This window comes from Alnus glutinosa, chromosome 14 (assembly GCF_958979055.1).
Source record: "Alnus glutinosa chromosome 14, dhAlnGlut1.1, whole genome shotgun sequence".
NCBI classification, from domain to species: domain Eukaryota; kingdom Viridiplantae; phylum Streptophyta; class Magnoliopsida; order Fagales; family Betulaceae; genus Alnus; species Alnus glutinosa.
In genome coordinates this window covers 5,711,297-5,783,385 of record NC_084899.1, presented here as the reverse complement: position 1 = coordinate 5,783,385, position 72,089 = coordinate 5,711,297, and the positions used below count along the sequence as shown (strand labels likewise).

At 36.1% G+C, this 72,089-nt stretch overlaps 5 protein-coding genes across 5 annotated transcripts in view; 2 read left to right on the top strand and 3 right to left on the bottom strand.

Moving 5' to 3' along the window:
• LOC133856992 (probable inactive receptor kinase At2g26730) overlaps positions 1–1,767 on the bottom strand; it is a 3,439-nt gene extending 1,672 nt beyond the window's left edge. Inside the window, exon 1 of the mRNA XM_062292071.1 lies at positions 195–1,767. Coding sequence (XP_062148055.1) covers positions 195–1,491 — 1,297 coding nt within the window. The 5' untranslated portion in view covers positions 1,492–1,767. The remainder of the gene's footprint in view (positions 1–194) is intronic.
• A 19,274-nt stretch (positions 1,768–21,041) lies between these two features.
• LOC133856463 (sodium/pyruvate cotransporter BASS2, chloroplastic) lies at positions 21,042–27,530 on the top strand. Its single transcript, XM_062291496.1, has 13 exons — positions 21,042–21,475; positions 21,733–21,847; positions 22,238–22,349; positions 22,503–22,544; positions 22,629–22,742; positions 22,824–22,886; positions 23,035–23,162; positions 24,179–24,260; positions 25,200–25,251; positions 25,387–25,484; positions 25,610–25,768; positions 27,023–27,112; positions 27,227–27,530. The coding sequence occupies exons 1-13, from the start codon at positions 21,367–21,369 to the stop codon at positions 27,302–27,304; spliced, it is 1,242 nt and encodes a 413-aa protein (XP_062147480.1). The 5' UTR covers positions 21,042–21,366; the 3' UTR covers positions 27,305–27,530.
• A 16,901-nt stretch (positions 27,531–44,431) lies between these two features.
• Positions 44,432–45,958, bottom strand: LOC133856675 (uncharacterized). The gene is made up of 2 exons (XM_062291733.1): positions 45,412–45,958; positions 44,432–45,291 (listed from the first exon to the last, which is right to left on the bottom strand). Exons 1-2 carry the CDS (start codon positions 45,956–45,958, stop codon positions 44,432–44,434), a joined length of 1,407 nt encoding a protein of 468 aa, XP_062147717.1.
• Positions 45,959–50,949: 4,991 nt separating this feature from the next.
• On the top strand, positions 50,950–61,605 carry LOC133857139 (transcriptional corepressor LEUNIG-like). The gene is made up of 18 exons (XM_062292273.1): positions 50,950–51,213; positions 51,916–52,013; positions 52,132–52,241; positions 53,089–53,454; positions 53,538–53,626; positions 53,737–53,824; positions 53,936–54,011; positions 55,185–55,234; positions 55,672–55,965; positions 56,077–56,226; positions 56,703–56,945; positions 57,335–57,452; positions 57,574–57,683; positions 57,836–57,985; positions 58,675–58,827; positions 58,954–59,070; positions 60,394–60,600; positions 61,079–61,605. Exons 1-18 carry the CDS (start codon positions 51,182–51,184, stop codon positions 61,220–61,222), a joined length of 2,595 nt encoding a protein of 864 aa, XP_062148257.1. The 5' UTR covers positions 50,950–51,181; the 3' UTR covers positions 61,223–61,605.
• A 306-nt stretch (positions 61,606–61,911) lies between these two features.
• LOC133857140 (gibberellin 3-beta-dioxygenase 1-like) lies at positions 61,912–70,569 on the bottom strand. Its single transcript, XM_062292274.1, has 3 exons — positions 70,551–70,569; positions 65,964–66,423; positions 61,912–62,624 (listed from the first exon to the last, which is right to left on the bottom strand). Exons 1-3 carry the CDS (start codon positions 70,567–70,569, stop codon positions 62,030–62,032), a joined length of 1,074 nt encoding a protein of 357 aa, XP_062148258.1. The 3' UTR covers positions 61,912–62,029.
• Positions 70,570–72,089: the final 1,520 nt, after the last annotated feature.

Sequence of the window (72,089 nt, the reverse complement as noted above, 5' to 3'; positions counted from 1 at the left end):
ACAGCTGGAGCTTCCTAAGGGTCAGGATTTTGACAAAAAAGACAAATAAAAAATTGAATTTCTAAATATACGTCGTCAACAGGATTAGTCATCTTCTTCAACGAGTAATTCATTTATTCTGGGAATTATAGTAAAAACTTCAATTTGCAAAATCTGTAGATAAAATGAAGCAAAAGAAAAGTGGAAATCATTACCGTGAAGAAGGGCAGACAAGCTCCCGGCAGCCATGAAATCAGAGACGAGCAATTTCTCATCCTTGGAATAGTAGAAGGCTCTGAGAGGAACCACATTGTCGTGCTTAATCTTCCCCAGCACCTCCATTTGCATCTCGAAATCTCTCTTGGTCACCGTCACGTCCTTGAGCCGCTTCACCACCACCGTGGTCCCTTCCTCTAGCACCGCCTTGTACGATGTCCCCACGCTCCCTTTTCCCAACACCTCCGCCGACGCCCTCAGCAGGTCCTCCAAGTCGAAGCTATAAACCCCGCCCTCGAAGAACACCAGCTTGTTCCTCTCCGCCTCGATCGACCCACCCGTGATGTCGTCCTTCGATGATGACGTCCCCGCCTCCGCCGAAAACGACCGTGCCGTAGCCACCGGCGGCTTCGGCACTTTATTCGGCTGCCGACGATGTCGTTTCCTGAGACAGAGCAAGAGGAGTACCAGTAGAAGCAAGGCTAGCAGGGCCGAACCCACCACGATTACGACTATAACGGCCGTCGAGAGCTTCTTGGACTTCTTGCGGACCGGATTCGGGCTCGGATTCTCGGACGGCGAAGGAGCCGGTGACGGAAAGAATGGATTGCACGATGGCAGTGGTTTCCCACAGAGATGTTTGTTTCCGGCGAATGCGGACTCAGGGAAATTTTCTAGGCTCTTGGGGATCGAACCATTGAGGTTGTTGTTAGAGACGCTAAAGTTTACCAAACCGGCGGCGATGCTCGGTAGCGGACCCGAGAAGTTGTTGTTTTCCAATAAAAGACCGGTCAAGTGGGTGAGATTGTTGATTGAGAATGGGATTGGACCCGTGAAGTTGTTGGACGAGAGATCGAGGCGAGCCAAGCGAGACAACTGGGTCAAGCTGGGTGGGAACTCACCCGAGAGCTCGTTGTTTTGGAGGTAGAGGCTGCGGAGGAAGGTCAGATTGGAGAAATCGGAGGGGATCTCGCCGGAGAGGCGGTTGGCGCGGAGGCTCAGGACTCGGAGCCCACTCAGCCGGCTGAGCGTGTTCGGTGGAATCGGGCCCACAAGGCCGACCCCAGGGAGCCGGAGGCTGTACACGAAGGAACGGTTGGCGTCGCACTCGACCCCAAACCAGTCGCACGCTGACTGGGTCGAGTTCCATTGCACGCGGTTCGCGTGTGGGGTCTGATTGAGAAAAGCAAGGAGCGCTTGCTTGTCCTCGGCCGGCTCCGAGTTGACTCTTCCACTCAATCGCAGAATCCAAATGAAGCAAAATACCACAAACCCAGAATCAAAAACCACAGCCATTGAGTAATTCTTAGAACCAAATAACAAAGAATCAAAGCTTCTCCTTCTCCAATCTCTATACGCTGGTTCCGAATGGTGGTCTACAGTGGCGATTTCGGACAAACCCAAAAGCGGTTTTCCGACGCAAAGCCATATGAGACAGAAGAGGCAGAGAGAGAGAGAGAACTGTATGGGAAATGCGTGGGCAAGAGAGAGAATGGTTTTGTAGGAATCACGAGGCCTCAAAAGTGAAATAAAGCTGTGTGAGAGAGAGAGAGAGCACAGAAGAAGGATGTGCTGGCAGTGGTGGAAACGTTTTTTTTTTCTTTATATCTTTTATTGTTGCTGTAAATTCAAAACAATTAAAAACAACGTATTTTCGACGTTCTCCACGCGCGCTTTCTGCTCGTGTGAATTCCTTGAACTTCAAAGCATATCTACTTGCTTGTTATGCTTACGTGTGAGACCGAATAACACGTCGTGGTCCACCACCTTGTCGGATGGCAGTGAGGCCACGCTCCATACACACGCGTGGGACGACGACGAAAGATGCATTTTGTGGTGGTGCAAAACGGTCATAGCCAATGCGGTTCTTGTACAGAGTTAGTAGCTTTTGCTGGTGTACGTATGATAGTACGTACACGTTATCTTATACTGATAAGGTTAAGGTAGGCCTGGGGTTCATCGGACGGTCACAATCTCTCAGATGTGTGGGTTTTACTAATTTTGTTTAGGCTCATGGCCTGCCCACATGTATCCCATTCTACCCATCAAGAATTGCTTTGCTGCAACTTCTTGTTTTGACCACCAAAACGGTCGTGTTTAAAGCTGTCTAGGATTGGACATAAGATGGCCCCCCTTGATTAAAAACACTTGTATTTTCATGATGCTTCAACATCAATTTTTTTTTTTTTTTTTAATTATTATTATTATTATTATTTTTAAGTGAACACCAATTTGATTCTCCTGTCTTCAAGCCAAAAGAGAAAAGGGAAAAAAAAAAAAAAGAAAAAAAAAAAAAAAGGAAAAGTTGGAAGGCATTTGTACTTTTCAAAAAGTAATGTACAGTAGAAGAAATTATTTAAAAAATAGAAGATAATTGAAATATTAATAAATTAGGGATATGAAGAAAATAATTGAAAGAGATGGAATAGAGGATATATGGGTGACAAATGTTGAGATTAAAGAATTTAGTTAATATGATATTAATCTCATAGTAATAGGAGACGTGAATATACAATATTTAACTTAATTCTCATTTGCTATTTTGAGACCCTAACCAACCCCAAAAGAACATGTAAAAAGGATGTGCATAATTATATAAATGGAATAAATTGTTGGTGTGCTTTTATTACCAAGAACGCGATTGATCGAGATAATTATTAATATATCAAGATGTGGGAACAATTAATGAATGGTGGAAAAAAAAAAGAGTGCTCTCTAGCTTTAATATTAACATAATATAGATTCTAAGTCTAATTGAGAGAGGGGGGGGGGGGGGGGGGGGGGGGGGGGGGGAAGCATATATTAAAAATCATATTTTAATACCATGAAGAAGGCTTTATAATATGATTAAGATGTCGTGTACAAAATTTCAAGAATTGGCCTAATGGTTTCTCAAACTAATGATTCTCATTCTCAAGTTTAAATTCAATTTTCTTTCATTGGTATCCATTTAACTCTTTGAAAATTGGATATTTAATCCTCCATTTTTAATAAAACAGGTGCTTAACTTTTAACAAGTGTAAAAACTAATTTATTAATTCAAAAAAAAAAATTACAAAACTAAAATCAAAAGAGTCGCGATGTAAAGAGGTGGCTACAGAACCATTTCTTTCTTGATTAAAAGTGGCCGCACAATCACTACAACGGGTCAAGTTGGCTTCGTGGCCGCTCCAAACAAATAAGGGTTTGCACGGGCATGGCAAATGCCAAGATTTGAATTCACATGGGACAACATTAAAAGATAAAGCTGAAGAAAAATTGACTATTAAAATAAAATGTTAAAATTGCAATTAAAATATTGATTTTATTTTTTCTTAATAATCATATCTAAAATGCATGCTCGTTTGAAGTTAGGAGCCTAATCCCATTCTAATTGAATCGATTAGTTAGTTATGAAGAAATTATTAATCTAATTTTAAAAAAAAAATTGTAACAATTTTGAAAATCTTCCATTGCTAAAGAACTCAAAGAAGGCAAAATGTCCATTTTTTTTCCTTTTTTTTACCAAATATAGAAAGGAGACCTTAATTTCCTTGACCCAAGAATGCATTAAACTGCAAAACTCTCTCTCCTTTTTCTTGTAGCTCCTCCCCCCCCCCCCCCCCCCCCCCCCCCCCCCCCCACCGCGTGGCGGCCAGCCGGCCGTGTATGGGTTCGAACTTTATCGTTATATATTTAACGTTTTAAATCTTATTTATCGAGAGAATGAATCGATAGATATTTTCAACAAAATAAACAAAAAATAAAATAAAATAAAAATGAAGTGGGAAATATGCAGACTTTTATACATGTTGAGACATAAATGAATAATTCACAAGTCAAAAAAAATGTAAGTGGGAAAACTCCAAAACTGAATTTAAGTTGAACATGGTCGAGGACGACAGTGTGCAGTAGCTAATCTTATCCTTGTCTTTGTGAGTTCTGATGTAACTTTAACTACTCTTGATTTTGAATTTTGCCGCTTTCTACATCGTAGTTTGACAAATGCAGCCAACAATATTAATTCCTTAACCATTTTGTTCATAATCTATTAAAATGAAGACATTTAAATTTGAAAAATGTTAAAGTATCTACGGTAGTCTTTTTTTAAATCATTTTATGCTGATTTTGACACAACTTTTTTTTAGAAAGAAAGAGGAAGAATAGAGAAAAAACCGGTTTCAAACTGCTTAAAAAAAAAAATGAGTGCCGGGTTAGCAAAGAAGAACTCAAGAAAAATTTAAAGGGTAATTATATTTTTCCCCCATGAACTACCAACTCGACCAAAATAGAGCATTCAATTACCAAAGACAACCATTTTCCCCCCTTTCGTCAGTCAAAGGGGTTAAAACAAACGGTCAACGGGTCATGTGACCGTCACACGCCGTTTTACTCTCATTTTCTTCCTCTTTTTCTCCCATAAACTACCACCATCTTCCTCTTTTCCCCCATGAACTACCACCATCTTCCAACATGCCCCCATGTAAAATGGCACATGACCCGTTAACTGTTTTTTTTAACTCATCTAATTGACGGAAGAGAAAAAAATGGTTGTCTTTAGTAGTTGAATGCTCTATTTTGGTCGAGTTAGTAGTTCATGGGAGCATCGCGCATTTTTTGGTAATTCATAGAGAAAAAGGTAATTAACTCAAAATTTAAATTTCATAGCATTATTGTTAGGTAAACTTTGACAAAAAGGTCAAAAAAAAAAATCAGGATTCGTAAAAGCATGCAACTGGAATCTATTCCTCCCTAGGCTCCTTTAAAGTCAAAATGTGTTGAAAAACAACACAATAGAGTTTTTTCTTTTTTTAAAAAAGAAATTAAGGAGACAAAAAAATTAATCAACACGAAGAAAAAGAAAAAAAACTAGCCGTTGAATAAAGTAGAAGAAAGAAGGATCAATTAAAGCCAAAAGTGGAAGGGAACGTACGTTCTGGCACGTTGGCTGGCGGATCGACCTTTGGATCGGCCAATAAAATGTAAAATTTAAGAGAAAAGAATTAAAGACTGTTTTGATGAAATATTTGAGAAAAAAGAACGTAAAAATATATCCGGCCTGTTTGACCGGACTTCTTTTTCTCTTTTTTCTTTCTTTTTTTTTTTTCCTTTTTTTTTTTTTTTTTTTTTTTTTTTTTTTTTCTTTTTCTAATCCTTCCAATCAAAAAATTTAAAAATATTAACAAACAATTTTTATTTGATGAGAATTAAATATGCGTCATTTATTTAAGAAAGACGTGAATTTGTTCAAAATTTTGTTTTTTATTTTTTAAAAAAGCCTCAAAATTTAAATTCTCAACCCTGATATTAAAGGCTATACTAAAAATTTAGCGCCCTTGTTTTAATGATTAAATCATTTTTATCGATGTTAAAAATGAGTTAATTGACGGGTTTTATTATTATTATTATTAGTTAACTGATTGCATTTTCTAGCTTCAAACATGCCTCTTCCACTAACGTGGCATGAACCTTGCCACTAAGCTTCATACAATGTTATTGTTAATTATTTTATGTTAGGAAAAATATAAAAGACTCACTTGTCACGAACAATCTAAGATGTGAAACTTATCTGTTCGAAACAGATAAATCCCCCAACCTACCTCTCTTAAATTGTCCAAATTTTAACACGATAAGAATAGATACTCATCCTTCGGAAAGATAGCTATATATTTTCTATTTGTTCCACAAATATCGTTTCCAAAGTGAGGCAATTATTTCATGCAATTGATTGGTCCTTCATGCTTCAGTTTTCACATATATATATATATATAAGAGGCTGCTTGGAAATCAAATTATAATACATCCTTCAATCGAATTTGGCTAAGGTGTTATAAAAAGAAAAGAAAAAAACTATAGAATTTTTTTGTAATTTTTTTATCAGTGCAGATTTAATTTTACTCTCTATTTCACATAAAAAAAAAATATATATTGAAATTATATTTAGATCATTAAAAAAGCTTTTAAAAAAAAAAAAAAAAAAAAAAAAACTAGTAAAATTCACCAAAACTAGTAAGTGGGTGGTAGTAGTGGATAGGAATTTTATGGCTGGCGTGGCGGCAGCTGATAGCATGCCTAGAAGACTAGACTAGTTCAACAAATGATAACCGGCAGGGTTGCTCTTCACTCTTGTCGATCACCATCTCCCAACCATATGGCAGAAAATGATACGGTTTCCCCAATTTGTCCCCACCTATTTTTCCCTTCATCTCTTATAGCAAAGAAAAAAAAAAAAAAATGTTGTTAAATTCTTAGCCACGTTATTTTTTGTATGACAAAAAAACAAAAGCATCCTAAATATCTCTTTACAAACCTTTTTGTCCACAAAATGGTTTCCAAACAATTACTCATCAAGACAAAAAAAAAAAAAAAAAAATTGGAAAAACTTCACTTTTGACTTATGATTTTTCATCATTTTTATAATCAGGACTTCGAATTTTAGAAAGTGTCATTTTAGTGTATCTATCTTCAATTTTTTTTTAATTTCAACCCTCCGTTAGAATTTTTCATTAAATCTTGTCAAAATTATCAAATACCCATTCTTTTTTTCTTTTTTAGGAAAAAAAATTTGTAAGGATTTAGGTGTTGGTCAGAATTTAACAGAATTTGTAAAAATACTCATGCCTGAATCTTTGAAAATTTATAACTTTTTTTTTTTAATAAAAAATTTTAACAGGATTCAACAAAAAATTCTAACGGAGTATTGAAATTTAAAAAAAAAAAAAAATTGAAAAAAAAAATGCTAAATTGATACTTTTTAAAGTTTAAGGTCATGATTAGAAAGGTGAAAAATAAAGAGTTATAAATAAAGGTTTTTTCTAAAAAATAAAAATAAAAATCAAATGGCTTCCGCATTCCAACAAACAAGGTTGACTATCACTATTGTCCAATGTCTATTAATTGACAATTCCATTGTCACGAAATGTGACCATGTGTCACACTTCGAGATGATTGGTCGCGAGCCATGTCATTTTACCTACTTTTTTTTTTTTTGTTTTTTTGTTTTAAAATTTTATTGGATATATTTCTTAAAGCATGTATGCATGAATCGATATTGTTTGAACAAACAATAAAATATTTTTATATATATAATATACCACGAGTGAGATGAGAAATATATATATATATATATATATATAGCCTAATGTTTAGGTGAAGAAATATAAATATTTTAAAGGAAAACGCATTGGATAATGTACGTGGCATGATTATGATTATGATTATAGTTTAGTTAGTGTTAATTTAATTAATTTATTGTCAAGCTAATTAAGGTATTTGTGCGTGACAGCTCCCATGGAAAAGTTGAACCACATTCGCTCTTCGATCAACCTGCAGATTTTGGTGATTTCTACGATGGAGCCACATGATAAGGTTGGCTTTTATACCGGGACAACGGTGTCTGGACTCTCTGGAGTTGTAACTTTCAAGGGAAGAAAATAATTGAGGAGAATGTCCATTGGACCATTGAGTCGTAGTGGGATACCCTGTTAAAAAAATAAAAAATAAATAAAAATAAAAAGGAGAATAGCTCGATCTTCTAATATGTTGTATTTTTGCATGAGAGAATAGGAGCACTATGGACTACTATTGTCTCCATGAGAGCAAAGTGGAGAAATATATATCTTCGATCTGTGTGTATTATTCTGTAACCTAGGCTGCATGCATGCATATACACGTTTTTTTGTCAAATGGTTTTCAAAAATCGTAGTTTGTAAGGTATATTAAAATGGAAGCAGACGAAGCAATTCACTGTTTAGTGAAAGCAGCACTTTACCAATATTTAGACAAAGTATGTATAGAGAATAACCAATTTTTTATTTTAAGTATTATAGTTGCTGAACAAGATATTTCCATTTGATTTAATGAGAGTATGAAATTTTCTCTCTAAATTAAAGAGAGAGAGAGAGAGAGAGAGAGAGAGAGAGAGAGAACAAATCTCATGAATCATTGGCTTAACAAGGAAATACATTAATCTCAGTAGTAAAGCAATACATATGTATCAAATTATATATGATAAGCAAGTAATATCAAATCGTAATTAATTTTAAAGTTGGCAACTATGGTATATATATAGCTGGTGTTCTAGTAAAGATATCTACTAGCTAGAGACATGAGTAGCGGAGGTGATGTGAGCACGTAACTTTCTCACGCACTAGGTGACAATCGATTTCAATATGTTAGGTCCTTTTGTGAAAGATGGGGATCTCAAATGAGCTCACATGTTGTAGCAGCCATAACCCATGTTACGTGACAAGGGCAGCAGTGGTGACGCATAGGTGCCAGCTATGTTTCTTATGCCAGGCGTGAAGCCTTACTAGTAGGAGCGTATTAGGTAATAAGAGATCTAGTTGGATTTAGTTTCTTGCTCATAAAGCAAGAATCCCTCTTCTTGGGAGTCATGCAATATCTCTCTAGGATTCGGATTCTTGCTCCTAAAGCAAGAATCTAATAGAAGAAAATAAGGGAATTGTATCCCATTAAGTTTAGGATTTCTTCCTATTTGTGGGATTCGAATTGTTACTTTGCTCATAAAGCAAGAATCTAAATAAGGAAATAAGAGAATTGTATCCCATTAGGTTTAGGATATCTTCATATTTGTGGTATTCAGATTCTTGCTCACAAAGCAAGAATCTAAGGAATGAAATAAGGAAATTGTATGCCATTAGGTTTAGGATTTCTTCCTATTTGTGGGATTCAGATTCTTGCCCATAAAGCAAGAATCTAAAGAAGTAAGGGAATTGTATCCCATTAGGTTTAGGATTTCTTCCTATGAGTCATATATTGTCCTCTTCTATTCTACCATATATCACTCTATATAAGGAGGAAGTTATTAATTAAAAAACATGAGAAAAATTATTATACAACTCTTGTAGTTGATTGGGAGGTTAGGGTTCCTCGAAAACCCTATTTATCAGTCACCAGAGGTAAACTCGGGAAATTAGATCCTGGAGCCTTTCTTGTCTCTAAACCCCTAACATGTTCCCATACACTAGCCCATAGCAACCCAATAATCAGCTTCTGCAGAAGAGTGGGATACAGTGACCTGTTTCTTAGTACACCAGGGAATGAAACTATTTCCTAGCTTAATAAATGAGCTAGTGTTCGTGCGGCAAATGATGGGGCAGCTCGCCCAATCTAAGTTATAGTAGGCAAAGACTTGAAAATCACATTTTGATGGCATAAAGATGCTTGTGCATGGGGATGATTTAATGTAACAAAGGACCCAAACAACAACATCATAGTGTGGCTGGTGAGGTTGATGCATGAATTGGCTCAAAATGTTGATGGAGTAGATGATGTCAGGCCTTGTGATGGTGAAGAATATCAGTTTGCCCACAAGGCGACGATAGCAACTGAGATTGGAAAGGAGTTCGCCATCAATGTCAATGAGCTTGAGGTTTTGTTCCATGAGAAATACCGCAAGCATGGCACCAAGGTGGCTAGTGTAAGTGAGGATATCCAAAGCATATTTGCGTTGATTAAGAAAAATTCCAGCTGCAACCTCAAGGCCCTAAAAGTACTTCAAAGTGCTAAGATTTTTTAGTCAAAATTTGTGAACCAGTAAATTCTCAAGTTACCGATGACAATAGCATCGTTACCTGCTACAAGAATTTCATTAACATAAATAAGAATGGCAATAAATGAGGAGCCTTGTGAAAGTGTGGACAAGGAGTGATCAACTTGATATTGATGAACTAGCCATGAGAAGCATACTGGAAAACTTGAAAAACCAATTTCGAGTCCGTAAAAAGGACTTAGCAACAAACTCGCATCTCCCCTTGCTTGGAATATCTTGGAGGAAGTATCATGTAGAATTCCTTATCAAGGTCGACATAGATAAATGCATTAATTGTGGACATCGAATTGATGGAGAGACCAATTTTGAGCAGGAATAATGACAAGCACACCGTAACAAGTTGGGCAACTAGTGCAAAGATGTCATGATAGTCAAGCCCTTCAATCTAAGTATATACCTTAGCAACAAGGTGTGCCTTGTGTCGTTCGATGGAACCATTAGCTCGAAGTTCGGTTTTAAAATGGAAATTAGAATTTAATAATAAAATAATCAAAATAATAAGTGTAAAGATATATTTTTGGGTAAGTCGATGGAGCACTGTAAGGCTTGTAGGCTTTTAATTGACCGAATGTTAAGATTTTAGGGTTTAAAAACTTAAGAATTTGAAGTCTTTGGCATTGCCTTTGAAACAAGATTGGAGCTCGTTCAAATGATCGAGAAGGAATCTCTACGTGTGACTAAGTTAGGTTCACCGCATTCAAACATGATGGCATCTTCACGTGTCAACACCCGCAAAAGAAGGAGGTGAAGATCAATGGCTCAGATTTTTAGATGTGAGTTAGGTGAGATTTGACACGCATTTAATGAGGTCTAACACATCGCGTTTGAACGGCATAGAATCACATTAGATTGAGATTGCGTGTTCAAGTGTAAAAAAGGGGTTTAAAACACATGAAACGAAGGAGATATTTATTTCCTTTGTTTCATTTGGCCAAAGCAAGGAGAGTATGAGAGAGAGGGCCGTGAGAGAGCTCGAAAGAGAGAGAAAAAAGAGAAATTTGGAGAGAAGATCAAGGAGAGAGAGAGAGAGAGAGAGAGAGAGAGAGAGAGAGAAGCTTAGGAGAAGGGAGAAGCTTGAGGAAAGAGCTTGGAAGGTAAATTTTTAAACATTCCTAACCTTTATTTTTGTTATCTTTAATTAGATTGTTGTTGATGTTTTGTTGATTAGTGTGTTCATGTTGATGAGCTAGTTGATTATTGTTATTATTTGAGGTTTTAGTTGTGGTTTTGAAGATTTAGTGTAGGGATTATTATATTAGGTTTGATGTTTTGATGAGGATTGTGTGGTGGTTTTAGTTTATTAAATGAGTTGTATTTATATTTGTGGAGTAAATATAATTAGTAGAATAATTGTTGTTGTTGTTGTTTTTTTATTTTATTTAAATGTTGTAGTTTTATAGTTTTGGATAAAAGAGCAAAAATTAGGGTTTAAGGGAAAAGATTGGATTTGTTGAAAAAGTTATGATGGGCTGTGATGAATTGTTTTGTTGTTTGTGATATGGAGAAAGGATTTGGTGTTATAGTGGTGTGAATTTGGAGGAGTTATTACGTATAAAGTGTAGTTTCTGTGGGGCTACTGTTCGAACAACATGGTTGGTGTTTGATTGAAGCGTTTCCCAAATGCCCAAGATAGTACTAGAATGCTCCGATCGCAACCACGATCGAAGCCCGTTTGAACGCACCTAACATAGAGTGCCTTGTTTGCATCCACATTCGAACCCCGTTTGAACGTGACTACCCAAATTTTTAAAAATAGGCGCTTTGAGGAGAGAAGAAATTTTGGAGCTTTATTGATATAGGTTTTGTAAGGAGAATCCGGAAAGATTTAAAGCATAAGTTATTTTAAATTCAAGGGAGACTAAGTAAAGTTGTAGGGGTTTGTTTCAAAGTCTAATCCCAATTTTAAAATAAATGAAAAATGCTATGTGAGGATAGAAATGAGAGTGGTAGATTGGAAAGTTGGTTAAAGTGGCTAATGGATTTGGTGTCCTTTGAAGCTAGGGTTTCATGGGATCTGTTGATTAAGAAAGTTGTATGACGCTGTTGCCGGTCCTTGAGTAGAGGATGTTCAAGGGAAGTGGACCAAGTGGTCGCATCGACAAGGATGGTATGCTACGGTAGAGACTAAAAGGAATTAAGCAATCGAAGTAAGCAAGTTTATGTTTGTACGTGCTAGCTTTTATAACTTTTCAGCCTGTAACATTTTATGTATAAGTTTTATGTTATGTTTTCAAAAGAAAAGCTCAAGTCACTTTTAGCATGTAAAATGTTTTATGCATGAAAAGTGTGACTATGGTTGTACATGCTAACGCGGATGTGTTATTAGCAATATTCTCATTCGCATAATGCGATTATCACTTTTAGGTAATCGCATTCGCATCATGCGATTACTAACTGTCATATACGCGATTAGTGAATGCAGTTATTAACTGCTATCCACATATTAGTTAATGGCTTTTTGGACCTATTTTAAATGATTTTGAAAAAAAGTTTGGGCCATTTTTTTTTTTTTAAGTCCTAGTGTTATGGATGAAATCAATATCGTCGTAAGAGGAAGACAATGGTGGCTCAATGATAGTGCAACTTCATGGTGTAAGTGTGATTGAGTCAATTATGAGATATGAGATGAGAGAAAAAAATAAAAATAAAATAAAAAAATAAAAAAGAATCCTATACTAAATCTAAAATGACAGCATTTTGAAGAATTTGGTTTATATATTTGTTGTATTTTTGCTACAAATGATAGAATAATATAATTAAAGGTCAAAGAGAATGAGTACGTAGTGCGCCCAAATATTGATTTATATATCGGAATTATGAATTTTGGGCGTTACATTTAATCCTCTCTAACTACCATATATTCTTTTTTCAATGCCCCCATAATGTTTCAATTTTTGTAATGTTTCCCCCATTTACCATTGGGGTTGCAATCTCCCCCTTGTACAATAAGATAGCAAAGTGTTGATGGGTGGCCTGCGTTGATGTCATATGGAAGGAGCATTGTGGGGGTCTGGAAGGTTTGTAGTAGTAGATCGAGTAGTCCATCATGAAACTCACCGGCCAGTTCCAATCAATCAAACTACAAGGACTGATTAGAAAAGATTGTGGTGGTCTGGAAGGATTTTGACTGAACATAGAGTAAAAGCCAGTTTTAGTAGGGTTTGGTATTCAACAAAGCTATGACCGAAACAATTAAGCAAGCAAGGTTCCATCTTTGTACCTGTTCAAGGCCCACAGTTCGGACCCCAAAACAAGGCTTATAATTCAGGTGGTCCATGCACCACCCAACCCCACAGACCCTAATCAAGCGCCCGCAACCACAGGTTTCACCTCTTGCCACTAGCACGTGCTGCACTACCTAGTCCACCATTTCTTGTCTAACAATTCCAACAGTAAATCTTTATCCTTGTAATTGTAGGTGGGCAGATGAGTTGAGAGCGCCATTTTTGGTTAAATTGGAGGTACTTTTTAACTGAGCTCCCTCCTGGATTTCTATCTCCAAACTCTTTAATAGCTGAAGAGCACATTAACTGAATGATCATGATCACCCAGGCTAGGCAGGTTATTAGCAATAAAGGGAAGTTTCAGGTAATTAGCAATCAGGAAAGCAAAGGCTACGTACTTTTCTTTGTAGACTGTCTAATAGTAATACCGTTTGATATTTCCTTCGTTTTCTGGATTCAGCGCTACTCCCCCCAGTCCCCACTATGCCGGCCAGCAGCAGTCCAGCATTTCAGTAACTAAGAGCCAGAGTGTTTGATTGGCTGTTACAAATTTTTCAACGATAAGACAGAAAATGCAGAAAAATGCTTTGGAACCATCTGTATATCTTTTTCTCCTTCGGCAGATGAACAAATTCTAGAGAGCTAGCTTTTATACAAATTTTGTCGCCAATGATCTCAGGAAGGCTCCCTTAATGATCAGTAAGGCTCCCACAACCTTTGTCCTCTTTATGTGCTGCCGAAACAACATTGAGCTGTTGCTACAGCTCCAAACAGTTCTGTGCCGGCCTGAGATTGACATTGAGTTGAGGTTTTGTGATACTTTAGGCATGCATAATTGCCTTAAAGAGCTGGGGACCGAAGCTTTATTCAGTTGATGAGTAAACTCGATCGTCAACTCTATATAGACTTTTGAAGTCTTCCATCTTTTCTGTACGTCCTCAACCGTGCATGAAAGACTGGACCACATCTCTAGCACTACTGCAAATGAAACACAGCTACGTACGTTGAATATTCCACAACACATAGGAGCCACATATTAAGGTTAAAACCAGAAAGGCAACACTATGGCTATCGATATATAAGATAGAATAAGCTTCAAGAATATATCAAGGATATCCTGATATATGCATTGTTTGTGTGATGGGCATGATATCATGAGTAATGAAAAAGGCCAGGAAATTAATAAGATGTTTGAAGAACTCGATCTAGGCCTCCCAATCAAACGATAAGCCTTTGAAAAATTATACTCTCTGATTTTTCTTTTGCTATCGAACTTAAGCAGGTGCCTTATATATACAGACTTATACCATAAGAATTGAAATGAAATTACATCTCTAAATAAAGCTATTAATCCAAATTCTAATAAGAACCCTAATAGTAAATAATATTCCTGATCCTAATAAGATTACAAATCATAGATGATAATAATCCTACGTCCAGTGCAATTTCTAATTTCTTCATTAAAGTGATCACAGTAAGGTGGAGCATCATTATTATCTTGACATATTCAATGCTACCATGAACTTTCAATTGTAAGGGCTCAATAGTGAGTTTTCTGATGGGGCGATGAAACTTTTGACACTTAACTCAATTAGCTTTGGATCTAACTGATCGATATATGTCTATAAATCCATTAGAATTAATGATATATGTAGTATTGCATAGAAGTATTATCCACTTGATTTTTCTAAGCAGGCCAGAGATTTCAGTTGAAGGATTTTGAACTTGATGTGCTTAATCATCCGAATTTACAAAAAAAATTTCTTCCATTATGGAATTATGTTGTGAATTGATACAGTTAGAAAAATCAAAGAAATATCATCTTATTGATAAATTGATTCGTCCTCTTTTGATTATTTTCTGCAACAACCACCGAGCTAGCATTTTCAACCATTAAAGTTGTTAAAACAAAATAGAGGATGAGTTTCTCACCAATCTGCGTTCAACAAACAAATTAAAGCCCTTAAGGCACCTCATGGTGTACGTATGCAAGAAGATTGGATTAATTGAATTAGACAAAGATTAATTGGATCAATTGAAATAGACAAAATTGGATCGAATATATATATAACTATATATAAGTAATAACTATTATCTTAAACTTGTGTTTCATGCTCTACAATATATAAGTTGAGGACAAAATGTGGCCTGAAAATTGGACAACTCAAGGTATCTTCTACTATATATTCAACCTAATTTTGTTTTGGTTTTTTTTTTTTTTTTTTTTTTGAGAGAATACTATTCAACGTTAGGCCATGAAAAGGAAAGGGAAACTTTTATTCAAATTAAATGAGAAAGAGATAGGAGAATATCACTTCAAGAACCCCCCCCCCCCCCAAAAAAAAAAAAAAAAAGAGAAGTTGAATTTCGTGGTCGTCATCTCGGCTGAAAAATGAGTATATATACTTTCTACATTGTTGGTTGAGTACTGGTTGAAGGTTGAATAATTCCTGAATTTACCTGATCGATGCTTAAGCATCCGAGATTTACTTGTACATTAGCACAGTACAGGCTACAGCATTTAATTGGTTGGCCGGGTATATAGAGTTGTTCTTGTTATATATATATATATATATTTAAAAAAATAATAATAAAAAAAATTATTGTTTAAAACACGTGTTAGAAACATGTGACGGAATCTCAGGCCAAACAAACCTCTCGAGTTTCGCTTACATGCACCAGGCTTCTAAATAATGAGATAATTAGATTAATTAATTAGAATTCCCCCCCCCCCCAACAGAGAGTGGGAGAGGGATAGTATTTGACCTCAGAAAATTTAGATGATAGTAGGCCGCAGAGTATAAACTTAGTAATATGGGCCAGTCCAGACGGTCCAACGTGCGAAGATTGACCATTGTAGTGGGTATTCAATGACGTCATGCTCCCGAAACACTGGCCTATTGGGCCGGTGTTTTACCCTTGGCCACCCCCAAGGACTAAAGAGTAAAATAAAATAAAATAACTTAAGGGGGTTTGGCACTTGGGGGTGGCCAAACCACCCCCGTGGCCATGGGGATGGTTCGGCTACCCCTAAGGGCTCAAACAACATAAAATAAAAATAAAAATAAAAAATTAGGGGGGTTTAGCCTTTGGGGGTAGCCACCCCTCATCTTCTTCTCTTTTTTTTTCAATTTTTTTTTATAAGTTTTTAATACTTTTTTTTAAAAAAAAAGTTTTATTATTTTCAGTTTTCAATTTTTTATTTATTTTTAAAACTTTTTATTTTCAATTTTTTATTTTTTTTAATGTATATGACACATGTCAACACTTGAGAGTAGACACATAGACTACTGTTAGTTTTTGAATGGAGGTATCATCTCCATCTTTTTCCAAAACCAAGATACCATCTACGATACAAAATGAAACAAAATTGGCAAAAAATAAAAAAGTTAAATCACAGGAGGCAATTCCTTATTTAACCCTAGTTTTAAAGGGAGAAATGCACAATCAGTTCTTATGATTGGCCCAATATACAAATATCTCACTGTGGTATCGAAGTGAATTCAGAAGTCCCTATGATTGGCCTAATTTACAAATCGCTCCATAGAGTCAAACTCCGTTAAAAAATTTGACAGAATCCGTTAGGTGTCACATCAGTGCCAATAAAAATGACGACATGTGACATTTTTAAAAATATATTATATTGAAGAAAAAAAAAAAAAAGAAAAAAAAAAGAAGAAGAATGGGTGGTTGCCAGTTGAGAAGCCACCATTTAGGGGCCACCCGCAGCCAATGGGGTGGTTCGTGGCTACCCTCAAAGGGATCTAGAGATGGCTCGTGGCCACCCCCAAGTGGCCGAGAGAGGCCTGCAAGCTATCTCCAGAGGGATATAGGGGTGGCCGCGCGCCACTCCCAAAGGGTTGGCTCCCCAACTGGCATCCACCCTTTTCTTTTTCTTTTTCTTTTTCTTTTGTAATTTTTTCTTAAAAAAGAATTGTTTAGTTTTTTATATTTCTATTTTTAATATATTTATTTATTTTTATTAAGAATGCTATGTGTCGTCATCTTATTGGCCTTGACGAAACACCTAACATAATTTGTCATTTTTTTTTTTTTGAAAATTTGACTCAAGGGAGCGATTTATAAATTAGGTCAACTACAGAAATCTCTAAATTTACTTTGATACTACTGGGAGCAATTTCTATATTAAGCCAACCACATTGACTAATGATGCATTTTTTATTTATTTATTTTCGGAATTTTCCTAGTTTATATTAATATTAAGTTTTACATTATAAAATGTTGTTAAGTAGAAGTTTTGGTATGTTATGTTGATTGTGAATGTGAGTTTGTGGTTTTAAGAAGGATAGAAAAAGAAAACTTATATTCATAATTTTTTATTACGTGAGTAGAAAAAAGTAGTAACGCCACATGGAATTTGAGATAATTTTGTTATATGACTTATTTAAAAGTTGCGGCGTTACAGGTATCACCCAAAAAATTCTATCTTGTGTAAGCCGCCCATGGCTACAATCATAGTCCTTCAAGTAGAGTTATCTCATACAATGAGTGCACCTTATGGCCACAAAGTGTGCAATAGATGTCCTAAAGAACGTGTCTCAACCTTGAGTTGTATGGTTGTAATAATTAATAGAAACTTCACTTAATCTACAATAAAATAAAATAACTTAAGGGGGTTTTACGCATGGGGGTGGCCGAACCACCCCCGTGGCCCATGGGGGTGGTTCGGCCACTCCCAAGGGCTCAAATAGCAAAAAAATAAATTAAAATAAAAAAATTAAGGGGGTTTGGCCTTTGGGGTAGCCACCCCTCTTCTTCTTCTTCTTCAAATTTTTTTACTTAAGTTTTTAATACTTCGATTTTTTTTTTTAAAGTTTTATTATTTTAAGTTTTTAATTTTTTATTTACTTTTAAAGCTTTTTATTTTTCAGTTTTTTATTCTTTTTAATGTATAGGACACGTATCAACACCTGAGAGTATACATATGGACTACTGTTAGTTTTTGAACAGAGGTTTCATCTCCATCTTTTTCCAAAACTCACTACGATACAAAATCAACCACAAAGGGCAAAAAATAAAAAAAATTAAACCACAAGGGGCATTTAGCCCTAGTTTTAAAGGAAGAAATGCACCATCAGTTCCTATAATTGGCCCAATATACAAATGTCTTATAGTGGAATTGAAGTGACTTTAGAGGTCCCTATCGAGGCACCTAATAGAATTTTTCAATTTTTTTTTTTTTTGAAATTTGACTCTACGGAACAATTTGTAAATTAGGTCAACCACAAAAACCTTTGAATTCACTTTGATACTACTGGGAGCAATTATTATATTAAGCCAACCATATTGACTAATGATGCATTTTTTCGGATTTTTCCTAGTTTTAAACATAGATGCCTTATGTGGCACTTTTTGAATTGAGGCAAGTGTAGTGTAAAGTTTATAATAATATTAAGTTTTACATTATAAAATGTTGTTAAGTTAGAAGTTCTGGCATTTTATGTTGATTGTGAAGGTGAGTTTATGGTTTCAAGAAATGATAAGAAAAAGAAAAATTATACTCATAATCTTTCATTTTATGAGTAGAAAAAAAGTAGCGACACCATGCAAAATTTGAGATAATTTTATTATATGGCTTATTTAAAAGCTTCCTACCCCTCTTACTGAGAGTGTTTAAAGATGAAGAAGCACTAGTTATTGCCAACATCCCTCTTAGTTCCAGGTTACCACAGGACCGCTTAATTTGGCACTTCAAATTGCGTTTTTACTGTGAGAAGTGCCTACCATTTGGGAAAGGAAATACATGAATGTTTGGCAGCTCAAAGCTCTAGACCAAAGCGAGATCAGATCGTTTGGAAGACTTTATGGACTTTGACAGTACCAAATGTGATGAAGATTTTCGCATGAAGGGCTTGTCATGGGGTGCTACCTACTAGGGAGATCTTGTGGAGAAGAAAGGTATTGGGGGATGCCAGTTGTCCCTGCTATTTGTGCGAAACAGAAACTCCCATTCATACAATTTGGTCTTGTCCTGCTGCCCAAGACGTGTGGGGGTGTCACTTATCTCCTTTTCCAAAAATGTAGCTGGGTAGTCCACTCTTTTCAGGAACTCTTTAAACGTAGTATCTATAATTTTGATAAGGAAAAGGTGGAATTGTTGGTCTCTGTTGCCCGTGCTATTTGGCTCAGGAGGAACAATATGCTATTTGAAGGGCATTTTGCACACCCAGATGAGGTTTTTAATGGTGCCCTTAAGTCCCTTGCTGAGTACAAAGAATGCCTACAGATGGAGATTACACAGCTCCCCAATGGTTCTAACTTGAACCAAAATTTCCATCATGATGTCTGGTGTCCCCCTCCTTTGGGTTTTGTCAAAATAAATTGGAATGCAGCTGTTAACAAACATAAATGATATATTGGGGTGGGCATCATTGCTAGGGATTGTATGGGCCAATTTTTGGGTGCTTGGAGTTTTTGCCAAAAAATTAGAGCTGATGCTAAAGTTGCTGAGACAATCGCAGCATTGGGAGCGGTAACTTTTAGCTCGGAGGCTGGTTTTTTTGATGTCATTTGTGAAGGGGATGAAGCGCAGGTTGTAGCAGATATTAATTCTGATCCCTCTTTTCTGTCTAGTATTGGCTATTTCATTGAAAGCATTCATTTGGAGATGTTGGGGCTTCGCTCTTGTCGTTTTGTTTTTGCTCCTAGAAAGGCGAATATGGCAGCCCATACTTTAGCTAAAGAGGCTATTTGCAATAAGAATGATGTGTGTTGGCTGGAGGACGTTCATAGTAGTATCTCCAGCATTGTTATTAGGGAAGCTTGTTTTTCCCTAGATCCTTAGTTTTTTGGGGTCAATTTTTGTATCTGTTTTTTGATCAATGCAGTTTCAGAATTATTATGTTCAAAAAAAAGTTGTGGCGTTATAGCTATCACCCAAAAAATCCTATCTTGTGTAAGCAACCAACGGTTACATTCATGATCGTTCAAGTAGGGTTATCTCATACAATGAGTGCACCTTATGGCCACAAGGTGTGCTATAGATGTCCTAAAGAAAATAACGTATCTCAATCTTGAGTTGTATGGTTGTAAAAGTCAGAAGAAACTTTACTTTTGTCACTTTTATAATTACTTTTCAAAGTTAAAAAAGCTCTCAATTTAATGTAACGAACTTTTAATTTTTTACAATTTCACCCATTTATTATATCTTTCCATTAAAATTTGTTAAATTAATTTTAGGAGAGAAAAATAATTTTTAAATCTTTTATATAATATAAAAATGAATTATATTATTATATTAACTTTATATATATATATATCTCATTTAGACTTCAATTTATGTTAGTATATTTGCACAACACCTTTCTATGAATTTAGTAAAATGTTTTTTTTTTTTTTTTTTATAAGTACAACAGTAGTCAAGCATACAAGAAGAAGTCAAGGAACTTTAAAAGAGAAAGAAAAATCCATTCCAAAATAGGGAGGGATGGACGAACTAGAGGTGAGAATGCAGCTAGAAGTAAATCTAGTTACGGCCCAATCAGCCACATAGTGAGAACAGAAGTTTGCACTTCGGTTGATATTACTAGCAGACCAGCTAATAGTGGGGAAATGGTTAAAATAAAATCCGATATGATTGACGAAATACGCCAGTCTTGAATAATCGTAGGATTATTGATAGTAAGGTTGACTGTCAAAGAATTACCTTCAAAAGTTACATGGGACAGTCCCATAAATGAACACAGTGTAGCTGCAAGAAGAGCTGCGGTTGCTTCTCCATACAAAGGGGTGCAAGGGGGATTAATTCTCGTCAAAACTTGAATAATGTCACCTGTAGAATCAGCAAAATGTTTTAAATACTACTGTATTCCGTCCCTCTTAAATAAATTATATTTTATGTATCCTCATAATTATCTCAAATCCTACTGCAAATTTATCCCATAATTACCTTATAGAAAAAGAAACCATTAATAGGTAGATATTTGGGTAACTTTATTTATCAATAACGGTCCAAATTTGAAACTATTTAGATGTGAATCATAGGCTCATTTCCTTTACCATGGCAAGCTTCAAGCTTATTATATAATTTATATCTACCAAGTCGAAGCTATCATTTTCTGTTAGACAGAGATAGCTACATGTCAAAAGATATGGGAGCTCCATTTATTTAGGCCCATGATGAAACCGGAAGTCAGCACAAACGACAATTGGTTTCGTCTGCAGAGGATTTGGATGACCCAAAGATTGGATTAGTGAGTTTGTGTGGTACCGCGTGCATCGATTTCCACGACTTCCACTTATATCCAGTTGCCAGTTTCGGCACAATTAAACCTCCATGTCCCTTGTGAAAACCTTCACCTATTGCTGCCCATATTAAAACCCGGACGCATTTGATCCCTTCCTTTTGATTCAGCCTGGTATTTGCTTGCCTCAATGGCGTCCATGTCTAGATTTGTTCTCAAGGACTGTAAGTTAGGGACACATGACGCTTTGTACAGACCAAGCTCTTCCTTTCCTGCTAGGAGGCTTCAAACCTATTTGGGTATGTTTTATTTTTTGCTTGTTTACCATTGTTTGCTTATGGTGTACTGTTTATTTGCTTGTATGGCACATGGGTTTCCTATCTTTTGAGTTCTCGTTTGGGAATTTGGTGCTTTGGGGGAGTCTGCGGATTACTTCTTTTGAGCATTTTCGTTATTCTTAGTTGTGGCATTTACTCGCTGAGTAGCAAAGTTTGAATTCTTTCCTTTTTTATTTTTTTATTTTTTCATTTTTTTTCCTAATTATTTGAGATGTTAGATGCAAGAGGTGGATTTCCTGAAGCTAATAATGGAAGATGTTTGGCAATCCGAAACAAGCCATGGACTCAAATACTTGCTCTTACAACCCCTACTTTAATCATTCAAACTTCAAGGTATCATTAAAACCATGTGTGTTTGTTACGGGCTTCAATTAAACTGATGTTTTGCTTAAACAGAGCGAGCATGTATGAACACCTCGCCAAATTGGAAGAACCACTAGATAATGGATTTGAGAATTGATGAAGCTCTGTTTGTTAATGTGTTTTAGGGGGGTTTTTTTTCCAGGTTGAAAAAGTATTTTGACGTAAAGGAAAAATGGTATTGAGTGTTTTGTATTTTGAGTTGTTCATGAAAACAAAAGAGCGAATAAGAAAATTTTACCACAAAGTCTTCCTGGAGAATATAATCATAGGATCATCTTTTCATACTCTATGGGCTTGTTGGTGCATACAACCCTCTGTATTTCCTTAATATTATGAATAATTTGTTAACTCCATATTTAGGAAATCTCGAGTTTTATGCAAGGCCGCAACAAATGTACCTGGTAGCACCCCCAGCAGAATGAATCCGTATGAGAGAGTAATTGAGACTTTGACGACTCTTTTTCCTGTGTGGGTATGTGTTACATTTTGGCGGCACAACTTGTGGTTCTGGCTCATTTTTGTTTTTCAATGTTTTTAAGTGTCATACTTCTTCTATTCTATTTGCATTTCAAAGATTTCTTTCCTAAGGATTCCTTACAAAATCTAAATCTACTGACATGAACAGGTCATATTGGGCACCATTATTGGCATCTACAAGCCGGCTGCTGTAATATCTTAACCTTCTTCTGCTGCTTTGGTGGGTGACAAATTGATTGTTGGTTAACTAGTTGAATTTGGGGTCTTCCTACAGGTAACATGGTTGGAGACAGACCTTTTTACGCTTGGCCTAGGTTTCCTCATGCTTTCAATGGGATTGACATTAACTTTTAATGATTTCAGACGTTGTTTGCGGAATCCATGGACAGTAAGAATTAATTTTTCACTTTGTCAATTTGATCTCTTTTTTGTTTTACCAATATCATATTATTGAGTTTTATTGTTGCAGGTGGGTGTAGGATTTCTTGCTCAATACTTGATTAAACCCATGTTGGGATTCGTCATTGCAATGGTACTTCATCAAAATTGTTAGCATTTGGATGTCATTTAGCTGTTTGTTGACTTCTTTTTTTTTTTTTTTTACTCCTATTGTAGTTATCTGTATTACAATAACCTTGGTGGAATTTATTGCTATGATAATTTGTCTCTATGAATTTCAGACTCTAAAACTGTCTGCACCTCTTGCAACTGGTCTTATTTTGGTCTCATGCTGCCCTGGAGGTCAGGCATCAAATGTTGCAACTTACATATCTAAGGGAAATGTGGCACTTTCTGTTCTCATGACGACGTAAGCTCAACTGTTCAAATGCCTTTATAGGCCTCAGCAGACTGACAATTTTTTGCTGCTCTTGAATTTCATTTCATACGATGTGCTCATTCACTGAATTGACCATAACACTGAACCTTTAAATATATATCTACACTACTTGGTGTCATTTAGCTGGGAAAACTCAAGATACTTGCCCTGAATCTGGTTCTTGATTTATTTAGTTTTTAAAACAACTTTTTTTCTTTTTTTTTTTCTCCAGAAGTAAGTTTTTAAGCTCACTTTGACATAATAAAGGTCTCTGTACCACACCATGTTTACTGAATTTTTTTTTTCGTTTGACAAGCATTGATAGGAGTGATCCAAGTGTATATATTAGCCCAAGGAGTATAAAAAGCAGAAAAAAAGTGTAATATTTCTTGTTATTCTTTGGTAAAGGTTTATAAATCTTTTGATATAATTTTGTAATCTATTAAATACTTTGTAACTAAAATTTCGAATTTAATAATTTCTTATAAGTCTAAATTTGTTATAAATCTTATAATATAATTTTTTGAGCAAGCAGATGTCTGTGAGTGTGTGGTGTGTGTGTGTGTGTGAGAGAGAGAGAGATGAAATACTATACCAGCAAGGGCCTGATTGTATGGATCTATATGGAAGATCAAAGTTAGATACCGCATTCTAATCGATGTCAGACACTGCATTTGGAAATCAAACAAGTTGCATCTCTGTGTTGTAATATAACCAAAACACAGTATTAAAAAACTTTTGTTCTTAGCATAATGACTTTATCAAAGCACATTCATAACAGAGAAAAAAGAAACCATATTGAGCATGCTTTTGAACGCGAAGGTTAAGATATTGGTGAAGGATATACATGGTAAAAACCTCAAATGTACTTCTGTAGTAACAACTGTTACATGGGTGAATGGGTTAATTATAACAACAGGAAGCATATCTTCTAGTTCATTTTAATATTATATTTGTAGAGTATATGTGAGTACTTTTAACTTCATAATCATTCTGTACTTATGTAGGTGTTCAACCATTGGAGCTATTATTATGACACCACTCCTCACTAAGCTTCTGGCTGGTCAGCTTGTTCCAGTTGATGCTGTGGTAAGTTGGATGTAATTGGTAATTACGCCAATAAATAATCCATGGATTTGTGTGGTGTAGAAGTTTGGATCTTGAAAAAAACCAATATCCTTTGTTTTGTTGGTCATGTGGACATCTGGCCAGATTTCAAGCTGCTGCTAGCACTGTCCGAGGCTCGTGCGGAACCACCTTGGGGTTTCCAATTCTAACAACCCAATTACATATTTGTTCACCTTGCAATGAGAACCTACCAAATTATTTAAAATGTCCTGTTACATAGTTGTTTGATGGTCCTGTTAGGGGTCTTCCAGTTCATATTCTAGGCTGATTAAATGGCTATCAATCACATTTGGTAAAAGATTTTAAAATATGGTTAAGGAGAAACTACACTTTGCCCACCTATAATATGATGAGGTGAGTTCAATTTGCCAGCCTATGGTTTAGAAAGTTGCATTATTTTTTCTTTCCGACTTCAGGTCGGTGCCAATACATTTATCAAACCTTGCTATCAAAATATACAGGTGCAAATCAGATGCTTTGGGAAAATTTGGCACTTTGCCCACTTGTAGCTTAGAAATTAACACTTTACCAACCAATGGTTTATAAACAAATGTCACTTTATCCACCTTTATTGTTCATTTTTGTTGATGGCATAGTGATGTACGGTCAGCGACAAAATATAACATACATTATTGGAGTAAAGATGAGGTGGTAAAATGTCATCTTTTAAAATCACGAGTTGACAAACCAAACTCATCTCAAACCATAAGTGAATACAAATTTGTTTTATAAACAAATATAACAAGGTTCACCATCATCCTATTCAGCTGAACTTGAAAAATATATGGGGTGGAAATCATTTATAGATATCTAGTCTATACTTATTAGTGTAAAAAAAATTTGGTATAACCCACATACAGAAATTTTACTTGGATTTTGCTGGTCCTGCCATCTTTGCAGGGTCTGGCAATTAGCACCTTTCAAGTCGTTTTAGTGCCAACAGTTGTCGGAGGTAACTAAAAGGTGTTTAGAATTTATATTGTAGTCAGTTGCATAGAAATTTGCAATTTTTCTACTACTAATTGAGGCTTATCTCAGGGGTTAAGGCATCTGGACATATATGATTTAGTTCTGTTTTCTGTGGCAGTGTTGGCAAATGAATTCTTCCCCAAATTCACTTCGAAAATAGTGACTGTGACACCTTTGATTGGAGTTATTCTCACCACCCTTCTCTGTGCAAGCCCAGTGAGTCCCGAAAAATATTCTGTTAATTATATGTTATTTTTACAGCTTTAGCATTCCATTTCAGTACTATGTTGATAGTTGCTTCTTATGGGGGGTGACTTACTTTGCTTTTTCATGTTTTTAAGATTGGCCAAGTTTCAGATGTCTTAAAAGCTCAAGGAGCACAATTAATACTACCAGTGGCTTTCTTACATGCTGCTGCATTTGCTATTGGTTATTGGGTTTCAAAACTATCATTTGGTGAATCCACATCTCGTACTATTTCTATAGAATGTGGGATGCAGGTAAACATCTTCTGATTATCTTTATGCAAATATTCCTTATATTTTTGGTGGGCTGGGGATCTGGTCTGGCACTGCCACCAAAATGCTGTTAACCCAGAGATATGGATATGCTGAACAAGGTTCTTTGTGTGCCTGATGCAGGTTAAATTGGTCAATTAGTCATTAAAAATAAAGTAGTAAATTTCTCAACCTTGAATAATCTCTTACCAATGAAAATAAGAGAGGACAGTCGAAAAGCCCAAGAGTCTCATTTTATGTGCAACGGTGCACCATAATGCTGTATATGGCCAAGTCATCAAGAATTAGTTCAAATTTGATCTTAAAATCTGTCAATCCTATTGTTGTTTGCATGGATGAGTTACTGTTTTCCTATCCTTTTATGGGTTTCCTGTAACACCCCGATCTCATTATTGAAAAGAAATGAATAACTCACATAAAGTGAGTGGTTTATAAAGATACTCATGGGTGCTAAGTCTCACATTGCCTAGTTACTAAATGAAATTGGGCTTTATAATGGATTTTAAGAAAGCTCAAAATTGATTAGCTCTTTTGGGGTGATAACGCAGATGTGGCCGACGCTTTTTCCTGGGTCGTTACAAATGGCATCAGAGCCATCTAGTAACGCCAGGTCATGTGGTACTGGAGCACCGCATGACATAGCCCTGATGAGGACGTCAGGGGTTTAAAGGGGAAAATTTGTAACACCCCGATCTCATTATTGAGAAGAGATGAATAGCTCACATAAAGTGAATGGTTTATAAAGATACTCATGAGTGTTAAATCCCACATTGCCTAGTTACTTGGTGAAACTGAGCTTTATAATGGATTCTAGGAAAGTTCCAAATTAACTAGTCCTTTTGGGATGATAGCACAGATGTGACTAGCGCTTTTTCTTGGGTCGTTACATTTCCTGTTGCCAGATGTGTGTGTGTGTGTGTGTGTGGAGAGAGACAGACAGAGAAAGGGAGTAGGAGGACGAGGAGGGGGTGGTGGTGGCAGTGGCATTAGCATTGGCTCAAATCTTCAATTAATCACTGAACATGGGTTTACCTTGAATTTGCAGTAGTACATTCTTATTGCACCTAAAGATAATGGTTTAGCAAGTGAAAGTGTTATACCTAATTGAGTTGAATGAATATTATTTCCACAATGCCACAACAAATCATATCACCAGTTTATGACTCAAATGTTGTATTATTAGATAAACTTATTTGTAGCTTGGTAATGTTATTTAATCTTTCGTTTTGTCTTCAGAGCTCTGCTCTTGGGTTTTTGCTTGCCCAGAAGCATTTTACAAATCCCCTTGTTGCTGTCCCTTCTGCTGTTAGCGTTGTTTGCATGGCGGTAATAGTCTTTCTTGCTTGCACTTGCTCAAACTTGCTGTTTTTATTTTCTGCAAACCCTTGTATTGGATTATTCTTGGGAATCTTATTGATTCACACCCTCTCTCCTTTACAGCTTGGTGGGAGTGCCCTTGCAGTCTTTTGGAGGAACAAACCAGTTCCTGTTGATGACAAGGATGACTTCAAGGAATGAGAAGCCTTGGGGTAAATTTTGATAGTTTGAAGTTCTTAATCTAGGTTTCCTGCTCGGCATCCATTTGAAGACATCATTTGATAATTCGAGGGGATGTGAAAGTTTTGGTTTCATGTAGTTGTTTATGGTCATAAGCATTAAAACTGAACTTCGATGTTTCACTGTGAAAAATATTAGAAATGTTCATTCGTTTTAGGTCGGATTAATGCCATTTTATTTTATTTTTCTTTTTCTTTTTTATTTGATGACGGGAAAGGGTTACAAGGGAGAATGCCAATTTCTTAGAAAAGCGAAGGATAATGCCTTTCCGGTCTCATTATGATTTTCCATTGGGTCAAAAATAGAGCTTGGAGGTTAAGGAATCATCTCTTAATATCAGCCAGCCCATATATTTTCGAGAAATTATCTTTTTATATCTCCTATACCTCTTTTGTATCTATTTTTTAAATCAATTATTAAATATATAGGACTTACATTACAAACCTATTTCAAGGATTATAAAGTACCCTTGTATAGACATGGATGCTTGTAATTTACGATTGAATAATGTTTCTTGTATAACTCTTACACAATTTTAACAATTTTTTTTTTTAACATCAACCATTGAATATTTAGGGTCCACATATAGGAAAACAAATTTAATAGTTGATCATAAAAATAAAATAAAAATAAAAAAGGTAAGAATTGTACAAAAGTTGTGTATGAATTGTGTAAGAATCATTACTTTTTACAATTAGAGTTAAATATCAATATAATGGAGAAATAAACAACATAACTGAGAGTTAAATTGAAAAATAAAAAGAGGTAATTAGTGAGGTATAAAAATTTGAGATAAATGCAAAATCGGTCCTTGTTATTGACCTAAATTACAAATCACTTCATGCGTTATAAAAAATAATTCAAATGTCCTTAGGGAAGGTCAAAATAACAATTTAGTCTCTACAATCAAATTTTGTCAAAACACTTGACCAGTTCTGTTAGTGTGCCATATCAATGTCAATAAAAAAAATATGTAAATATATATTTGATAAAAATAAATTAAATATATAAAACTTCAAAAAAAAATTAAAAGTAATTTTTTAAGCTTTATATGATTTATTAAGAGTAACGTGACAAACTAACAGAATTTGTCAAGTGTTTTGACAGAATTTGACTGTATGGATCAAATTGTTATTTTGGCCTAACTCGAGGATCACTGAATTATTTTTTATACCGCAGGAAGCGATTTGTAATTTAAACCAATCATAATAACTGATTTTACATTTATCCCTTAAAAACTTTCCAACAACCATGTGATTTAATAATGGATTCTAACAGAATTTGTCAAGTGTTTTGACAGAATTTGACTGTATGGATCAAATTGTTATTTTGGCCTAACTCGAGGATCACTGAATTATTTTTTATACCGCAGGAAGTGATTTGTAATTTAAACCAATCATAATAACTGATTTTACATTTATCCCTTAAAAACTTTCCAACAACCATGTGATTTAATAATGGATTCTAAAATTTTTCATAATAAATGTTGTAACAAGTAAATTTATGAAAATAATTCTTTTTTTATTAAAATACACAAATAGCTATTATTTCAGTTTACTTATTATTTCCAAAAAATATTTTTGGCAAAATTTATTTTTGTAACTAAATCAATAAAACCTTCTTCAATTAATTTTTTGAAAATCTTTTTTTTTTTTTTTATCATTTATATAAATCTCTTATTCTTTGGGTGGTTGACTTCTCTCTCTCTCCATACTGCTAAATTGCTAATTGTGCTTCAGGGTTGAATAAAAAAAAAATAAAACAAGACAAGAGAAAAGCATAAGTTAGTCTTCAGACTAGAAATTAACCATTCAAAATGAATTAAGTTAATGATTAAGATGTCTGCTATGTTAATGGGTAGTTGCAGTTAGGGTTTATTGTTGAAAGTCCCTCGATCTGACTGTTTAGGGTTCTTCGATGTCGTCTATGAGAGATGATGTGGGTGTTGATGCATCCACGTGCAAATTCAGCCTTCGATCTCCAATGAGGACTTCGTGGATGACAACAAATCCTAGGAGGCGTTTCTTTGGGTATGCCATATACGACTCATCAAAGGTGAACTAACCGTAACCCAACTGTTTGATAATATTCCCCAAAGAGTAAAAGCTTTGTGATTGTATGTATAACCCGTTTTTGTAAAAAAAGAAAAAAAAAAATCCCTTTTAGAAAGCAGGGCAATGTCGGTTTTTTCATTGGTTTGACAAAGAGACATATCCCCGTAAAAATAAATTACTTCCTCAATTGCATTGTAAATTGGTGAACTTGAAGGAAGGGGTTGTACAACTTAGAGCATGGAAGAAGTAGCTTACTCTTCTTGCTGGTGTCTTTGTCGGTTGTATTTATTGTTTTGGTGGGTTTATGGTTGATGGGGATAGGGAGTAAGGCTATGCAATGACATGCATTGACAATGTATGCAATGATAATGTGTTTGTTAGGATTTGCATCGGCTTTAGCATTTTGTATGTTTGATGGAGTGAATCAACCACTCTCATTTTGGTGAATTGTGAACATTGTATAATACCTTAATTCAATTATGTTGTTGTATTTGTCAGTTGTATTTATTGCTTTAGTGGGAATGTGGCGGTATTTTGGGTTGGTGGACAGAATCTTTATTGTATATTTTGGTTCAATAAATATCAAGGTCACAATTATTTGGGATGAACATAATTCTCCTGAAATGCATTTGCATTTGCAATAGGTAATACAAACAACCTGCTTATTTAAATACAATACAATATTCACTTCCGAAATATTGTCTCAAATCTGTAAAAAACTTTCAACATAATACCAAAATATTGTCTCAAATCTGAATACATCTGGCAGTTTATCCAATATACCAACATTCATTTTAGTAAAGCAGGTCTTTAGATCATTAACAAAATACATATCTTGCCCAGCAAACCAACAAAATTAGTTGTTAGACCATTAACAAAATACATGTCATCTAGCATACCATCGTACCAACATGTTTAGGTAGAATAAACCAACTACATATATTGTCCAACAAACCAACAAAATAACACAACATATTGTTCAACTCCTCCTTTTTCAGCTCCTCCTCCTTTTATTACGGGTTTGCATAGTTTAAGATGACGCATCGAATTGAGGTTGAGATGACCCACATGGCTGAGATGATGCATCTTCATTTTGGGGTACCTACAACATAGAAATGAGTAAGAACTTTGTTAACACTAAATTTGGTAATAGAAGAAAGTGGGGGTATTATACTTACATTTGAAGAAGTTTTAGTAGTCTTCCTCCTCTTTGGGTTCCATCTCTTTCTATTAGGGTTTAGAGGTAGATTGCAACCCTTGTAATTGTGACCTTGACCCCTACAGTTCTCACACGTGACCACATACCCACTACGACTTATCTTGTATGGGTTTGTGGGCTCATCTGGTGCCCTCCTCTTCGCTTTTTTGGGATGTCCAGGTTGAACTCTAACAATTAGGGGAATGACTACAGCACAACCATCAGCAGATGACCACTCTTTAGGACCTGGCATAGCATGTATTTGTGGGTCGTATGCCTGCATATACTTCGTCATCATGTAATAACCGTCTAAATATTGCTCAGGCTTATGTTTGTGCATGTAAATGGCAGCACAAGCATGTGCACAAGGGATACCGTTGATCTGTCATCTCCCACATGTGCATGTATGTTCATCCAACTTAAGTATTCTACGTGCATCATATATGTGATCCACCTCGAACTCCAACTCATTCTGTCACCTACATATACAGTTCCTTACTTCATCCTTTGATCTTTCTAATTTTTTTTTTTTTTTTTTTCTGAATCTTGGGACAGATTTTATGCATAGTGGATCGGATTCCGTCTCTCTTCTGCTGGAATCTTGTCATCAACTGCCACTGAATCATTTCCAGCATGGTCAAGAGCGGCTTGTCCCTAGATTCTTTGATCCATGCATTGAATGTTTCCACAAGATTATTCAGAAGCATGTCACTTTTGGACTGGGTAGAAAATGCATGTCTAGACCACGATGCAGGGTTGGCATCATCAAGGTACTTATAGGCAAGAGCATCCATACTTTCAATCACCTTCATGTGATGCTTAAAAACTGTTGCACTTGATGCCCGTGCAGCTGCCCACAATTCATCCTTGAATGCTTTTCCCTTGAATCCCTTTCCCTTGATGTTTGCATGTAGGTGACGTACACAAAATCAGTGCTTAGCATATGGCAACAAATGTTCTATTGCATCGCCAAGACCCCGCAAATATGCAAACAAAAATATATTAATAAAGCTAACAAAATCAAAAAAGAATAAAATAAAAAAAAAAAGCAATAAACATGTAAACATGATTCATGCTAATCACCTTTTGTCGGTCAGACATAATAGTCCAGCCGCGACCTTCACCACTACCATCATAAATATCATCAATAAGAATACTTATAAACTACTCCCAAGAAACCCTGGTCTTAGCCTCCACTATCGCATACGCAATGGGGAACATATCATCATTCTCATCCTTCCCAATGACACACAACAACTGACCCCTATATTCCCCTTAGAGATGGCAAGCATCCAAACTCAAGATTAGTCTACGACCATATTTGAAACCCTTCTTGCATGCATCTAAGCATACATACATTCGCTGGAAGCAGGGTCCATTCATTTTCACGTATGCACTACTACGTGGATTTGACCTCAGAATGGCCTCACAGTAATCCCCTGTACGGCGATATTGCTCCATATGAGAACCAAAGATTTTTTTCAATGCAATTTTTTTGGCTCTCCAACATCGCCTTAAGGGAACATCAATGTTGTGGTCCCTTTTAACCTTTTGTTATAATGCATAAGGAGACCATGTGGGATCATCCTTGAAATCAGGCGTGTACTTGGCGACAAGAAACTCCACATCAGCCCTTTTGTTCTCGTATTGGTTCCCGCATTGATTATTTGGTGCAAAGGTTTTAATTTGCATTGCTTCTTTCTTCGCATCTAAAGATACATGAATCCTCCAAGTACAATCTTGCTCCTTGCAAATTGCAGTCACCCTCCCCCTATCATTGTGTTTGAATTTGAAATTAAACTCATGTTGCACAACATACCATTTTATTGCCTTTTTAAAGACACTAGTATCAGTAAATATGTCCCCCTTATCTAACACAATTGGTCTTCGCATGTTATGTCTCTTATTGAACTCGCGATACCTTCTTCTTCTTTTTTCCGACATGTCCCCTCATCACTGGACCCATCCAAACTCACCAAGTCTTCACTATCATAGTACACTTCATCATCTTCATTTGGAATTTTTGCATTATGCTTAGAATCTACAAACTTCCCCCACCAAGCATCCATGTAATCATCTTTAATGGGTTCTTTAACTGCGAACAAATCCTCATCGTCATCAATTATCTCAAAATCACTCAACTGTAGTTCTTCTTCGGCTATTACATCTGCCAAACCACTATCTTGACCCCTTCTAGCAGTGGTAGCCCGCATTTTATTTCTTTTCCTAGTGCCATGCCTATCAGCTTTGGCAATCCCATTTTTTTCCCCCACAACTTTAGGTTTTCTCACAGAAGCCTTCTTTTTTGAACGTGTGGCAGCCTTCTTTTTTGAAGTTTTTGATGCAATCTGTACCACTTGAACATCTACATAAATATAATCCCTCTCAGCATGGCCAACATTTCCATCAACTTTTGGGAAGGACTCAGTATTTTTCGGCAACCCCCTCAACATTTTCAGCAACCCTTTCAACATTTTCGGCTTTCCCCTCAGCATTGCCAACATTTGCATACTCATTCACATGGCCATTTTGAACATCACCATCTGGCTCATCAGGATGTGGTCCAGCCGGTGGCAAGAGTAGTACTTCCCCAATGATGTCTGGCACATCAACCCTATGTTCAACATATATGTGAAAACCTTCCAATTCATATATTTCAACAATATTCAGAAAATCTACTACCTATTCATCATTTGTCAATGGCTTCCCTAATTCATCAATGTCACTATCATCAATCTTATACCAGTTTCACATACCCAAGGTCTCTAACGAGATCCTCAACTTCCCACACCGAAAGGAAATCAATATCATACTTTTTGATGAAATTTGTCGTACCCCCAACATACATAAGCCCAAGATAGTGTTGCACTACTCCACCGTGGTGAATAGTTATATCGACTATATCTACATATGAGATTCTAGATGAATAAGAGTTTGAGTTCTATCAGTTGTTGACAATTATAACAATGGGCAAAAAAAGATTTTGATTAGGTAGAGTTTACGAGATAAGTTTACATGCAATGTTAACTATACGTTGCATATGTTCAAAAATTACTAACATGAAAACGAAAAACTTAAGCACCACAAACCTCACCACTCTGTCAAAGATGTGTGACAACACGCACATTAAGTGGGAAAATTCACAAAAAATCGAAAAACTCAGGAACCACAAATGTTGAAAACCGAACCCGACCCCCTGCCCCACATGCTAACTTCTTCCTTTATTCTCTCAACTACCCCTAAAGACAAACATTTTTGAGTAATTTATTGTTCCCACCATCTCACTTTCAAGCAATCCCAACATCCACATCTGGCCCACCTGACCTAGAAATTGAGCATCCAACGACCGACAGATATCCACATTCAAATACAGACAACCCCACAATAACAAAGTATGTAAAGTTGTTGCACAGCATCATTTCATAACCCAACATCACTTTGGAAAAATGAATCTAAACCCCTAAATTGGGAAAAATTTCAACATAAAAACCGAGAAAAAAAGACTAAGAAAATACTTCGACCCAAGGACTACGGAGTCGAAGATGGTACAAAAATCAGATCGGAACGAACTAGAATGGTTTCCACAGCAGCACAAGCCACTACGGAGACGACAAACACACAGACCAATTTTTGAGTTAATGGACGATATGACCTTGTGTTTTCCAGAGTATTCTATATTTCGTCATTGATATTGTTGAAAGAAATTTTAAGTGCCTGCAGATTCCAACACAAACGATTTGGGGCCGAGTTGTAAAGCCAAAAATGAAACGACGTTTTTTGGAGGAGTTGTGGACGCTTACGTGGACAACAGGTAACTCAGCCTCATGGAGTTAGCAAGATTGGATGGAAAATGTAAGGAATAACCCAATTCAAAAACGCGAAAAAGTGAGGGAGTTAATGTTTAAAATTAAAAAGTGAATGACAAAATTTAAATCGCATCGACTCATAAATTTATTATATATTTATCTTAAAAATAATAGAATAGAAAAAAGGGTTTGACCATTAGCTCTTTCATACTTGGCACGCAAAAAAGGGGGTTAAATTAAATAATATTGAAATGAGTGACACTATCACGAATTTATCTTTTAATGCCACTTGAATTTCTAAATGCACAGCACCTCAATTTTGACGTTGAAGACTAATTTTGTATGTGCATAATAATCAAACCACGACGGATGCCAATTTGACACAACCATTAGATAGGAAGTCAAAAATGAAAATATATAGGATGACTAAAAAATTATTTTTTGGATTTCAAATGGCCTTGGAATCAAAGTAAGCAATGGAAGTCAATTAAGTTTACCAAAGAGATAGAATAAGAAAGAAATAAACTAAACTGCTCTCAGGTAAAGTGTTAAAAAAAAAAAGAAAAAAAGAAGCTAAATCCAAAATAAGAAAGAAGAACAGACAAAAAACCAAAAAATAAAATAAAAATGGGATGGTCGAGCCATCCTCAAACCCTATTTGGCCAAAGGGGTGGCTCGACCACTCTCATTTTAAAAAATAATAATAATATATATATATATATATATTGGATTTAACCCTTTTTTTAATTTTCTTTTCTTTCTTCTATTTTTTTTTTTTTTTGACACTGTAAAACTCGAGAATTTTTGAGAGTTCAAGTCTGTGACGCATGTGACTAGCTTAATTTCCATCCAAAAACACTAAAAAAGTTGACCAAGAATCTAACTTGCCATGGTTAGATACCTAAGGGGGTTGAATATCAATTTTTGAACATTTGACGCCAAAAGGCAAAAAAAAAAAATAAAAAAAAAATAAAGGGTATACTTCCCGGTGGAGGGGGTTAAAGTGTATATATATATATTTTCTGTGAGCGGCGCATTCAAACGGGGTTTGAAGGAGGGAGGAAAAGAAGTGGTGGGAAAGTGAGGAAGAGGATGACGTAGCATTATCAATCAATCCTTAATTTTTTTTATTTTTTTAAACAAGTGCAATATATATCATGTTAGGATATATAGTGGGATGGTGGGGTGGTATATAGCCTTAGTGGATCCGGCTTAAAACGAGAGTAACAGCAAAAAGAAAAACAATAAACTTCAGTTTCAGTACAGCTGACTTACCCCTTGAACCCATCTATGGGCATCACTATCAAGGCCTTCCGGGAACATCGCCCTAAATTTTACCGTCATCTCTTTCAAATTCTCTTTATGCGACGAATCTGGCGGAGGAAGATTGACAAGTAGTGATTTTTGCTGTGATCACTGATTATATATTACGCCATTTTCAAATTCTAAGAATCCTAAACTACTCTTTTTTCGTTGTTGGAAAAATAGAAAAGAAAAGGAACATGAACTAGAAAACTTGGTCGATCTAATTAGGCAGCCTTGATTGGTTCGTTGTACTTAAATGTTGTCATTTGGGGTTGTGTGGCCTCACGTACTCTTCATATGTTATGAATGATCTGTTTTCAACCTTTAACGTACAGTAGGTTGAGTCATTGAGACCACCTGATCTATTTTCAAGCAAGGGGTTAAAGATATTAATAAACCATATAAAATATACTATGACATGTTCCTTAATTATCATCATGTACCTTATATATATATAAACTGCATTTATAAGTTTATAATTGATGTATATATATAGCATATTAATGTCTGGTAAAGGTAAATGACCTTTTTACTCAAACTGAGTTCACAAATACAATAATCTGTAATCTTGTGCGTCTATACTCACCAAGTCCTGGACTTATTCTTATATCTTTTTCAAATGTAAAACATGTGTTGTTTTATAGTTGGCCAAATGATAGATGTCAGATTCGAGATAGACCTTGAGGCAATTGTGGTCGTTTGGCATGTTGATAACAATCTGGTTAACGCTTGAGGGCTAATTGCAGGATTTTGTCGGCTGCTCATGGTAGTTAGTAGTTTTCTGAGTGATGTTGTAGACTTTGAGTCTTGAGGTGTGTTTATGTATTAAGATTTAGTTTGAATCTTCTTTTATTATTGATGTGTAGATTACAAGGATTTCAATTATTATAATGATTATTAGTAAATGTTCTAGTTGTAATTATTAATGTTTATAGAATATTAGAAATACGTGTTTTTGTTGCTTAGTACATTCCATTTTTTAGGATTAGAGATTTTTTAGTCTTATTCCTTATGAAATTTGACTGGGAGTCAACTCGTGAAGTTAATTAATTTATCGGGGTGTTACACTTAGAGAGTTTTCAGGCTGACTTGAGTCACCTCAAAACATATCTCAGAGTTGGTCAAATCATTCTCCAGGTGAGGAGTGGCCTGAGCCACCCTCAAAACTCTTTAAGTGGGTGGTCAAGCTACCATCTAGGCTAAAGGTGGTCCAACCCCCTCCAAAACCTCTGTTAGGAATAGTTGGACCCCCCACTCCCAAGTGAAGGGGTGATTCAACCACCCACAGGAGGCGAAAAAGGGGGGAGCCACCCTTTCCACCACCTTTATTTTTTTAAAGCTTTTTCTTTTAGTATTTTTTTTTTTTTTTGTCAGGTATCAAGTTGATGTGACATTTTGTATACGTTTCAACATTTTAGTGGTCTTACATGACTTTTTATTTACATGGCAAACATTTTGTTAAATTTTTTGACGATATATGAATGAAGGTATCAAATTGATAAATATGTAAAGTACAAGTATAAATTTTATTCTTTTTTAAAAATCAAATTTCTTTTTAATAAAGAGGTAAACCACATGTATTAATTATGCATTTAACCCAATGGTACAATCATAAGAGGCACGAATCAGATTGACAAATTGCACAGTCAGAATTACGCCAATTTCTTAACAAAGCAAATTGATAATGCCTTTCGGGTTCCATTATGATGGATTTGGTTTAGGTTCTGTCATAAAAATTACAGCACCAAGCTATAATTTTTTAGACGGTTCAAATTGAATTTCAAGTTTTTCATGAAAAATAAAAATGGTGAAATAAAATCTGGACCGTTGAAAAAACTACAACTTTGATGCTATAAACCAAATCTCATTATGATATTCCACATTGAAAGAAAAGTAAATAGAGCTTGGAGCTCAAAATATTTTCCGTCGAAATCATTTTTCGGTGTTTGGCCCGTACGAAAAATTACAAATATTTTTTTATATTTTTATTCAATCATATTAATTTAAAAAAATTAAATTTTATTCACAACATAAAAATATTAATATAAAATAATATAAAAATATTTTTTTATACTTGACCCATATGGATCCCAACCAGTTGACCGAAAACCCGCTGTCTTGGCCAAATGCCGGCCATAATGGCTAGATCTAACAGAATCCTAGCCAGACTGGCTAGGGATTCGGCCAGAACAGACGGATCTGGCCAGAAGGGCGGGATCCGTTCAGGATCCCTACCAGATGGCCGAGGATCTGGCTGTTCTGGCAAGATGGCTGAAATCTAGCACAATATCGCCAGAATCCGACGACGATGGCCAAATGTCACCAGATTTCGACATAATTTTTCAGATTCCGGCACCGACCAGTGCCGGAATCTGGCTTGTCGAAATCGGGCGATAGTCAACTGTTTGAACGTAAAGGTCAACTGTGTCGTTTAAAAGTGGGTCGACTACGCCTGCCATCTACGAAAAATGATTTACGCTTTTAAAAAGCGTAATTCATTTTCTAAAATTTACTAAACATTTTTGGTCAAACAGAAATTATTTTTCGATTGACCATTATTTTCGCCTCTACCAAACACTGGAAAATGCTGAAATCAATTTTTAGAAACCATTTTACACCGAAACAAATAGAGCATTAATCTTTATATGGCCATAAGACCAATAGTTGATTACATTACAAAAGGTCTTAAATAGGAAAAAGAATCGTTGATATTCCATTGAGTGAAAAGGAAAATCTTGAAATGTTGAGAGGTTTTAATACGCATTACTAAAGGTTCTTTTTCTTTGTTTTTGGAATTAAATATCTGATCCATTAAATAACCTTGTTAAAAAGGAGAAATGATAGACAGGGGATGGTTGTCCGTCCCCTGTCCATCTTTTAATATTAAAATAATATATTATATATATTTTTTTTCATTTATCCTTTCTGATTTTTCATTTTTTGTTTATATAATATATTATTTTAATATTAAAAGATGGACAGGGGACGGACAACCGTACCCTGTTTATCATTTCCCGTAAAAAAGTTTTAACAGTTATACACATATTTGATTTTATGTATTATTCTTTCATCTAAAAGATTGATTTTTTATTTTATTTTTTTGTGGTAATTTTAATAATTTTTTAAACCATTGAATTGGGTACACTTTAGTAGGAATAGATTTTTTTTTGAAATCTTTTTCATAAGAAATATTTTGTTGATGTAAGCCATTCTTATTATCATATATATAGTTCATGTCAGCATTGACCCAAGTATATACTAAAACAATTGTTCGAAATTGTCATTCTTTCAGTTCAATTGTTATTTCTAAAAATTATTTTTGAAAATTTAATATTGTAATTAAACCAATAAAGCCTTCAATTAATTTTTGAAAAAATTATTTTTTTAATCATTTTAATTTGGTTGCTTGTTTTCTTATGAATCTTTTATTTTATTTTCTTTTATTTTTGGGTAGGTGACTATTTTTTCTATCTCTGTCACTACTACTAACAAGTGAAAATGCGGATGTAGTTATCACTTTTAAGTATTCGCATTTGTTAGTTTGTGATTGACCTCATTCTGTGTTTAGACAAAATCACTTGTTTGTAAAGATGCTTTTATCAGGGATTCCACTATTTAGAGTGATGTCAGAAGATTCTGCACGGTTATCAAGCCAGAAGTTTTCAGAGTCCCTGTTAGCCGTCCGGACGATCGTGCCATCCCGTCCGGACGCCCATCTGTCCACTATTCCATCCGTCCGGACGACGTGCCTTACCGTCCAGACGCCATTCAGACCAAGCATCATCCGTCCGAACGGCGTGCATTTTCCGTCCGGACCTCTATTGTATCGAGAAGCTACTGTTCCAGCTTGTATCCGTCTAGACGTCTCAGCAGCTCGTCCGGACGCCTCTCAATGATTGATCAGCTTCAGATTCTTTCCAAGTTCAATTTAAGGGAAGATTGCTTCAACCGTCCGGATGACGTGGATTCCCGTCCGGACGCACTCATACATAAGGCAAGAATCTCAATTCAAACATCACCATCCGGATGACAGTCAGCCTTGGTCCGGACGCGCGTTCATCAGTTAAGGAAATTGTCGATTCGACTTCAACCGTCCGGACGACTGCCTATCATGGTCCGGATGCTCGCATAGCAGATATGGAAATTACGTGTTGAAGTTCAGCCGTCCGGACGCTCATCCCCCATGGTCCGGATGCATGAAGCCTTATATGGAAATTACTTGCAGCGGACGTGCGACCGTCCGGATGACATTGTCTCACCATCCGGACACGGCTCTTAAACAGGAAAGATTTTCAGCGAAAATCTTGAAAAATTCTGTCGCATTGTTGTCCGTCCGGACGGCCCAGGTTCACCGTCCGGACGGCGTCCGTACATATTACAGCAGTTGCCCATTCTGCACCTCAGCTTATAAATAGAGGCCTATGGGCATTAAGAACTGCAAGAATTCGGTATTGAATTCCACAAGTGCTAAGAGAAGTTATTTTGAAGATTGTTGAGCTGATTTAGTTTCCTCTGAAGCCATTGCAAGTATGTTGTTGTTGCACTACATCTGAAGTCTATCTTTGGGGTTGGCCCTAAGGTAAAGGATTCCATTGAAGACTCCTTCATGTAGGAGACCTGGTTGGGAAGCGTTCGTATTGGGTTACACGTTAGAGAGCAAGGTACGACCACTGCATCGGGTATATGTGAGTGTTAGTATCTTGTATCTAGCTTTGTCTTTTGAATAGTGGATATCCTGGGTTTGGCAGCCCCGAAGTGGTTTTTCTCTTAATTGAGTTTCCACTTCGTTAACAAAAAATTATTGTGTCATTTATTTTCAGCATTGTTATTTTTTTTGACACGTTAAGCACACACTTGCTATTTATTTTAGAAGTCAATTTCAATTTTCAGCATCCGTATCCATATCATATTATTATTATCCGCATTCACGTGATTATTAAATGCGGTTATTATCCGCTATCAACATATGAGCTAATGAATGTTTGGATTACTATCCAAATATATATATATGCAAGCTTAAACAAATTAAGATTTCACTTGTTATACAATTCGCGATTATTAGCCATAGAGGGTCATTGACTCATTGAGTAATCGAGATTTGGATCACCCAAAAAAATGAAAAAGAAAAAGGTAAATATAGTGAAGTATGGCTTTGAGATAATAGTAAATGTAGTGATGTATGTGTGGATAGCGGATGTGAGTGGTTATTATCTGTCCTCATTTTCACGCAGATAATGGATATGTGTGGATAGCAGATGTAGACGGTTATTATTTGCCCGCATTGTCACTCCTATATGCTTATTGTGCTTCAAGTTAAAGAAGAAAAAAAAAAAGCTTGAGTTATTAGTCTTGAGATTGAAAATGAAGTTAATAAGAAACAAAAAGGTTGGACGCTTATCCTTTACCATTTGGTAAAGATTCCGAACTGTTCTAAGGTTCCCAAGCCCTCGACAGTTCCATGCTAAACAACTCATTGGGTTCAGCAATGCTGCCCTGCAGCCGCGGCCGATGATCCCACATCAATAAGGTGTTTCGGAACAAACCTTCTCTCTCTCTTTTCTTCTGAACAGAGTCATCACTCTCCTGATCCAGCACTGCAGGGCCTCGCTTCTCAGGAAGCACCCTGGAAGAAGATTCCACCAGTGGTCGAGACGAACCCCCCCGTGCCAGCTTCTTCCATTGTCTTACTCCACCACTATTGCTCTGGTCATGAAGAGCCACTTCCGTGGATTTAGTCTCACTAGCATCAATAGATACAAGATTAGGCTCCTCAAGTTTACCCTAAAGGTTTTCTAGAATTTTCGACGTACTGTTTGCATGAACAGTATGGTTGTCGTGTCTTCCTGTATGATTTGCCAGCTGGACTACTTTACGCTATTCATTATGGGAGCTGGACTTGGGCCTATAAACTGGGCCCCTAATGATCTTTGACTTCAAAACCGGCCCCTTGTCAGCCCTCCCGAGTATGCCCTTCATACCTCCTTTTCCCGCTCCTTTTCTATCCCGAATCGTTGTATTTAAATTGAGAGAATCCCTAGTTACCGTTGGCACATCTGGCACTATTATTTCAAGGATGCGTTGCCCATAAATTCTGTCCTTCCTTGCAGAGAACTCTCCTTCTGAGACGTTGTGGTCTGCGGGTGATCGGGACTCCGTGATTTTCGGCCTAGAATTCACTCCCTTATGTAAGTTACCAAATTGGGAATGGCTTCCATTTTGGGTAGACTTTGTAGCCCTCAAACTACCAGCATTCGCTGTCGAAGTAGATTGGTGGTAGTCCGCCTAGCTACCTTCGAGTTGTTTTAGGGCTCTGGAATAGTCATCTGCCCTTATCCACGAGCCCCAGCCCTCTGCACCTTCTTTGTGGTTAGCTCTCTTAGATCATGGTATTGGGCAACCCATAGTCTCATGGATCGGAGGATCCTTCTGCATTTGAAGGAGAATGCTGGACTCGTACTTAAAAGGCACCCAACAAGACTCCCTGGCAATGATAAGAGCCCGACCACGTTCTAAGGACTGATACAAATCAATCACCACTCTTATTCTCAAATATCGGCCCCAACCTATGTCGTCATCTACCACAGCAGCCTCTTTTACCTGACCAAGGGATTCTCCGATCTTAGTCCCCACTCCTCTGTATGAACATTCAAGAGGCATGTCGTGCACCTGTAGCCAGATCGGAGTGTGGTGTAGCTTCATCTGCTTCTTTCCTTCAAGTTCGTCAATTATTATGATAGTTCTATCATAGGACCAAGGGCGGCCCTCAAGAACCTTCCTTTTATCACCATCTTCCTCAAACTTGAACAACCAAAGATTGTCGTTTATTTCCTTGAAGAAAATATCTCCCACTGTCTGCCAAATGCGAGTAAGGAGTTTTTGAATGCCTCCTTGTTGACTCGCTTAGGGACCCCAACCTTGCCACCAAGCATTTTGAACCCTTAGCTTTCAAATCTGCAACATCCTCCACTCCTATCAACATTCCCTGCTTCTCCCCTTCTATGAGTGGAAAATTTCCAACCTTTTCACTGTAGTCTTCGGTCATAGGTAGCCCCTCAAAGAAAGGAGATTTCCCAAGATGAATGATCGGGACAAAAACCTCCTACACCGGAGTCTGGAAGGAGACAAATTAAAGAACTGGCGACGTCAAAGATGCTCAGGCCATTTTTTTTTTTTCATAGCTTACATGACTTTTTATTTACATGACAAACATTTTGTTAAATTTTTTGACGATATATGAACGGAGGTATTAAATTGATAAATATGTAAAGTACAAGTATAAATTTTATTCTTTTTTAAAACTCAAATTTCTTTTTAATAAAGAGGTAAACCACATTTACTAATTATGCATTTAACCCAATAGTACAATCATAAGAGGCACAAGTCAGATTGACAGATTGCACAGTCAAAATTATGCCAATTTCTTTACAAAGCAAATTGATAATGCCTTTCAGGTTCCATTATGATGGATTTGGCTTAGGTGTTGTCATAAGAACTACAACACCGAGCTATAATTTTTTAGATGGTTCAAATTAAATTTCAAGTTTTTCATGAAAAGTAGAGATAGTGAAATTAAATCTGGATCGTTGAAAAAATTACAACTCTAGTGCTGTAAACCAAATCCCATTATGATATTCCAAATTGAATGAAAAGTAAATAGAGCTTGGAGGCTCAGAATCATCCCTTAATCTTTATATGGCCATAAGTACAATAGTTGATTACATTACAAAAGGTCTTAAATAGGAAAAAGAATAGTTGATATTCCATTGAGTGAAAAGGAAAATCTTGAAATGCTGAGAAGTTTTAATACGCACTACTAAAGGTTCTTTTTCTTTGTTTTTGGAATTAAATATCTGATCCATTAAATAACCTTGTTAAAAAGTTTTAACAGTTATACACATACTTGCTTTTATGAATTATTCTTTCGTCTAAAAGACTGATTTATTTATTTATTTATTGTGTGTGTGGTAATTTTAATAATTTTTTACTCAATTGAATTGGGTGCACTTTAGTTGGAATATTTCTTCTTCTTTTTTTGACTTCTTTTTCATAAGAAACATTTTGTTGATGCAAGTCATTCTTATCAGGGGCAGAACTAGGATTTTTAGTAAGGGGGGACGATCGGACGAACTTATATAAATACATAACTATATATGTACATAAATACATGTAGTTTTTTTCTGTGTGTGTTTGTATGTGTTTATGTAAAATAAAAAATATAAAAGTCTTAATTATATATTAAATTATAAGTCATTACTGTATACAAAAGTTACATATCATAGAAAAGATAACTTTCCTTTAAAATACACAAGTTTCCTATTTTTCTATAGACATATACAAAAAACAAAGATCCCAAAAAACATAGCTTCTCCTTCAAATTATGCTCGACGACGATTGCTAATAGAATAAAATTCATCCATTATCATCTCTGAAGTGAAATGCTTAGCAATTTCTTTCTCAATATAAACTACCATATGGCCTGCAAGAAACTCATCTTCCATTCTACTACGCAATCTAGTTTTTATAAGTTTCATGGCAGAAAAAGCTCGTTTTGTAGTCGTAATAGAAACAGAGAGAGTCAATACTAAGCGAATCAACCTGTCAATCAAAGGGTAGATCTTTGACTTTCCCGAATCTGCCAATCCTCTGCATAACTCAGATAATGTAGACATATTTTGAAAATCTAAATGCTTTGGCACATCAAGCTTATAATGCTCCAATTGAAATTTCAAACAGAATCTTTCTTGCTTGTTGAATCTTTAGGATAAAACTTCTCAGCTAATTTGCATATATCATCAATCTTAAATGATTTGTATGCATCTTTCGGACTTAAAGCAACGCTAAGAGTGAGGAGTTCTACAGCCTGCTCACCAAATCTATTTTTCAATTCTTGTAATTGAAAGTCTATTGCAGCAGTAAATATATCAACTCTAAAATGATGCTCAACTGTTGTCAAAGACTCTTCATCTTGACGACGAGATCGACCTCGAGCTCTACTGTAATGAGCATTCATATCAGAACTATCAATATCATTTTCTTCACAAAATGATTTAACAGTAGCAAGCAAAGGCTCCCATCCATCTTCTCTCCTCTGTTGAATGAGTAATTGTGTAGTTGAAACTTGACTCACGGCATTTAAAATGTCTATAGATTTTTGTTGCAAAGTTTGACACAACATATTAGTGAGTCCCATAATATCATTCATCAAATGAAATATGAAAACAAATTCAAATGATGTCAATACCATGTAAGCCGCTTCAGCATCTCCACGTTGAGAATAATTAGCTCCCTCCTTGGAGATATTGTTGATAACTGAACAAGTTGCACCAAACATACTTATCAAGCTGTAAATAGATTGATAATGAGATGACCATCGAGTATCTCTAGGTCGTTGCAAATTACCAATTTGGTTTGCACCCTTTCCAGTCTCAATTTTATTAGAAATAATCAAACTTTCAATTTCAGCAGCTTGAGCAGATTGTAATTCATCATGACGTTTAGAAGAACCACCAACAATATTGATAATAGAAGCCAACTGAATAAAGAATTGATGAATATGCTTGGCTTCTCTAGATGCTGCAACTAAAGCTAATTGTAGTTTATGAGCCATGCAATGCACATAATATGCATAGGGACAATCTCTCAAAAATAAAGCTTGTAACCCATTCCATTCACCACGCATATTACTACCTCCATCATATCACTGACCTCGAATATTCTCAATTTGAAGGTTGTAACGAGAAAGAACAGCACATATATTCTTTTTCAAAGTTAATGCAGTAGTATCATTAAAATGCACGACATGAAAGAATCGCTCTCTTATAAAACCATCTTTATCAACAAACCTCAAAATAATAGCCATTTGCTCCCTTTTTGACTCATCCCAAGCTTCATCAATGAGAATGCAAAATTTGGCATCCCCAATTTCTTTTCGAATCACATCCCGCACTTTATTTGCAATGATATGCAGAATTTCCTTTTGAATTTTGGGTGATGTATATTTCGCATTTTTTGGAGCATTTTCCAAGACAAGTCCAGAAACATCATCATTATAAGTTGCTAGGAGCTTTATCAATTCAATGAAGTTACCTTGATTTTTTGAGTCAGACCTTTCATCATGACCTCTAAAGGCACGTGCTTGGAATGCTAGCCATTGAACACTATCTACCGAGGTTTTGAGCCGCAACCGATTGTTCTCTGTTTCTTGTGATGTTTGTTTTTCAACTAACTTGTCAATATGCCGTGATTGATTCATTAGATCCTCACAACATTTCACAGCATTTTTATGTGGTGAATTGGATCTTTCCCCACGTGTCCCATTAAAGAACTATTCATTGTGTCGCTCGCATTTTTTCAATTGTTAAAGCCGTTCACAATAAATGCATCTGATCCTGGACGGCCTGTTGATTTCTTAGCAAAAACATAGTATTGAAGACAAAATATGGCATCCTTTGACTTCGAGTACTCCAACCAAGTTGAGTATGAGTTAAACCAAAAAGCTTGAAATCGGCGACGATTATTACCCTCTCCTGAAAATGGATATTCCCGAAGTATGGGTTGACACGGACCGGCGTTAATATAAGCACGTCGCATTTCATCTTGTAAGTTTACAGGAAATTCCCATATTTGTGGACGTAATCCTGGATCACGTTGAAAAGTAGTAGCATCCATTTCTTCAAGTTGAATTCTTGGACATTTGGAGGGACGTTCATCGGTCACTAAAGCTTCAATTTCTATTGCTAGAGGTGTATCGGTATTGAATTTTGAGTGACTCTCATCTTTTTTCTTAAATAACGAATCAAGTGTTTTTGGCTTGCCCATATTTTTCTTAACTTTAAGAAAAATTTATGAATCAAGAATTAACCTGAAAATTTTCTAGACGTATAAGATTTTTGTTAGAATTTTCATTATAGTTTTTATTACTACTAAAAAGTGATATTTATTATAGTTTTTATTACCACTAATAATAAAAAAGATTATATAATTTTTTTACATTAAAGTACCAATTCGATTCGAAATTATAATTTCAAATTTTCATGATATCACAAACATACAATAATATAAACTACTAGTAAAATAAACTAAGCAAAATTTATAGTGTCAAAGAAAAAGAGTACCTTTGAGCGTAGACTCTTTCTCTTAACAAGATCCCCCAAAACCCGCAACAACAACAATGATGAGAGTCAAGTCATAACAATGTTGCAACGTCCAAAGCCTAAATGAATCAAAATGATAAACCCATTTAAAAGTCAGAACATATTTGACCAAATATATAAAAGAGAATTACCAACAGTGTCTTGCAACACGAATGTATTTTAAAGGGCAAGATTATCTTACAAATGCATTGATCTCTTAAAGTCAAAGACAATGAGAACTAAATAAAAGGGTTACACAAAAAGAACATATTTCCTTACATCATTGATTATATTCTCCTCATGAAGTCATGGACTCATGGTCCCATGGGCCTCATCGTATAACACCATGTCTACAAGAGTCAATAAGAGTCATAACTCATAAGACTATAACATCATTCAATATCACAGCAGATTCATTGGATCATCTTGTTCAGCAATCTCAACGCAGGCTACACATCCTACACTTACACAGAAACAAAATCTTTCCATTAGATTAAATTCCACAAAACTTTGGATCAATTTTTGACCTCTATTCCACTAATTAGGATTCAACATCAAAATCAAAGAACAATTTATAGCCTATAGGCATTTCAATCAGACTCATCAAAGGAATAGTTGAAACTGCATTAATAATGGTCACAGGTCACCCTTTCTACAATCTGTCATCCTATGTTTAGGTTCACCACATTTAAAACAATGTGGTGGGACACTAGTTGAAACTGCCTTAAGGTTGCTGTAATGCTTGATCTCTTCATTTTGGTATTTTTGTTGGTAATTTGTAAGTGAATAAACGGTCAATAAATGATAGAATGAAGGGTTAATGGATTAAATATTCAGATATTTCGAGGAACTACTTTCATTTATTTATTAAATTGTTTTGTTTTATCCACATAAACACATATCCACACACTGACACACAACACCAAGAGAGAGAGAGAGGCATTACGAATATCCATACTTCTTTAACAGGGATGGGTCTAGAATGCATGTCTCCTGATTCCTGAATGCTTGAATTTGAGCAATGATCTTCAACGTATGCCACACTTGTAACGAATTGGGGGTTGGAATATGCTTGTGTAGAGAGAGTGGCTTCCTATTAAGAAAAAAAGAATGAAAAACTTCTACAGAGTAGAAAACTTGATGAACCACTCAATCCAATTTCTGCAAACACTACTCAAATAACGATCTATAAAGCTTGCAACAACTGAATTCATTGTTATACTATGTAAGGCTTAAGTAGACAAGTACCTAATATGAATATCATTTTCAAAGTCTAGATTTAGTGAAAGAAACGGTATAGACAAGTCACTACCTCCAGCAGCTCAGCATCACCATTCAACAACAGTGAACAATTGCATCTCCCAGTGGACCCAGTGGGAGAGCCGGAGGGTGGAGACTGGAGAGGAACTGAGTCAACTGACTACCGAGTACTGGGAAGGAGAGCCCAGCGATGGCGATGAAGAAAGCCCAGGGGCCCAGCGATGGCGTCGTGACTCGTGGGCCTCATGGCGATTTGTTCTTCTAGTTTTCTTGATTTCTCTCTGGAATGTCACTCTTAGAACTCTCAGTCTTGGATTCTCAATGTAGGCAGCAGATGGGTAGCCAAGTAGGGGAGACGTGCAGCCGTGTAGGGGGTTGTCCTTCATTGCAGACGTGCAAACTTCACAGGCTTGTGATTTGTGACTTGTGAGCTTAGGCAGTACAAAAAAAATGAAACTAAGTTTGGATTTGGTTAGAAACTAACGGCACAAATTCAAGGATATTTTTGGCTTTTCAAAATAAAAGAGGGGTCAAAACATAAAAAAAAAAATAAATAAATAAATAAATTAAAAAAAAAAAAAAAAAAAAATCTAAGGGGTACAAAAAAAAATTTTAGGGGGACAAATTTATAAATTTGCAAATTTTAAAGAACATTTTAAAACTTTTGGGGGGACATTCGTCCCCCCCAGCATGCATGTGGGTCCGCCCCTGATTCTTATTATCATATATATAGTTCATGTCAGCACTGATCCAAGTATATACTAAAATAAAAGAAATGCTAAGTATTCTAACACTTTTTTCTAAAATTTAGTTTCAACCTGATGTGTCACAATCCTATGAAATTGTGGCACACTTTCTAAAATGATAAATTTCATGGGATTGTGATATATCAGGTTGGAACCAAATTCTGAAAAAAAAAAAAAAAAAAAAAAAAAAAAGTGTTGGAATGTTTAGCATTCCTCCTAAAACAATTGTTCGAAATTGGCATTCTCTCAGTTCAATTGTTATTTCTATAAACTATTTTTGAAAATTTAATATTGTAATTAAAAATAAAGCCATCAATTAATTTTTGAAAATATTCTTTTTTTATTCATTTTAATTTGGTTGCTTGTTTTCTTATGAATCTGATATTTTATTTTATTTTTGGTTAGGTGACTATTTTCTCTATCTCTTTCAATTTTGCTAATAGGTGAAAATGCAGATGTAGTTATCACTTTTAAGTATCCGTATCCGCATCATATTATTATTATCCGCATTCACACGGTTATTAAATATGGTTATTATCCGCTATCCGCATATGAGGTAATGAATATTTGAATTATTAGCCAAATCTATATGCAAACTTAAATTATGCGATTATCATTATATATAAACTTAAATAAATTAAAATTTCACTTGTTACACAATTCACGATTATCATCTATAAAGGGTCATTGACTCATAGAGTAATCGAGATTTAGATTACCCAAATAAATAAATGTAATGAAGTATGACTTTGAGATGATAGTAAATGTAGTAAGGTATGTGTGGATAGTGGATGTGAGCGATTAGTATCCATCCGCATTTTCACGTGAATAACGAATATGTTTTGATAGCAGATATAGACGGTTATTATTCATCTGTATTTTTACCTTTCTACTCATCGTACTTTATGCTGAAAAAAAGAAAAAAGAAAAAAGAAAAAAGAAAAGCATGAATTATTAGTCTTGAGATTGAAAATGAAGTTAATGATTAAGATGTCCTGCCATCTTTTAGGTTGGCACAGTCCACATGCATTAATGTCTTCTTCCAGTTCCAACTTCCTGTAACACTTCTGCACTGCTTTGCCATTATCACAACTATTACTGCTCACTGCTTTTTCCACAATTGGCATTATATTTACTGTGCATAGGCTTCACATACCTCACCTATCAGCACACAATTAAGGCATCAAGTGATAAAATATCCAAAATTCTAAAATAAAATAAAATAAAAATTTACCCCTAAAAGATAATGGAAACTGGGGATTATACCTTTACTTCTTTCATACATGTGACGCAAAAGGGGTAAATATTTAAAATAATATTGAAAAGAATGACACTATCACAATTTTTTCCATCTTTTAATGCCATGGACAGCACCTCAATTTTGATGTTGAAGACTAAAGAAATCCTAATAATAATAATAAAAATACAAAAAAAAAAAAAAAAAAAACTAAGAAATCAGCCATAAGATTTAGAAATGAAGTCAAAATATTCAATAGGATGACTGCAAATTATTTTTCGGATTTATAATGACCTTCGGCAGTTTTCTAAAGTTGAATTCGTTGCTTATAGACTAAAATTAAATATTTAAATAAAAGAATTTGTAGACCAAGTAAGATTTGGCTATGTTCCTTAAAATATTTATATTTTGTTTTTTTTTTTAAAATATTAATAAGCTAAAAACACAAAAAAAAAAAAAAAAAAAAAAAAAAAAAAAAAACAACTTTTCCTTTACGTTACATCATAATACCTTTTTAAACCAAAAAAAATAAAAATAAATGAAAACACCCAAAACACATTTAAAAGCACAACCAAAGAAAACGATGGGATCCAAGTTTACCAGACAGAAATGAAAAAGTTTGACTAATATTTATATAGAAATTAAAAGTTTGATTATGACATGTATTTTTAAATAAATAAATAACAATAATTTTATGATAATTGATTGAGATTGGAAATTGCATATTTGCATGACCATGAACCAATAAGTCAAAAAAGCATTTGTGACAAACAAAGGCTGTGGTTGAAAGAAAGAGCGGCACTCTGCAGTGCATTGGTTGCGTGAAGATTTGGCATTACGCCAGAACAGAGCAAAAGGCCAATAGAATAAAAAAGAGAAAGGAGCTACAAATTAGCACTCAGAATTATATTACTCTTTTCTCTCTTTAATATAATATACGAAGCTTATCGTCCTCAAATCGTGTGAAAAACACTTCAAAAGCTTCGTCCGAGAACCCAGAAAACATTTGTTCTTCCGAGAAATCTAACGTAGAAGAGTTAGGATTTCTTACTCGCAGTTCCGAAGGTTTCGGATTTTTTGCAGGTTACGATATTGTTACCATGTCGCAGACCAACTGGGAGGCTGATAAAATGTGAGACTTTTTTTGTTTTTTGTTTTTTGGGCAAGTAAATGTAATTCTTTATGCAAGTAAACGATTTTGGTACGTTGTTTTTGTCTTTGAAATTCTGGGTTTTCATCCTTTAGGACTTTGGTTCGAATGGTCTCGGTTTTTTTTTTTTTTTTTTTTTTTTTTTTTTTTTTTTTTCTTTGTGGGGGGTTCTTTGATGTTGTTTTCATATTGTTTGGGTCTTCTTAGGCTTGGTTGAGTGGTGGTGGTGGTTTTTCCTCCCAAATAATGCAAAACTTAAGATTCAAATAGAGAATTCTTCCGCACATTGCTCGGCAATCAGAAAATGAAAAATCCAACTAAACCAAAAGTTTTTGTAAGGTTCAGTTGGGTGGAGGGTTTGTAATTTCTGGTTTCAAAAACTGACTAACTTTAGTGTGGAAATTTGTAATTTATTGTTCTCCTTCATTTTCTTGGCGTTATTAAAGTTTTATCTTGTGCCGCAGTTGGTCTCCACTTTCTCAAAAGCTTTTAACTTTCTGAATTTCCGATGCTGTTTTTTTTAATTTATCATTTGGACATTATTGTCATTCATTTTGCAGGTGTTTGAATGGTGGGTTTGTATCAATTTGGATTTTGTATTGCTGTTATTCTTCAAACTATTCTCAAAGGGTTTAAATTTTCTGAATTTCTGACTGGTGGGATGCTTTGGTCCTTGTATGATAGGTTGGATGTGTATATATATGATTATTTTATGAAGAGGAAATTACATGCTTCTGCAAAAGCATTTCTAGCGGAAGGAAAAGTCTGTTCAGATCCTGTTGGTAAGAATATGTAAAGATTTGCTGAGGAAAATAAATTCAATATATTCTGGATTTGGCACAGTATTCTTTATACCATCATTCATAATTAAAGTTGTTTTTGTGCTTACATTTACTTCAGCTATTGATGCACCTGGTGGCTTTCTTTTCGAATGGTGGTCTGTCTTTTGGGACATATTTATTGCTAGGACAAATGAGAAGCACTCAGAAGCAGCTGCATCATACATCGGGGTGGGTTTACCAGTTTTGATCAATGTTTCGTTTTCTGTTGGGGTGGGGAAGGTTGTGGCTATGAAAGTTTCGAGGCGTTTTGCAAACCATTTTTGTTATAGCAAGTGGATTCTGGGAATAGAAATTCAATTTGTCCTCTTAAAAGAGAAAATCTCCATGAAAGATGTGCTTTTAATTGATGCATTTAACTGTCTTCATAATATTTTCTGCAGTTGCTTGTGGGTCATGTGTGTTCTCTCTCTCTCTCTCTCTCCCCCCACCAAAAAAAAAAAAAGGAAAAAGAGAAAGAAAAGGTTTAGTTTTTGTACAGAGTCTTGGATATTTTCTGAAATTGTATTTATTGGTCTTAATATTCTATTGCCTACACTTATTAAACCACAATGTGATGGGCCGAAGTAACATCTTCTCAAATTATATTTGCTTTGTTCTTTTAGATTTCTTCTTGAAAACAATAGTTAGTGTCGTTGTACTTTATTGTTTTACAAACGAAGTTAAACACCTAGTGGATAAACCTTTACTGGCTTTTCAATGGACACAGGAAGTTTTTATTCTGAAGCATTTACTGATGAACTATGTGGCCTTGACAGCTAACATTTAAAAGTTGAAATTTTCTCTCTTTGGAGTATTGTTATGGAATAGATTTTTTAAATGAATCTGCTGTGGGGTTGAGAGGATGGGGTGTTTGACCTACATGTCAAACATTATTAGGTCTTATTTGTTTGAATTCATAAAATTACTAGTAGGTTAGGATTTTTTTTAATTGAATTCTGTGGGATCTATATTTGTTCTGTGTCTGCTATTTTTGAGAGATGCCTAAATAAGCTTGAGATTTATCTGGAATTCACAGACTCAAATGGCAAAGGCTCGGGAGCAGCAGCAGCAGCAACAACATCAGAAACCACAGCAGCATCAGCATCAGCAGATGCAAATGCAGCAGCTCTTGATGCAGAGGCATGCTCAGCAGCAGCAGCAGCAGCAGCAGCAGCAGCAACAACAGCAACAACAGCAACAGCAACAGCAACAACAGCAGCAGCAGCAGCAGCAGCGAAGAGATGGGAGTCAGCTTCTAAGTGGCACTTCCCATGGGCTTGTAAGCAGTGACCCTCTTACGAGGCAGAACCATGCAACTGCAAATGCGTTGGCAACAAAAATGTATGAGGAAAGATTGAAGATTCCGCTCCAGAGGGATGCCTTGGATGATGGAGCCATGAAGGTATCAGGTTCTGGGATAGATTCAAAATGTGTTTATTCTTATTTTATTATCCCTGCGGTTACTTATAAAACATTATTATGCAGCAAAGGTTAGATGATAATGTGGGACAGCTTCTGGATCCAAATCACACCTCAATGCTGAAGGCAGCTGTAGCAGGTGGCCAATCTCCAGGGTAGTATTTTTTTTCTTTTTTTTGATTTTATTTCTTTTCACCATGATTCAGTTGCGTACTACTTCTATTTTTGAGTCTAATTCGAGAGTTGGTGATCCCTTGTTCTGCAGGCAAACATTTCATGGTATACCTGGGAGTATGTCTGGGAATCTTCAGCCAGTTCAAAGTCGGAGTCAGCAGCTTCCAGGGCCTACACAGGTAATCATTGTCATCAACTCATCATCATTTTTATTATTATTATTTTTTCTTTTCTATGATACCTTCAGAGCGCTTTTTCTTATTTCTGATAGTCTTCTATGCTTGAAACAGGACATAAAGTGTGAGATGAATTCAATGATGAATCCTAGAGCTACTGTTCCAGAAGGATCATTGATTGGACTTCATGGTATTGATCAAAAGTGCCCTTTGAATCCATTTGTTTGTGTCTATTTTCTCATTTTGTTGTGCTCATTTTATAGGTTCTATGATATAGCTTTAGTGTTTTTTTTTCCTTTTAATAAATAATGTGGCTGTTGACCCCCTTATCTTATGAAGATTTATAATGGAACATCTTTCTATTCACGCATCAAGCATCTATATCTGATTGAGTTATCAAATCTTGATAGTTGAGACTCATTGAATGGAGAACATAACTTCTGATGTTCAAGGTGTTGTTAAAAGCGTGGCTAGGCACACTTAAAGCGTGAAGCACAATGCTCCGGGAGTGAAATGCTTTTGATTCTTGAAGTGAAGTGCGTTTAATGAAGCGCGGCTAAGGTGCTCATTTGAGAAAGGCCCAAAGTTCTAAAAACCCTCCTTTTAAAACACATTTCTGGGTATTTTTTTGTTTAGGACTTGAATGGATTAGGAACTTTAGGTATGAACTGTGTGGTTCTCATAAGGCATTTATGTTTGCACAACGCTCTAACCATTGAGCTAATAGATTAATAATATATTAGTGTTTTAATTATTTTAACATTTTTTATTATATGTTATGAATCTTTCTCTTAGAAATTATTGCACATTATATTTTAGAAATACCTTCAATCAGACGTGCACTTGCAATTTGCACCTAGGCTCCAGGAGGCCTTTGCGCTTAAGTGCATCTGGCGCTTTTTACAACACTATGTGGCGCAACCAGGGTATAAAATATTCAAATCATTGTTAGTAAACCTAGTATTTTTTTTTTGCGTATTACTATTAACTGACAGATTGGCAATTATTCTTATATAGGTGATGATATTGGAAGACCAATTGAGAAAGGAAATAAACTAGAGTTTCCTCTTGTACATATGGCAACTTTAAATGAATATCGATGGATGTGTCGTCAATATTTGTCATTTATGTAGTTAGTTGTAAAGAAACAATTCCCCTCGAATCTAGAAACATTTAGAAGTGTTGAAATCCCTACAAGTTCCAAAAAATTCTTTTTAAGTTCCATGATCCTGTATGTTTTCATGTATTGGGCCACGTGACATGTAAATTCATGATTTAATTAATTTTTTCTAATGTCTGATTTAGATTGTAAATTTTATGATGTTCATTGATTGCTTTAACAAATATTCTCATGTTCTTTTAGGATCAAATCATGGCAGTAACAATTTGACTTTAAAAGGATGGCCTTTGACGGTAAGACTTAAAACCCACGCTTTTGTATTCCCTCTATGCATACAATTGTATATCTGTTTTCAAATTGGATGACCTTTAGTTCTAATTCGGTCGGTTCATCCCCCATTCATCAGTCAAATACTAATTGGGGTAGAATGTGCTCTAACTAATTTGACCTATTCCTCTTGATATATAACCTATCAAGGTAATTTGTCATTGAAAAAGAAAATGATTGCTTCCACTTTTATTCAATTTGAACTCCTAGGAAAGAGGTAGGCAGTATGAAGGCATGTTCCCCCAGCCCCCTTTTCTTGTTTGACATCTGTCAAGTTTTCATACTTGCTGCATTGAATAAAACTTACATTTACATTTTCTATTTGGTGGTTCAGAAAATGGTATATGACATAATAAAAGGACAGAATAGGTTCTCTTTTCTGAAAACTTCTTACCTTTTCTAGGGGCTGGAGCATCTTCGATCTCTTCAGCAGCAGAAGTCTTTGATGCAGTCTCCTCAGCCTTTCAATCAACTTCAGTTACAGCAGCAACTAATGCTTCAGGCACAGCAAAACTTGTCATCTCCATCTGCTAATGATTTGGAATGCAGAAGACTGAGAATGCTTGTCAATCGAAATATGGGTCTTGGAAAGGATGGACAGCTAAATTCTGCTGGCAATTTAGTTCCTAATATTGGATCACCAGTGCAAGTTGGTTGCCCTGTGTTACCACGTGCAGACACAGAACTGCTAATGAAGGTATCATTTTGTTCCTGCACTTCAGAGTCGATCATTTTTAGCTCTTTTTGATAGTTTTATGGCTTTTAAGCTTCGGTATTTCTTGCTTATCTAATGTTGAATACTTCTCAGTTACAGCAGCAACATTATCCGCAGCATCCACTTTCTAGTCAACAGTCTCAGAATTCAAACCACCAACTCCAGCAGCAAGATAAAATGAATGGTGCTGGCAGCATCACAGGGGATGGTAGCATTTCAAATACCTTTCAAGGAAATGATCAGGTTTGTGATTTATGGGCTTCAGTATATGTGGACTGTATTAGCTACAAAATTTTTCTGTTGTAATTCCTTTTTCTTTCTGGTTTTTGGAATTGTTGTTGCAGAACAGTTCTTCATTCTCCAAATAGAACAAAATGTTTTGTAAAGTTTATTTTGTATGATAGAATTTACCATGAATTTACATAGATCCTAAACTCTGAATTTTTTCTTTTATAATATGGACTTCCAAAGCCAAACATATGATCTTTTAGCCAATTAGGGTTCACGTGTCATCTTTCACATCCTTTAGTTTCTCATCATCTAACCTCTGGTTGCTTTTGTCACCTCTTATATAATTATTGTTATTCGTTTTAATTTGGATCTCTATATGCTATGTTAAGTAGTTTTCATAATTTCAATCCATCATGGTGAACTTGATAATCACTGAAAGTTGGTATAACCTGGTTTGGTTTCTGAAATATTCTTTTTGTTCATTCAAGGCTCCAAAAAGTCAAATTGGGCGAAAGAGAAAGCAGCCAGTATCATCTTCAGGTCCTGCCAATAGCTGTGGGACTGCAAACACCACAGGACCATCCCAAAGTTCTCCTTCAACACCTTCTACTCACACTCCAGGAGATGTGGTGTCAATGCCAAATTTGCCACACAATGGTGGTTCCTCTAAGTCTCTGCTTATGTTCGGTTCTGATGGCATGGACTCACTTACATCAGCACCAAATCAGTTGGTGAGCAATCTTATTTTACTGTCTTCATGGTAATTTCATTTTGTATAGTTTTCCTGATCTTTTAGTTACAAGTCGCATGATGTACTTATGAAAAAAAAAAACGTTGCATGATGTAGAAAGAAGGTATGGTTAAAGTACTCACGTTCAAGTATTATTCTATGTACCCTCTGTTAAAAAAAGTTACGGATTATTTACTTGCAAGAAATTGTCATGCAGCCGCATGGTCATGGCTGGTAAGGGCATATTGGTTTAGACCTGAAGTTTGTTGTTTTTTATTTTATGGTGCTATATTTAAATATAACAACAAAAAAGTAAAAAGAGTTTGGGATGGGGGGGATTGCTGTTAGCACTTAAAATCTCAGTCACGTAAATGACATAATCTACTGCAGGCTGATGTGGACCGCTTTGTGGATGATGGATCTTTGGAGGATAATGTTGATTCATTCTTATCTCCTGAAGCTGCAGACCCTATGGATAGAGTTGGTCGGTCTTCTGATGCCAGCGAAGGTATGATGGATTCTGGCTGCTATATTGGTGGATACTTCTGTTTGTCTGATTATGTAATTCTTTGGTTTGTGTAACTATATCAATGGAACCCAAGGGTTTAATGTTTTTGTCTTAATATTAGGCTTTACATTTAAGGAAATCCAGCTTATTCCGGCAAGTACGAGTAAAGTTGAATGTTGTCACTTCTCATCAGATGGGAAATTGCTTGCTACAGGTGGGCATGATAGAAAGGTAAGAAGTTGGTTTGATTGGATTGTTTTATTAAACATTTTTCTAGTGCTGAAAACAGTTGCACAGGGAAACTTCGGTGCTACTTTGACTGAATTCTTTTTATTATGGAAAAGACAACAGAACCCTTTTTGCCTGATGATTTTTTGGTGCAGGCTGTATTGTGGTGCACAGAATCCTTTGCTATGAAGTCTACACTTGAAGAACATTCTCATGGGATAACTGATGTCCGTTTCAGTCCAAGCATGTCAAGGCTTGCTACATCTTCAGCTGACAAAACTGTCAGGGTTTGGGACACTGATAATGTTAGTTGACATATTCCCCTTTTTTCATTTCTTATCTAATATTGTTTTTGCAAAGTGCAATGAGCTAGAACCTCTCAATGCATCTTGACTGGTCCCTTAGACTCACATCATTTTCATGTATGTCTTATTCCGTTGCCTTTTTTCTTTTTTTCTTTTGTTTGGGTGGGGAAGGGTTGTTTCTATTTGTACATATTCAAAATCATCTAAAGGGGACCAGTTTCACTTCAGTTTTGTGGTCATTACTGAACAAACTAATGTAGATATGGAAGAAATACTTTTATTTTTGAACAAATTAAGTGAAATTCTGGAATTGAACTTTGGCTGTATTCATAGAAATCCACCAAATATCAAAGTCTATCAACTGGTATAATTGTATCACTGACCTGTTAATTAACAATCATATTACTCTATAATTAACTTCTTCTTTTTTTAAGATAAGCCAACCTCTGATGACTGGAATAAGATTATGTTGGATTGAGTGATAAAAATTGACTCGCTAGAAATAGAAAGGTTCCTTTGGAAGGTGAACTTCACTAATGTTCTCTTCTGATTTTCTTACATTATTACTTTGCCTTTGAGGTCACTGATAGAATCAATCTTATCTTTACCATTTGACATCCTCTTATTGCTCACTTCTCTCAAAAAAAGAAAAAAGAAAAATAAGTAATGGATAAATCAATACTTTGCAGACTGATTATTCACTTCGTACTTTTATGGGGCATTCTTCAACTGTTTTGGCATTGGACTTCCACCCTACTAAAGAAGACCTTATCTGCTCTTGTGATAATAGCGAGATAAGATACTGGAGTATCAACAAAGGCAGTTGTACTGGCCTTTTCAAGGTAGAGAATATGTTTATTCATCTTCAAGAGAAATTGTATCGCTAGAGCTCAATGTTATCATAAGCATCATTTTGCATTTAGAAGTTATGTTCACACTTCCCCCCCCCCACACAAAATTTTTGTCAGGGTGGTGCGACCCAGATGAGATTTCAACCTCGTCTTGGAAGAATTCTCGCTGCTGCATCAGAGAATTTTGTATCCATAGTTGATGTAGAGAACCGAGTTTGCAGACTTAAGTTACAGGTTGGTTGTCGTCTTTCTTATGCTTTTTTTTTTTTACCTGGCTTTATATGTCCAAACTTCAAAAGTGCCAAGACCATTTTTTGCTGTCGTACAGTTTTCTCATGTCTCCTTTGTATATCAGTTTCTCTGGCCAGAGGTTCAATTTGATGATTCTTTTGGCAACTGGCTTGATGGACCTAATTCAACCTTTTTCACTGAGTCATTAAGTTTTCTATGAGATTTATGTGTACTTTTCCTAGAGGCCTTTTTTAGCCGGGCTTTGCATGTCCATACTCCAAAGTTTGAAAAGAAAATTTCGTTATTAGATCATTCTGTCTCTGTTGTATGCTAGTTTCTCCATATATTTGTCTTGGTAGTTCCCTTTTTCCCTTTTTTATTTCCTCTGAGTCCCTAAATTTTTGGTATTTTTCAAATCATTCCCTGAGTTTCTATTTTTTTCTTTTAGCTCCTTGAATTCGTCCTGTTATCAAATAAATCTTTCCATCCAATTCCGTACAAATTTTGTCGATATTTTTAGAGCCCATATAAAATTTACAATTATACCCTTTTTTGAAATAAAAAAATAAAAATAAGAGGTGGCTCAGAGCCAAACCCCTTTGATTTTTTCTTCCCACCCCCCCCCCCCCCCTTTTTTTTTTCCCCCTTTCAGAAAATGGTAGAACTGTAATTTTATATGCTCTCCATCGAAAACAATTGACGGAATTGGATGGAAGGATCGATTTGATAATGGGGACAAACTCAAGAGGCTGAAAGATGAAAATAAAAACTTGGGCAGTGATTTGAAAAATATCCAAAACTCAAGGATTAATACAATAATTTTTCCTATTTATTATTCTGATTTCAATTGGTTTTGATTGACGTTACTTATCAGAAAATGAAATGTTGGTTTTGATTGACGTAATTTGAAATTTTCCAAGTTGTCGGAATTTTGTCATTTTCTAGAAATAGGAATCCTAATAATTTAAGGCTTTTCTTCAAACCGTCTCCCCAAAGGCTGCCTGCAAGATGATCAAAGAAGAGTATACCGTTATTCTTTATTTGCCTTGTATATAGAATTGGGAGCATTTTTATAAGAAAATTGAAGGGTTTATTATTATTATTATTATTATTATTTTCCTATTGACTGGTGTAGCCTTTGGACAATGGCAAGGCTAATACTGAAAATTATTATTCTCTTGAATTATTCTAAGGATATGATGTGGAAGACACGCAAGCATATCTCTCATTGCTGTTACTTTTCTTCCATGCTTCCTTAGCATGGAGTAATGACCTCCCATCATTATCGACGTTTTCCTTTTTTGAATCTTTTGACTGTCATTTTAGGGCCATAAAAACCTTGTCCATTCTGTGTGCTGGGATCCTTCTGGTGAATATCTGGCGTCTGTGAGTGATGACTTGGTCAGAGTGTGGACAATTGGCTCTGGGAACAAAGGGGAATGCATTCATGAGTTGAGCTGTACCGGCAACAAATTCCGTACCTGTGTTTTCCATCCTACTCAACCTTCTCTGTTGGTCATCGGTTGTTACGAGGCAAGCCATAGTTCTATCTTTTCATGCAATTTCAAGTTAGCTACATACCAGTTAAGGTTTGCATTTTGATCACGTAGGATGCAAGATAACTGTTCTGCCTTTTTCATCCAATTTCATCTCATAGTTTAGCCATACACAACATTGTGACAATTGCAGTTTTATTGCATAGGATTTGGGTCTCAGATTAGTATTACTTACGCCTTTGTTTCAATGCATGTTTATATAAGGTATTTATAGCATTCATCTATATATATATATAGAGAGAGAGAGAGAGAGAGATAAGGTTTTATAGCTTAGAACTGCATTGCTCCATGAGAAGAAGCGTGCTAGATTGTATGCTCATCTGTTGAGTGCTATAACAACTTTTGTTACATGAGAGATGAATTAAGTAGCATGTCCTTGTTCAAGCCGCTGACATGGACTTTTTGCTTCTTTCTTTTCTTTTTGTTTTCTTATGTGGAATTGTGTGGATTTCCAGACTCTGGAACTGTGGAACACAAGCAAGAACAAGACAATGACTTTACATGCGCATGACAAACTAGTCTCTGCCTTAGCAGTATCAAGTGTTACGGGTTTGGTAGCTTCAGCTAGTCATGATAAGTGTGTCAAGCTCTGGAAGTGACTTAACCCCTTTTACCCCCTGACGAAATTCTTATACTCAGAAATACTCAGCAGGTTTTCCTTGGATGCTTTTGTAGTTGTTTATATTTCGTTACAGTCTGCTTAGCAAGGAAGTATTTAGATCCTAACCCAAGTCCAAGTTAACTGAAGGAAGGAAATCTTTTGCATCAGAGCTTGACGTTGTTGCACAAGAAATCTGGTTGAAAATGTTGGATAGAGTTTTGGTTCAGACTCATATGGGAAGATGTAAATGCTGTTTACAGAATAGTCAGTTTTTTGTTAATGAATTCAGTAATATAATATTCTGTCACATTCACTTCCATATGTTTTCATGAATGTGGATTCTCAGCAATTGAGTCTTCTATTAAAACAATCATGCATACTTGTGGTTCTGGCCTACATGAACACCTCTGGCCTACTTGTGTTCATGAACCTTCTGCATCCATGAACTTTAGTAGAATAAACTAAAGGCAAAGACAATGCTGGCATCGCACTCACACTAGCAAAGACAGCTTTTGGTGTCTCTCAATGCCGGTGGAATATCAAAGATTCTCTATTATCTAAATGTGAAAATAATAAAAGTAAGACAAGCAATTAGTGGGATGCTTTGAATCTTTTAGTGTTCCATTTTGTCATTTGGGCTTCACCAAAGCATGTCAATCATAAATTTCTTGAGGGCAAAAAGTGAAATCCTCAAGCTATACCATATAGTCCCAAATAAAATTTCGAGTTGAGATTGAAGAGTTTAAAAGTGGAACATTCCTCTACATTTAGGTCAAAGAAAATTTCCACTTGCTATTCTTGGTGTTCATCTATTGGCAATATGTACTTCATTTCGTATCAAGTCAAGTGCCTTGTTGAAATGCACTGCCTTGGCATCAAGATATTCCTTCCATGTCACTGGGCGATAGAGAGGTGGACGTTTGTGGTCGGTCAACTTCGTGGACGGTGATATGTTCACATCACCTGGTGGACCGTAGAAGTAAGCGGTTGAGAAACGATGATGTGTATTGTTGACAAGCACTTGATGCATTGCACTCTTGAACAGGCCGTTGGAGAGTATGTGCATTAGGTCACCAATGTTGACAACGAGTGCACCGGTTATCGGATGCACCGGCACCCACCCAACGTTGTCTCTAAGGACTTGGAGACCGTCGGTGCCGCTTTGGTACAGCAAAGTGAGCAAGGATGAGTCTGTGTGAGGAGCCAAGCCCATGGCTTGGCCCGGGTCAGGACAGACTGGGTATGAGTTTAAATGGAGCAGGGCTTGGGAATGTTTGCTCCCATCTTTAGGCTTAAACCATCTCACATCATCAGGGGTTAAGCCCAATGATCGAAGCATCAGACCTAGAATCCTTTCTGTCATGTCCTTGATTTCCCTTTGATACTCTTCCATTACATCACTGCATCAACAGAACAATAATATTAAAGTAGATGTTAGAAATTATCCATGATAAGGAAAAAGTGTATTCTCAAGTTATTTTTGTGCTTTGAAGAATGTTTTGTGGGTTTAATTTCTTCTTTCTCTCTTTCTTTCTTTTTTTTTTTTTTTTTTTTTTGGGGGGGTAATTTGCATTTTCTCACCATAAATTATGAGATCATTGCAATGTTTCTCTAAAACAAATATTAAATTTGAGCAAGCAACTCCTTAACAATGTCCTATTACATTTAAAGTTTCTCCAATTTTTATTATACTTTAACTTTAAAATTTCGTGTGAATATTTTTCTTTATTTTTTGTGATCACGTGATAAAACATATAAAAATTAGTATTACAGAAATAGGAGAAATTTCTATAATGGAAGGAAAATTGAACTAATCATATAATTTAAGGGACATTGTAGTGACCCAATAGTTCATAGTGGGAAAATATAATTAATCATTTTTTCTCTCTTTTGTAATTTGTTTCTTTAATAGCTTGAAAAAAAAAAAAATTAAACGGAAATATTTTTCTTTGAACAGGTTTGATCTCAGGGGAAAAATTAAAATTGAAAACCAAGATCTTAAAGCAAAATTTCAATATATATATATTCTTAATTTAAATAAAAAGATTTATCCGACACATAATCATCTTCACACCCTTAATCTGCCCAATCCAATATAAATATGAAGATACTATGAGGCTATGAGAAACTAACGAATCTATTAATGGAATCGCCAACTTGGCATAGAAACATAGATCACTGAGCACTTGTATAAGTTTTGGAAAAAAGGCAACAAAAATAGATTTACATAAAATCATTTCATTGTTAAAATATTAATTAAATGATTGAGATAAGTGGTGATTTAAAATGGTATTTTAGCCAAAGATCTTGAATCTGAACAAAACTTAAAACTTATAGGAAAATGTAAATTTGATCATTTAATCAATATTTTAACATTACTAACCTCAAGAAAATGCTTCTAAGAACATTGAAATTGCATGGAAGCAAATTTGAATTGATGTTACAGCTAAGGGAAACACTAGTTACCTCTATACAATGCCTTTACTTAGGGTGCGTTTGGGACTACGATTTCGTAGACAAAAAGTATAATTTAAAACTAAATTTAAAATCATAGAAAATGAATCGTTTAGGAATTAATTTGAAAAAGCAGAAAATTACATTTTCAAATCGCAGGCAAATAGGTGTTTTTTTAAAAACCCATAATTTTAAAGGCTAATCTGTGATTTTAAAGGTCAAACTAGGATTTTGCCAAACGCTTAACTGTATTTTTAAAAATCACTTTTTCAAATCACTATTTTTGAATCGCACTTTTTAAAATCATAAATCCAAATAGACCCTTGGTATATATACAACCAATATGAGACACTTGGTACATACACAAAGCCTGTACTTGGAATATATGCAGACTTAAAAGGAATTATCACAATTGAGACTCCATGTAATCACTTAGTATGTATATGTTATGATTCTTAAGTATCCTATATAGCTTAAGTGCAATCTTAACCTTACGTATATAGGTTTTTAGGCATCCTCCTCTTACAAGCCAATGTTTAAGGGTAAGTTCTACTTTAAGTTTGTATCATTTGGTTTCAAAGTCGTCACCATGTCGAGTATAGGATCAGACCCAACTCGTTGAGTATGAGATCGAATGGGTTGCGGCCTTGTGACTGAATCCTAAAGGAGGCAACCTATAAGTTGGATTTAAAATATCTTAGTATTATGTATGAGTGCCTAAGAACTTATAACAAATATTTATACAACACATCCACAATCCAAAGATCATACCTTAAGGTCTCTAAGCAATTACTTCATGGAAAGGGAATGATCGAGTGATCACAACCAAGAGGTGAGTTAACTCCATCTTACCTTCATTGGGCTAATGTGACAAGACCCATCAGTTCTTGAATTTTTTTTTAACAATGACTAGTCCAATAACTAATGGGCACTGCCACATCAGCTCAATAGAATAAGTGTGAGATGAGATTGTAGTATATAACATTAACCATGCAATTAATGTGAGATTTAGTACATATTCCTATAATGACCACACAATTTATCAATTAATCAAATGCGTTCATATGTAAGATATCACATGAAAGTATGGTTGGCAATTTTTGACACGACCTGCAAATCCGACACAAACACGACACTAAATTATAAGGTTTGAATTTATGCTAAACGGGTTCAGATCATAAACGGGTTGACCCGTTTATGACACGTTTACCCGTTTATGATCCGCTAACTCATTTATGACACGTTTATGATCCTTATAAACGTGTTGTGTTCAAGTTTCGTGTCGTGTTCAGGTTTTGTGTCTTAACCCGTTTAGCTAATCGTGTCGGGTTTGAGTTGGCCTAAATGGGTTGGCAAGTTGACCCAAAACCCGACACGATAACCCGTTTTGCTAACCTTACATGAAGGAAGGGTTGACAAAGGTGAGGAGGGTGCTAGAGATGGTCAAGAGAGAGAGAAAGAAGCTAGAACTTATAACCATTAAAAAAAAAATAAAAAAAATTGTCTCTTATATGTTATTCCAACCTGCTTATGTGACATCATCAATTACTCTTTGGATCCGTTCTTGTTAAAAAAATAAAAAATAAATAAAGACTGATTAATACTAGCATATAAGTAGAGTAAAATAGTGGTGAGATAAAAGCGCGTTTTTCAACATTAACCAAGAATCTGTTTTCCAATAGAGTTTCTAGGGACTCCTAAATCCTAATTGCTAACCCGACTAGGGGCAAAGCTAACATTTAATTAGGATTTGGGGAGTAAAATTGAAAAAAAAAAATTTAATAATAAATAAATAAATTTATGAGGTAAAATTTTAATTTAAAAAAAATTATAATAATATTTTAAAAATTTTTTGGGGAAAACATGGTGACTGAACTTAACCCATTCTAACTGGGGCCCAAAAACCAGCTCAAACCGGGTTATTGCTGGTGGGCCAGATCGATCAGCCATTGGTCCTAGCTTGGAAGGCTACGTGAAACTGAAGGCATGGATTGGGGCATGCACTGATCTCCCTGTGTGCCCAACCCTCATTTTAACACGAGTTCTGCTCCGTTGCAGCACGCGTAAATCTCAGATGAGTTCCGTACCACTCTCAACTCTCCACGTCGGGCATTAAGAGGAAGGGCCGTCGTTTAATAGAAAGTAACGAATCCACAAAGCTACAAAATCACCCATATTGGCGTATTAAGATCGGACGGCCCTACCCTCCTTGACGTGGCGGCTACAAACATAAAGAAGACAAGAATTGCTAATATGACAGTGAAGGGCATGCACTATGCACGTACCAGAATCTTGTGTGGTCATGTGGCCAAAGTTGGCAAGCATGTTCCATTGGAGACCCCATTATTGAGAAGCCCTCCGACCACATTAGCTTGGGAAAGAAGGTAGAAATGCGGGCCAGGCCGTAGCCGGTAAAGGCCTCCGGTGATCGGACGGCACGGAGTTTTTGGTCCAACGGGAGAGAGAATAAACGCCGCGTTTGAAACTCTAGCTCTATAAGGAGGTCAACGGGAATGCCATGGTTGGTGACTTGAAACACACCCCATTGCTCGCAGGCATGTCGTGTGAGCAACACCACATTCGGGTCGGCAAGGTCTATGACGGGCACGGACTCTGCGGCAAATGGGTCGGTTTGTCGGTGGTCTGTGGATAGTTTCCACGTGTGAGAGTCTGGTAATTTGAGGACGGCCTTGAAGTCTAACGGGATGATGTGGTTGAGGTGGATAGGGTTGCTTTTGAAGGATTCTGAGATTGAATTCATCATTCTCTTGAGCATTTACCACCTGAAACTAAGTAATGGGAACAAGTATATATATATATTATACTTTTTTTGTAACTTGTATTTCTGAGAGAGAGGGAGAGAGAGAGAAGGGTTAATTTGTTTGTTGTGAGAGAAAGAGAGCTTTTTGACCGTTGTCTTTTGTTGAAGTGGGAGAGAGACCTTTCGACTGTGGTCTCTTGCTTAACTGGGTTTTCAGAACCTTTCTTGACACACTTTTGTCTCTATTTGTAAGGGAACTGTACATTGTCTGTATATATATATATATAGAGAGAGAGAGAGAGAGAGAGAGAGAGCTACAGGCTCCAGCTATTCTTATTACAAGAAATAAGTAACTTCCTCTGCTCCTTCCAAGGCATCCTACGCATTATAGCCATTTCCGGAATTAAAGTTTCTCCATAATATTGTTATTTGCAAGATTTCACTTTTGGTACAAATTTTTAATACATATAGGAGGTGTGTACAAGAGATATATAAATAATATTTTCTCAGAAAACATGAAGAGAGTACTGATAATTAAGTACAGTTTCTAGTTTTCATATTTTCATGTGTGTATATATATATATATATATATATATATAAAGTGATTTGCTTACAACCCCTACTACACAACTCTCACAACCCACACATATTAGGTAAGACTCATGCATGTTGGTCCCACGTGTAGGTCCCACCTAATGTATTTAAAGGTTGTGTGGGAGTTGCGTAGAAGTTGTAAGGAAATCATTATTCTATATATATATATATATATAGCTAGGGCCAATTTTATTAGTAGCCGGAGTCTACCGGTTTGAAGTGTGATCCGTTTCAAACTCCATGTTAGTTATTGTATGTAGGCCATGTGTTATTCTAACTTGTAAAAGTATTAGCTTGCCTCATCATGTTTAATTTGGGGCTATAACTTCTAATTATCGTCTAAGTTTTAGGATTTGTTTGGGTTTGCGACTTCAAAATGTGCGATATAAAAATTGAAAAAATAATTTTTAGTAACACAATTAAGCGTTTGGTAAAATCGTAGTTTAGCTTTTAAAATTGTATGGTTTTAAAAAAAACAAATCTATTTACCTACGATTTGAAAACAGAGTTTTTTTTTTTTTTTTTCCTTCCTTCTTTTTTTTTTTTTCGCGCATAAAATCTACCATTTGTAAGTTAAGCCCAAACCAAACTGCTATTCCATAAAAATCTCTCAGGACCATGCTAAGAACTAATTAATGTGGTAGTAATCTATGACTACACTGACTATCAATGGTAATTAAGAACCATATTATTCCTAGGAAAATTGTCATACCTCATTAATTAAGGACCTCACTATGTCATTGCCTCTTGCATATAGATCCTGGTCCATTTCATAAACAGAAGAATCAATAGACAACTACGTTCTGAGTGGTGTGAGCTATAGAGATGTGAGAATATATATTTTTTTTAATTTTATATATATATATATATATATATTATTGGGCTTACATTGATTGTGAATTTTGGTTTGCTAAAATGGGCTAGACACACGGAGTTAACAACTCCGAAGTTTTAAGTTAGGGTAAAACAATAGACCTAGCTCAAAGAGGAGCTTAGAATAAGTGTGTGCCCATTTTGAGATAGAGAATGGATCACAATATAAATCACTAATAAAATGAATAATTTTTTTTTTTTTTAAATGAAGAATAATTTGTTTTTAAGAAGTTATTTCAAATGACATGATTAGCTTAATGGTTTAACTATATATAGTTCCATATATGGCTAAAACATTCAATACATAATCACATGAGACATAGATGTTATTTTTTTATTTTTTATTTTTAAAAAAGAAAGGTGAATTATTTTACTCAGTGGAAATCATCTCGCTCCACGAGTACAATAGGTCGGATAAAGGATGGACAATCCGCAATCCAAACCTTATCTAAAAACTGAGAAATAGCACATCTAGCCAACACGTAGGCTGCCTTATTAGCTTCTCTCCTAACATGAGAAACTTCTACTGATAAAAAAGAAAGGAAAGTTGTCCGGATATCTTCAATAAGGTGACCATATGCATGATTGCTTACACCACCCTTCTTTAGCGCCGTTTCGTTGCCTTTGCTACTATAACCTACCTCCTTCATCCCGAATGACAATTCCGACCCCCATCCTCATAGTATCTTTGTTGATGGCTGCATCACAATTAATCTTCCATAAGGCCCCAGGAGGTTTCTTCCAATAATAGTTAGTAGAGGCCACTGGGACCCTTGCTCGATCGTACTGTGCTTTAGAGAACTCTTTCATAGCTGCTTTCAAAATTTTCACTACCCTTTGGGGGACTGAAATTCGTTACCATATACCAAGGAATTTCGTCTCAGCCATATCATACGTGCTACCACAAAAGCCTCCACTACCTCTGAGTCATCAAGCTTTTCAAGGAAAAAACTCGTAAGTTCTTTCCCATCCCGAGCTATCAAGGCAAGTTTTTGGAGGCGTTTACTACACTCTTGCCACACTACCACTACTGAGGGACAACTCCATAAGCAATGCACTACGGTCTCAGGCTCTCGTAAGCAAATGGGAAAGTCTGGGCTATAGACTACTTGCTTTACCGACAAGTTCACCATAGTGGGCAGCAGGTTAGGACATACCTTCCAACAAAAGTGTCGTGTAGCAGGAGTGATACCCAGTCACCAAATGGCTCTCCATATGTGGCCATCAGCAACCTCCTTGGAACTCTCACCCTTCTCTTGAGCTTTTCTAGAAACAACCAAGTGATATGTAGATTTCACAGAGAAACATCCATCAAAGGATCCCCTCCACACTATTCAGTCAGGTTGCCCAAGAGGACTAACCACCACACTACAAATCTGAGCCACTTCACCTGGATCAAAAATCCTGTGGAAAAGCTCATAATTCCATCCACCCACTTCATTGTCTATAAGGGCTGCAACTCGTTCATCCGGATTAAAGGAGGGGTTAGGAGGTGAGAGCAACCGTGGGTAAGGGGGAGGCAGCCACACGTCACCCCATATTCTAATGCTAGCACCATTCCCCACCCCCCACCCTAGTCCCAAATGCAATACATCCCTTGCTTGACAGATGCTCCTCCAAGTATAAGAAGGGCGACGACCAATACTAGCCTCCATAAAAGCCCCCGAGGGGTAGTACTTCTTTTTAAAGATGCATGCCACTAGTGAGCCAGGATTTGTTATCAGCTACCAGCCCTACTTCGCAAGTATAGCCTTATCGGACACTTGAAGATCTCGGAACCCCATACCTCCTCGGGCTTTAGAGAAACCTAACCTCTCCTAACTCATCCAAGAGATCCTGTTATGATTGGCTTTGTGACCCCACCAGAATCTGCTAATCAGCGTATTGAGTGACTTACATAGTACTTTAGGCAAGAGGAAAACACTCATGCAATATGTGGGAATCGCCTGGACTATGACTTTAATCAAAATCTCTTTTCCAGCTTGGGATAGGAACTTCTCCTTCCAATCGTCAATCTTCTTCTGCACCCGACTACAAATATTTTTGAAAGTACGAGTCTTGGATCTCCCCACCATCGCTGGCAGCCCCAGGTATTTATCGAAGCTTGCTAGGACAAGGATCCCCACAGAGGTACTAATGAGTTCTTTGATCTCAGGGCTTGTGTTTTTACTGAAGAAGATAGATGTTTTCGCTGCATTCAATTACTGTCTTGATGCACGCTCATACAATTTCAGCACCTGGGACAGATTTTCCCATTCCTCAGCAATGGCCCTGCAAAACAGAAGAGAGTTATCTACAAAAAACAAGTGACTCAGTCTATACCCTCTAACAGAAATGGGGACTCCCGTTAACCGGTTATCCAAGGCCGCCTGTGATAGTAAGGAACTCAACCCCTTCGCCACAATCAAGAACAAGTATGGCGACAAAGGGTCCCCTTGTCGAAGCCCACAGGAAGGGAGGATATTCCCATAAGGCACTCCATTAACCAGCACCGAATAGGAAACACTTTTTACACACTTCATCACAAGGGCAATCTACTTCTCTTCAAACCCCATAGTTCGCATCATTGCTCCCAAAAACGGTCATTCCACCCTATCATAGGCCTTTCGCATATCTAGTTTAACCGCCATATACCCTTTTTTACCTCTCATCCGTGTATGCATAGAGTGAAGAGTTTCATAAGCAACCAACACATTGTTCGTGATAAGACGACCGGGGACAAATGCACTTTGATTATGGGATTATATTGACGACAACACCCTCTTAAGCCTATTAGCTAGCACTTTAGCAATTAACTTATACACCACATTGCATAAGCTTATAGGCCCATATTCACCAACTGAAGAAGCCTCAGGAGACTTAGGGATCAGAGCTATAAATGTCTTGTTAATACTTGGATCAAAAGACCCACCATTTAAAAAATCCAGAATTGCTCCCTTCACCTTAGGACCAATCGTCTCCCAGTGATGTTGAAAAAAGCACACCCTTAAACCATCAGGGCCTGGAGACTTCAGGGGATGCATTTGGGCCAAAGATTGGTCAATTTCATCCGCTAAGAACATTGCAGATAGCATGTCATTCTGAGCAGGGGGCACACGGGCTGTCACTGCTTCAGTACGATCAGCCACCCCTTCAACTCCATCAGTGGTATACAGCTCCTGAAAATAGCCTGTAAAAGCCGCCCCAACCTCCTCAGTTGTATTCCATTTTTTACCTGCCACATCAATAATGGAGCCGATGAAATTCGTTCTTCGTCTCTGGTTTGCCCAAGCATGAAAAAACTAAGTGTTTCTATCACCCCCAGCAAACCAATTTCTCTTGGCCCTTTGTCTCCATTTAAGGTCCTCCATTTCCAATAGCTTATTAATCTCCTCTTGCACTTCCTGGATGTCGCCCAAATTACCAGGACACTCAGCTCTTTGAAGACTAGCAAGCCTCTTTGACAGATCAGAAATTTTGCTCTCTACAGCCCTGAATTTAACGTTGCTCCAAGAATTGAGACTTCTTCTACATCTATCCAGATTCCTACCAATCATCCCCAGCATAGACGTACCCTCATCCATCTGATTCCAAGCCTTCCTGACCACTTCAGAACATTGTTCATCTAAATTCCATTTAGCTTCCAACTTGAATATCTTTGGGGGCACCCTAATTGTGGAATTGAAATGGACATAAAGAGGACTATGGTCTGATGTAGTTGCTAGGAGAACCTCTACAATCGAATTAGGGAGCTTGGCACACCAATCCAGGGTAGCAATCGCTCTATCCAGCCTTTCTTTAACAAATACCGAATCCCGCTTGTTCCTCCATGTATACTTTGAGCCCCGATAACCCAAGTCTCCTAAATTGCACCCAATCAGGGTATCCCAAAATTTTTCCATCTAAGCTTCATTACGGACTGCACCGCCGACCTTCTCCTGGTGGTTCACTGTCTCATTGAAGTCCCCTATGCACATCCAGGCCGAAGAGCTGTGATTCCTCAGATGGATGAGTAGCTTCCAAGACTCCTCACGTAAGGCCCGGTCAGGGTGACCATAGAAGCCAGTAAAGGTCCAAGATTGGTCCTCATTCATAAGAGTAATCAGGGCAGAGACATGTCGTTGTGAATAACTCACAATTTCCACTTCTTTATTGTTATTCCATAAGAAGGCCAAACCCCCACTTCGCCCAATTGGGTCCACGT

Coding starts and splice junctions, on each gene's coding strand:
- LOC133857139 (XM_062292273.1), top strand. CDS start 51,182: ATGTCGCAGACCAACTGGGAGGCTGATAAAAT. Junction 51,214..51,915: donor AACTGGGAGGCTGATAAAAT/GTGAGACTTTTT, acceptor CTTGTATGATAG/GTTGGATGTGTATATATATG. Junction 56,946..57,334: donor CATCAGCACCAAATCAGTTG/GTGAGCAATCTT, acceptor AATCTACTGCAG/GCTGATGTGGACCGCTTTGT.
- LOC133856675 (XM_062291733.1), bottom strand. CDS start 45,958: ATGAATCAATCACGGCATATTGACAAGTTAGTTGAAAAACAAACATCA. Junction 45,292..45,411: donor TCAAATTGAGAATATTCGAG/GTCAGTGATATG, acceptor AACTACAATTAG/CTTTAGTTGCAGCATCTAGA.
- LOC133856463 (XM_062291496.1), top strand. CDS start 21,367: ATGGCGTCCATGTCTAGATTTGTTCTCAAGGACTGTAAGTTAGGGACA. Junction 22,350..22,502: donor CGACTCTTTTTCCTGTGTGG/GTATGTGTTACA, acceptor TGACATGAACAG/GTCATATTGGGCACCATTAT. Junction 22,545..22,628: donor GCATCTACAAGCCGGCTGCT/GTAATATCTTAA, acceptor GTCTTCCTACAG/GTAACATGGTTGGAGACAGA.
- LOC133857140 (XM_062292274.1), bottom strand. Junction 62,625..65,963: donor CATGACCACACAAGATTCTG/GTACGTGCATAG, acceptor CTGTTGATGCAG/TGATGTAATGGAAGAGTATC.